Source organism: Cnephaeus nilssonii, assembly GCF_951640355.1.
Source record: "Cnephaeus nilssonii genome assembly, chromosome: Y".
Lineage (NCBI taxonomy): Eukaryota > Metazoa > Chordata > Mammalia > Chiroptera > Vespertilionidae > Cnephaeus > Cnephaeus nilssonii.
In genome coordinates this window covers 738,468-810,556 of record NC_137096.1, presented here as the reverse complement: position 1 = coordinate 810,556, position 72,089 = coordinate 738,468, and the positions used below count along the sequence as shown (strand labels likewise).

Sequence of the window (72,089 nt, the reverse complement as noted above, 5' to 3'; positions counted from 1 at the left end):
TTTTTTTTTTTTTTTTTTTTTTTAGCCCAGATACTAGAAATGGCAAAATGCCGTCAAAAATACATCCTTGGCCCAGCCAGTGTGGCTCAGGGGTTGAGCGTCGACCTAGGAACCAGGAGGTCACAGGTTCGATTCCCAGTCAAGGGCACAGGCCCGGGTTGGGGGCTCGGTCTCCAGTTGGGGGCGTGCAGGAGGCAGCCGGTCCGTGATTCTCTCTCCTCATGGATGTTTCTCTCTCTCTCCCTCTCCCTCTCCCTTCCTCTCTGAAATCAATAAAAATATACACGGAGCGGCCAGATGATGATGATCTCTGAACGCATAACCACCTGGCCACTCCGTGTCTATCCTATAGAATAAAAGGCTAATATGCAAATGGTCCCCTCGACCGGGAGTTCGACCAGCAGGCAGGCCGGCCAACCGCCCACGTCCCCTCCCCCTGGCCAGGCTGGCCGGACCCCACCCATGCACGAATTCATGCACCGGGCCTCTAATACACACACACACACACACACACACACACACACATTGAGTGGCCAGATTATTATGCATTCAGAGATCATCATCATCTGGCCGCTCAGTGTATATATTTTAAAAATCCACGTATTGCTGCTTCTATCTGTCCCTTTCTTCTCTCTCAAAAAAAATCAATGAAAACATATTATTTTTTAAAGAGAAAAGACCCGATTTCATGAAAAAATCGTGCCGTTGTGCTGTTTGGCTGTGTTTACGCGTGGACCTGTCTTATCTCTGCCCAAATGAAGGACCCTGTGTGCTCGGCGCCCTTTGGGAGAGCCGAGAGCTTTGACAAAAGCCGCGGGCACGCGGCCGAGTCCCTGTTACTGATCTCCCGCCAAAGGCTGACAGCCGGCGTCTGAAACCCATTCGTCTGCTTTGTTATCGGCCCCGATGACAGGCTTGGCCGATCGCACAGGTCTCTGCAGTCCCGGGCGAGAGAGGAGGCCGTCCCGGCCGGCGTGGCTCAGAGGTTGAGCGTCGACCTGTGAACCAGGAGGTCAGGGTTCGATTCCTGGTCAAGGGCACATGCCCGGGTTGTGGGCTCGATCCCCAGTAGGGGGCGTGCAGGAGGCAGCCGGTCCATGATTCTCTCTCATTATGGATGTTTCCCTCTCTCTCTGTTTCTCTCTCTGTGTGTCTCTCTCCCTTCCTCTCTCTGAAATCATTAAAAAATATATTTTTTTTTAAATAAAGAGCCCTAACCGGTGTGGCTCAGTGGATAGAGCGTCGGCCTGTGGACTGAAGGGTCCCGGGTTCAATTCCCAGTCAAGGGCATGTACCTTGGTTGCGGGCACATCCCCAGTGGGGGGCGTGCAGGAGGCGGCTGATCGATGTTTCTCTCTCATCGATGCTTCTAACTCTCGATCCCTCTCCCTTCCTCTCTGTAAAAAATCAATAAAATATATTTAAAAAGCAAGAAGGAAAGAAATAAAACATTGAGAGAGAATGACGGACCGGCTGCCTCCTGCACGCCCCCTACTGGGTATGGAGCCCACAACCCAGGCCTGTGCCCTTGACCGGGAATCGAACCCGGGACCCTTCAGTTCACAGGCCGACGCTCCATCCACTGAGCCAAACTGGACTTATTCTTCATTTCAAACACTGAACAATAACAGTCATGGCCCATACAATGTTGTGTTTGATATGAACATAATTCTTTTTTTTAAAATTATTTTTTATTGAATTTTAGAGCAAGAGGAAGAGAGAGAGAGACATCAGTGATGAGAGAGAATCATGGACCGGCTGCCTCCTGCACGCCCCCTACTGGGGATGGAGCCCACAACCCGGGCATGTGCCCTTGACCGGGAATCGAACCCTGACCTCCTGGTTCACAGGTCGATGCTCAACCACTGAGCCACGCCAGCCGGGATGAACATAATTCATTTGAAGGGGCATTTTGTACCCGTGGTTTCATACCCTGGGCCAGCCACCCACCGTGGGGAGAAGATATACACGGAGTGGCCAGATGGTGATGATCTCTGAACGCATCATCATCCGGCCGCTCCGTGTCGATCCTATAGAATAAAAGGCGAATATGCAAATGGTCCCCTCGACCGGGAGTTCGACCAGCAGGCAGGCCGGCCAACCGCCCATGTCCCCTCCCCCTGGCCAGGCTGGCCGGACCCCACCCATGCAAAAATTCATGCACCGGGCCTCTAATATATATATACACACACACACACACATACACACACTGAGTGGCCAGAATATTATGCGTTCAGAGATCATCATCATCATGCCACTCAGCGTATATCCTAGGACTCAAGGATAATGCAAGCATCGCAGAAAAGCTCTCTGGGTTGGGCGGACCAAGGTGGGGTTTCACATTCTCCAGGGCTGACGTCTGATTAGCCCACGAAGTGAGAATGATGGTCGGGATCCAAAGATTCCGTCACCCCAAGTCATGCAGTGCCTTAAAGGGCCAGGGGTCCTATTTGCATGCGTCATTTTCTTGTGTTTTTTTTTTTTTTTTTAATTTAAGAAAAGACAGTTGACTGACCTGCTGACCAGCAGTCGGACATCCCCCGAGGGGTCCCAGATGGGAGACGGTGCAGGCTGGGCTGAGGGACACCCCCCTCCCCTCCCGTGTGCATGAAATTCGTGCACCGGGCCTCTAGTATATTTTATATATTTCTATTGGTTTCAGAGAGGAAGGGAGAGGGAGAGAGAGAGAGAGAAACATAAATGAGGAGAGAGAATCATGGACCGGCTGCCTCCTGCAGGCCCCCTTACTGGGGATCGAGCCCACAACCCCGGGCATGTGCCCTTGACTGGGAATCGAACCCGGGACTCTTCATTCTGCAGGCCGACGCTCTGTCCACTGAGCCAAGCCAGCCAGGGCTACTTTCTTTTTTTTTTTTTTAAATATATATATTTGTATTGATTGCAGAGAGGAGGAGAGATGGAGAGAGAGAGAGAGAGAGAGAGAGAGAGAGAGAGAAACATCCATGAGGAGAGAGAATCATGGACCGGCTGCCTCCTGCACGCCCCCTTACTGGGGATGGAGCCCACAACCCCGGGCATGTGCCCTTGACCGGGAATCGAACCCGGGACCTTTCAGTCTGCAGGCTGACGCTCTACCCACTGAGCCACACCAGCCGGGGCGAACTTGTTTTCCTTTAGCAATTCTTTGGGCTCCTTATTCCTCACGCCACTCGATCGCTCAGACACGGACGGGGTCAAAGTGACTCCTTTAATCAGTTGTATTTCCTCCCGAGGGTTTTTTTCTTTTTCTTCTTCTTCTTTTCTTTTTTTTTCTTTTTTGCTTTGGACACGTCTCACCAGCCTGTGGCCAAGACTTGCATCATTTTCTCGTTCCTCCTGGAACCTCCCCAACGTGTTTCGGGTCGAGGTTGGGCTCGCCCGGGCCGGGCCGGGCCTGCCTCTCGGCTGGGAGCCCGCACGCTGACCCTTCGGGGAATGGAGCTCCGAGGACACACGGGAGGCATTGGGGAGACAGGATTGCCTACGAAGTGGTTGTGCTGGGGCGGGGTGGGCTCAGAATCCACGGCTGTCCTCAGAGGAAGCGGGCTTGTGAGGAGCCAGGCCCGTGGCCGGCAAACCGCGGCGTGCGAGCCACAGGCGGCTCTCTGGCCCCTGGAGGGTGGCTCTTCCACAAAACACCACGGCCCGGGCGCGTCTGTGTTGAAGACGTGGCGTTTGAAGACGTTTACGTTTAAAAAAATGTGGCTCTCCGAAGGAATTTCAATGGTTGTGCTGTTGATATGTGGCTCTGTGGACTCATGAGTTTGCCGACCCCTGGGGTAGAGCGTTGGCCTGATACACCAAGGTTGTGGGTTCGATCCCTAGTGAGGGCACGTACAAGAATCAACCAATTAATGCATCAATAAGTGGAACAACAAATCAATGTTTCTCTCTCTCTCTCCCCCTCTCCCCCCCTCCAATTCTTTAAAATCAATACATAAGTTTAAAATATCTATATTAATTGCCGAAACCGGTGTGGCTCTGTGGATAGAGCGTCGGCCTGCGGACTGAAGGGTCCCGGGTGCGATTTCGGTCAAGGGCATGTACCTTGGTTGCGGGCACATCCCCAGTAGGGGGCGTGCAGGAGGCAGCTGGTCGATGTTTCTCTCTCATCGATGTTTCTAACTCTCTATCCCTCTCCCTTCCTCTCTGTAAAAAATCAATAAAATATATTAAAAAATAAAATAAAATAAATTAAAACAAAAACTGAAAATGGAACTTCTATTTGACTCAGTGATCCCACATCTAGGACTATATCCCAAGAAACCAGAAACACCCATCAGAAAGGATATATGCGCCCCTATGTTCATAGCAGCACCATTCACCACAGCTAAGATTTGGACACAGCCCAAGTGCCCATCAGCGGACGAGTGGATTAGAAAACGGTGGTACATCCACACGATGGAATACTACGCAGCCATGAAAAAGGAAGGAACTCTTACCGTTTGCACCAGCACGGAGGGACCTGGAGAGCATTATGCTGAGCGGAATAAGCCAGTCAGAGAAAGATAAATATCCCATGATCTCACTCATGTATGGAAAATAAAGATCATTATAATCTGATGAACAAAAAGATAGATACAGAGACAGAGAAGCATCGAACAGACTGTCAAATTATAGCGGGAAGGCTGGGGAGGGTTATGGGGGGTGAGGTAAGAGATCAACCGAAGGACTTGTATGCATGCATGTAAGCATCACCAATGGACGCAAGACACTGGGGGGTGAGGGCATGGATGGGAGTGGGGTTGGGGCGGGGGGAAATGGGGGAGATATGGACACAAGTAATATCTTAATCAATACAAAAAATTGGGGAAAAAATAAATTCATATATTGCAACAACAATAAAAATATTCGCTGCTGGTATCCGTGGAGAGAAATGGCGGGCCTGCGTGTGTAAGGCGCGTGAGGGAAATGAACGCCACACAATGATAGTCATCCATCGTTGGCGAGCGTTGTAGTTCGTTATGAATACCTAGAGGCCCATCCATGCACCAGTGGGGTTCTGAGGCCTGGCCTGCGGGATCGGGCCGAAACCTGCTCTCCGACATCCCCCGAGGGGTCCCGGATGGCGAGAGGGCGCAGGCCAGGCCGAGGGACCCCACTGGTGCAGGATCGGGGCGGGGAGGGATGGGGGAGGTTGGCCAGCCGGGGAGGGACCGCGGGAGGGCTCCAGGGCGTGTCCGGCCCGTCTCGCTCAGTCCCGATTGGCCGGACCCCAGCAGCAAGCTCACCTACCGGTCAGAGCATCTGCCCCCTGGTGGTCAGTGCACGTCATAGCGACTGGTCGACCGGTCGACTGTCTGCCCCCTGGTGGTCAGTGCACGTCATAGTGACTGGTCGACCGGTCGACTGTCTGCCCCCTGGTGGTCAGTGCACGTCATCGCGACTGGTCAACTGGTCGACTGTCTGACCCCTGGTGGTCAGTGCACGTCATAGCGACTGGTCGAGTGGCGTTAGCATATCATTAGCATATTACCCTTTCATTGGTTGAACAGTAGACCAGACTACCTGATACGTAGCATATAAGGCTTTTATGTTTCATGCAATAAATACCAATTATTCAAGATGTAAAACCATATTTAAAAAAATAAAACTCAGGTATTCTATTCTGTTCCTTTTTTTATTTTTATTTTTGTCTTCTTTTAAAAGAAGGTATTCTTTTTTTAAAAAAAATATATTTTATTGATTTTTCACAGAGAGGAAGAGAGAGGGATAGAGAGTTAGAAACATCGATGAGAGAGAAACATCCATCAGCTGCCTCCTGCACGCCCCCACCTGGGGATGTGCCTGCAACCAAGGTACATGCCCTTGACTGGAATCGAACCCGGAACCCTTCAGTCCACAGGCTGATGCTCTATCCACTGAGCCAAACCGGTTTCGGCTAGAAGGTATTCTTTTAAAAAATACATCACTGGAAAAAAAAACACACATCTTCACGTGAGCATTTAAAAAAAATTTAAAAATAAAATCATAGCTAAAAATAAAATAAAAAATTCTGCCCAGATTTAACAGCACCTAAAAAAAATTCCTTTCCTGGGACTGTTCTCCAGGGGAACGTTAATGGCATATCCCTCTAGGATCATGCCTTGTTGTTATTAATACATCTTTGCTTAAAATATTGGGGCACCCACAGGTTGCACTCAAAGCAATTTGCAGTGTCTCACTCCACCTAGACCACTGGGAGCCGAGAAAATGACGAAGTCCGTACGCATTAAAGAAAAAAAAAAATTGAACGTCAGGAAGACTTTTCAAATGTCAAGAGCAAGCTCACCTCCAAATCCTCCTCAGAAAATTCCTGCCAAGAAAAACCTCAGTCGGCATTTTTGTTTTATTTAAAACTCGAGGCCCGGTGCACGAAATCTGTGCACGGGGGGTGGAGGGGGGGTGTCCCTCAGCCCGGCCTGCACCCTCTCCAATCTGGGACCCCCTGGGGGATGTCCGACTGCCCGTGTAGGCCCGATGCCAGCAGTCGGACATACCTCTCACAATCCGGGACCGCTGGCTCCTAACCGCTCGCCTGCCTGCCTGCCTGATCGCCCCCTAACTGCTCCCCTGCCAGCCTGATTGATGCCTAACTGCTCCCCCACTGGCCGGATCGCCCCCAACTGCCCTCCCCTGCAGGCCAAAGTGTGGTGGCCATCTTGTGGCAGCCATCTTGTGAATATGTGGGGCGGCCATCTTGTGATGACGTCACGGTGGCCATCTTGTGATGATGTCGCAAGATGCCACCTAGGCTTTTATTATATAGGATATATTTTTATTGATTTCAGAGAGGAAGGGAGAGGGAGAGAGAGAGAGAGAGAAACATCCGTAATGAGAGAGAATCATGGATCGGCTGCCTCCTGCACGCCCCCTACTGGGGATCGAGCCTGCAAACAGGGCCTGGGCCCTTGACCGGGAATCGAACCCAGGACCTTTCAGTCCACAGGCTGATGCTCTGTCCACTGAGCCAAACCAGCCAGGACGGTTGTGTTGTTTTTAATGGCATCATAAATGTGATGAAATTAACTCAATAGTGATTTTTTTTGTAATTTTTAAAATAAGCTTTTAAAAAAAAAATATATATATATATATATATATATATATATATATATATATATATATATATATATATATATATATATATATATATATTGGTTTCAGAGAGAAAGAGAGAGAGAGAGACAGGAGAAACATCCTTGAGGACAGAGAATCATGGACCGGCTGCCTCTTGCATGCCCCATACTGGGGATCGAGCCCATAACCCGGGCCTGTGCCCTCAATGGGAATCGAACCGTGACCTCCAGGTTCATAGGTCAACACTCAACCACTGAGCCCCACCAGCCGGGCTAGAGCTAAATTTTTGTTGTTGTTAATTCTCACCCAAAGATATTTTTTCCATTGCTTTTTAGAGAGAGGGAGAGGGAGGGAGGGAGAAAGGGAGGGATTTGGGGGCGAGGGGAGAGAGAGAGAGAGAGAGAGAGAGAGACATGAATGGGAAGAGAGAATCATGGATCGGCTGCCTCCTGCACGCCCCCTCCTGGTCAACGCCCAACCACTGAGCCACACCAGCCGGGCTCCAAGATGCTTTTTCTTAGCTTCCAGGCCTGTCTTCCTCCATGTGCCCTCCACCCCTGTGGGTGCCCAACATCTGGGCTGAGTTTGGGGTTGGAGAAATGTGGCCGCCATATTGCCGGGAAGGGGGTCCAGGGCGAATGGCATCCACGCCAAAGAGGCGTGAGTCACTCCACAGATTTATTTACTTACTTTTCCTTTGGAGGGTCAATGCTCCATGCTTTCATTTCCTTTTTTTAAAGATATATTTTATTGACTTTTTTACAGAGAGGAAGGGAGTGAGAGTTAGAAACATCAATGAGAGAGAAACATCCATCAGCTGCCTCCTGCACGCCCCCACCTGGGGATGTGCCTGCAACCAAGGTACATGCCCTTGACCGGAATCGAACCCGGGACCCTTCAGTCCGCAGGCCAATGCTCTATCCACTGAGCCAACCCAAGTTAGGGCTCTTTTTTATTTATTGTATTTAATTTATTTATTTTAAATATATTTTATTCATTTTTTGCAGACAAGAAGGGAGAGGGATAGAGAGTTAGAAACATCGATGAGAGAGAAACATCCATCAGCTGCCTCCTGCACGCCCCCTACTGGGGATGTGCCTGCAACCAAGGTACATGCACTTGACCGGAATCGAACCCGGGACCCTTCAGTCCGCAGGCCGACGCTCTATCCACTGAGCCACACCAGTTAGGGCTGTTTTTCTAATTTTTAAAATAAGCTTTAAAATATATATATATATAATTGGTTTCAGAGAGGAAGGAAGAGAGAGAGTGAGAGATCAATGAGGAGAGAGAATCATGGACCGGCTGCCTCCTGCACGCCCCCTACTGGGGATCCAGCCCGCAACCTGGGCATGTGCCCTTGACCGGGAATCGAACCCGGGACCCTTCAGTCCACAGGCCAACGCTCTATCCACTGAGCCACACTGGCCGGATGGACTGTCTCTCTCTCCGTGCCCAAGGCTGACCTCAGAGCTGGGCTGGCTTCCCAAACTCTCGTTCTGACCGAAGGTAGAGGCCGCCGGGCACACCCAATGGGTCAGCAGGTCCAAGAACCGTGGACGTATAACTCGGGGGAGCGAGAATATGATTTTTCCCGCTACGACGTGCGGGCCCCAGTTCTTCCAGCTCAGAGGGGCCGAAATGCCCCCAAGATTGGACGCACAGCCGCCTGGAAGGAGCCAGCCCAAGTGTTCTGACGGATGTCTTGGCGAGTTTTCACCGGTTTACGCAATCCAGGCGATGGAACTAGGTCAGAGGATTTATAAGGAGAGAAGAGAAAGGAAGAGAAGAAAGAAAGAAAGAAAGAAAGAAAGAAAGAAAGAAAGAAAGAAAGAAAGAAAGAAAGAGAGAGAGAGAGAGAGAGAGAGAGAGAGAGAGAGAGAGAGAGAGAGAGAAGGAAGGAAGGAAGGAAGGAAGGAAGGAAGGAAGGAAGGAAGGAAGGAAAAGGTTGATTTTTAAAAATATATTTTATTGACTTTTTACAGAGAGGAAGGGAGAGGGAGAGAGAGCTAGAAACATCGATGAGAGAGAAACATCCATCAGCCACCTCCTGCACACCCCCTACTGGGGATGTTCAACCCAGTTACATGCCCTTGACCGGAATCGAACCCGGGACCCTTCAGTCCGCAGGCTGATGCTCTATCCACTGAGCCACACCGGTCAGGGCGAAAAAGGTTGATTTTTTTAAAATGGCGTAAGCCCATCAGAGAAAGTCAAGTCTCGCACGAGATCTTACATAAAAGGGGAATCTAATGAAGAAAATAAAATGGATGAAAACACAAAATAGACCCAGCCCAGCCAGCGTGGCTGAGTTGTTGAGCAACGACCTTTAAACCAAAAGGTCATGGGTTCAATTCCCGGTCAAGGGCACATGCCCGGGTGGCAGGCTTTATCCCCAGTGGGGGGTGTGCAGGAGGCAGCCGATTCATGATTCTCTCTCATCATGGGTGTTTCCTCTCTCTCTCTCTCTCTCTCTCTCTCTCTCTCTCTCTCTCTCTCCCTCTCTCTCTCTCTCTCTTTCCCTCTCTCTCTCTCTCTCTCTCTCTCTCTGTTCCCCCTCCCTCTCTCTCAAATCAATAAAAAGATATTTAAAAAAAATAAAAAGGTGAGAATGGAGAGAAATGAGAGGATTCCTGGCCGACAGACCCTAAAGCAAAGAGGCTCCAACCCAGAAAGGAACGCTGGGTGGGTGTTAGGGTCCCGGAATGAGGAACACAGGAGGCCAACGTGGAAAGGGATTAAAACTGTACGAGGTCAAATGGAAACCAGATGAGCTGAGTCCCAAGATGGACTCTAGGTGGGCCCGGCTGGCGTGGTTCCGTGGTTGAGCACCGACCTCTGAGCCAGGAGGTCACGGTTGGTTCGATTCCCGGTCAAGGGCACACGCCCGGGTTGTGGGCTCCATCCCCAGTAGGGGGCGTGCAGGAGGCAGCCGATTCATGATTCTCTCTCCTCATGGATGTTTCTCTCTCTCTCTCTCCCTCCCCATACCTCTCTGAAATCAATAAATAAATCCTATATAAGAAAAGCGCAATATGCTAAGAGTCCGGTCATCCAGTCATCCGTTCAACCAATCAAAGTGTAATATGCTAATGATATGCTAAGGCCCCTCAATTGCTTGCTATGACGTGCACTGACCATCAGGGGGCAGACGCTCCGAATGGTAGCTATGACGTGCACTGACCACCAGGGGGCAGACGCTCTGATCTGTAGCTATGACATGCACTGACCACCAGGGGGCAGGCACTCCGACCGGTAGCTATGACGTGCACTGACCACCAGGGGGAAGACAGTCGACCGGTCGCTATGATGTGCCCTGACCACCAGGGGGCATGTGTCCTGACCGGGAATCGAACCGTGACCTCCTGGTTCATAGGTTGATGCTCAGCCACGGAGCCCAGCGGGCGGGCTGATGAGCGGCTATTAAAGGAGTTTTGAACTCGCGCAGAATCTAAGCCGCGGCCTCACGTGGGAGCAGGTGTTGGCCTTACCTTCCACGCCATGAGTCAGTTGCCCTGGACACAGGTAAGCACGCTCAGCCAAGGCGAGCAAGCCTGCAGGTGGGTTTGGCTACGTGTCTTCTTCTTCTTTTTTTCCAACCTGGATTGTCCGAAGGACATGCAAATCAGGGGCGAGCTGACGGCCTCATTTGCATATCCCAAAGGGTGAGCTCCTTCTACCTTGGAGGACACACCTTCCCCTCAGACGCGGGAGAATTCCACACAATGTCCCTCAGGACGGCCTTTTGGGTTGGTCCCAGAATCAGGTAGACGCCATCTCGGGCAGGTAGGTGAGTTCGGACAGGTGAGTCGGGCAGGTGAGTTCGGACAGGTGAGTCGGGCAGGTGAGTTTGGACAGGTGAGTCGGGCAGGTGAGTTCGGGCAGGTGAGTTCAGACAGGTGAGTCAGACAGGTGAGTTCGGGCCGATGAGTCGGGAAGGTGTCTTGGGCCGATGTCAGCCTATCCGTGCAAGATCTTGTGTTGGGACCAGCCCTTGGGGTTCTCATGATGATGCCAACACGTCCTTTGGGGATACCCATCAGGGGGTTTTTGATGGAATAGAGGTTGATTATTCCTCGGGATGTGGAAGTGAACACAGTGCACCTGGCAGCAGACAGCTGAGCTTACCAGGAGAGAGAGAGAGAGAGAGAGACAGAGAGAGAGAGAGAGAGAGAGAGAAATAGAGAGAAAGAGAGAGACAGAGATAGAGAAATAGAGAGAGAGACAGAGACAGAAAGAGAGAGAGAGAGAGAAATAGAGACACACAGAGAGAGACAGATAAAGAGAAAGACAGAGAGACAGAGAGAGAGCAAGAGAGAGATAGACAGACAGACAGAGGGAGACAGAGATAGAGAAATAGAGAGAAAGAGAGAGACAGAGAGACTGAGAAAGAGAGAGAGAAAGACAGAGAGAGACAGAGATAGAGAAATAGAGACACACAGAGAGAGACAGATAAAGAGAAAGACAGAGAGACAGAGAGAGACAGAGAGAGACATACAGACCTGGGGTTCGGCTTTTGCTGGGGTCTGCTCCCCCATTTTGGTGCATTGAAAATCTAACAACAGGAGCTTAAATTGTCGTAAAAAAAGGATCAACAAGTAGCAACGATGATCCTTCATCGGAATCGGCCGAGAGCTCAGGTGTGCAGCTGGCAATGTGTGTGTGTGAATTCCACAAAACTGTTTCCCCGGAAACCGAAGCTTCACCCACGGGCTGGGCCCGCACCTGGGAGATGGATGAGTAAGAGATCTGAGCAGATGGACGAGTAGATACCTGACGAGATATATGGGTAGAGATGTTCTTCGTTCTCTCCTTTTAAAAAAAAAATGTTTTCATTGATTTCAGAGAGAGGAAGGGAGAGAGAGAAACATCCATGATGAGAGAGAATCCTGGATCGGCTGCCTCCTGCACGCCCCCCTACTGGGGATGGAGCCCACAACCCAGGCATGTGCCCTTGACCGGGAATCGAACCAACCTTGACTTCCTGGTTCCTAGGTCAACGCTCAACCACTGAGCCAGGCCGGCCAGGCTATGAGTAGATTTAGATATATGAGTAGAGTCATTCTTGTCCCTCTTCTTTCCTAAAAAAAAAAAAAAAAAAAAAAAATACTTTTATTGATTTCAGAGAAGAAGGGAGAGACACAGAGAGAGAGAGAAACATGAATCATGAGAGAGAATCATTGATGGGCTGCCTCCTGCTGGGGAATCGAACCGTGACCTCCTGGTTCCTAGGTCGATGCTCAACCACGGAGCCACACGGCCAGGCTGTTTTTGACATTATTCTAGAAGTCACCCATTTCCCCATCTCTGTCCCCCTCCACCCAGCCCCCATCCCTCCCCAGATCTTCTCCACACTATTGTCTAGGTCCACGAGGTATTCATATCCTAAATAATAAAGGCCTAATATGCTAAGTGTCCAGTTGTCCAGTCGTCCGTTCAACCAATCAAAGTGTAATATGCTAATGATATGCTAAGGCTGCCCAACCTCTTGCTATGACGTGCACTGACCACCAGGGGGCAAACTGTCAACCAGTCGCTATGACATGCACTGACCACCAGGGGGCAGATGCTCTGACTGGTAGGTTAGATTGGTGCTGGGGTCCGACTAATCAGAACTGAGCGAGACAGGCCAGACATGCCCTGGAGTGCTCCCACGGCCCTCCCCAGCTGGCCAACCTCCTGCGTCCCTCCCTGGCCCTGATCGTGCACCGGTGGGGTCCCTCGGCCTGGCCTGCCCCCTCTCGCAATCCAGGACCCCTCAGGCATATTGGTTTTGGCCCCATCCCACAGGCCAGGCTGAGGGACCCCACTGGTGCACGAATTTGTGCACCAGGCCTCGAGTATGCATTGAGGTTCTATGGTTAATCTCTTCCCAGCCCCTAACCCACCCACTTCCTGTGGAGATTCGTCAATCCATTTCTTGTATCCAAGTCTGGTCCTATTTTTTTTTTTTGTCAGTTTATTTGGTTCATTAGATTCCACGTAGGAGTGAAATCATGAGATACATGTCTTTCTCTGAGTGGCTTATTTCACTCAGCATCATGCTCTCCAGGTCCCTCCATGCCATCTCAAAGGATAAGAGACCCTCCTTTTTCAGTGCTGCGTAGTATTCCACGGTGTTGATGGACCACAGCTGTTTCATCCACTCGTCTACGGATGGGCACTTGGGCTGTTTCCAGATCTGAGCTGTTGTAAATCGTGCTTCTATGAATATAGGGGTGCACACATTCTTTCTGATGGGTGTTTTGGGATTCTTAGGATGGATTTTTGAAGGAGGAGATTAGCATTAAGAACCTAGTTGTATTTTAAGGTTCAAACAGGGGTAATGACTTACCGACGGAATTTCGTCTTTTTGTTCCTTTCCTTTCATCACAATGACTTTGGCTATCATGTCCCTTGGTCATCACAGCCCACCCCCCAAGTGTGAACAGCTCTTAGCTTTCCCAAAATCACCAGACAGTGGTCTCCCTTGGGACTAACAGCCAATCAAAGAAGGAGATAAAGGCATCGTGTCTTTTTAGGGATCTAAGTCCATTCCACGAAGACGTGGTGAGATCAAACTCTTGGGTTCTGCTTCTTCTTGAGACTATATGCTCACGAGGCATGTCGGAGGGTAGGTTTAGGGACTGAGCCAAGGAACTCACACCCCAAAAAGGAGCTCGATGGCCCCAGAACTTGGCACAGCTCAAGCTCTTCCTTCATGGGCCAAGAGATTCAGGTAATTGAGAGTTGGGGTTTATGCCATGAGAGTGTCAGAAAACCAGTTTTTAATTGATGGAAAGTAGAGATCGGATCCCCAAATTCAGGGAGCATTTCCAAACGGGAGCTGACTCAACCCACCCAAAGATAACACGCGTTTCCTTTCAGGAGCTTAGATCTTCGGCCAAAGAAAACAAGAAGGCGCTCAGATCTCCAAGATGACGCTCAGGTAAGGGAAGGAACAAGCCACTGTGCAAACAAATGGATGCTGATGGGTAATTTTGTGGCTTTTGTGAATTCAGCTCAATAGCTTGAGGCATGCACTATTATGCATCCATTATGTGGTGAGCTGTCGAATGTCTACATTTATCTTCTGGGTTCAGTAAGTCCATAATGAGAAGAAAAAAAAAAGTAGGAGAGATGTAGACCGTAGAAATAAATATAAGTGCCCAATTTCCAACACACTTATTTTATTTTATATTTATTGATTGATTTGAGAGAGAGAGAGAGAGAGAGAGAGAGAGAGAGAGAGAGAGGAATTTGTGGTTCCACTTATTCGTGCACTCATTGGGTGATTCTTGTGTGTGCCCTGACCAGGGATCGAACTCACATATCAGGATGATGCTCTGACCACCTGAGCTACCTGGCCAGGATCTGTATTATTTTGAGATGTTGTAAAAACAGGGATTGAGAAAAGCAACTCAGTCATTTTGGCGAAGATGAGAGCATTTCTGTAATTATTATGGTTTGTCCATAGACAATGCCCTGGCCATAGACTTCTCGTCTTCAAGAAGTGAGCAGTTTTGGGAGAAAATATTGTGGAAAGCAGAGTTTCAATCTCGAGTCAGTAGTTGTATCAGAGGATTTATAAAGGCTCTGAGAGTAGACGGGGTCAGGGAATCTTCCTACCCTCCTTCCCAGAGTAAATATTTAACGACGATGTTACTCCATGAATAAAGACAACAGAGAGATTGAACGAATGGTTTCAATGTCCAATATCCATTACCTGATACCTGGTAGAGACCCAATAGGAAGAGAAATAGTATTTAATAGAGGCCCGGTGCACGAATTCGTGCACCAGTGGGGTCCCTCAGCCTGGCCTGCGGGATTGGGGTGAAACCGGCTCTCCGACATTCCCCGAGGGGTCCCGGGTTTTGAGATGGTGCAGGCCAGGCCGAGGGACCCCACCGGTGCACGATCAGGGCCGGGGAGGGACAGGGGAGGTTGGCCAGCCAGGGAGGGACCGTGGGAGGGCTCCAGGGCGTGTCTGGCCCATCTCGCTCAGTCCTGATCAGCGGGACCCCAGCAGCAAGCTAACCTACTAGTCAGAGGGTCTGCCCCCTGGTGGTCAGTTCTCGTCATAGCGAGCGGTTTGAGCGTCCTTAGCATATCAATAGCATATGACGCTTTGATGGGTTGAACAGCCGACTGGTCGACCGAACACTTAGCATATTAGGGTTTTATTATGTAGGATGTCTTTGAGAAATCAGGACTTGAGTTGGGACTGAGCACAGTTAGGAAGTGGACTAAATCTGTGTCCAGATTCCAGAATTCAGTTCTCTTCTACGCCCTACTTTTCCTTTATTTTGGGGTGCCTTTTTCTTTGTTTTTCACATTTTCTACCAATTTTTTTTTCTAAGCAAAAAATTGCTGGTATAGCCACACACAATTACATTTTCACATGAAAGGTGTCAGCAGCACAACCAGAAACATGACCTTATATGACTTAGCAATGTAACCGTAATCATAAGTCAACAAATTAGCCAGGAGCATAACTGCGTAAGTCTTCGCAATATCACCGTAACCACCTGTCAGAAATCATGACCACAAGTCATCCACATAACCACCCACATCACCGCCTACGTCTTAGCGCCTCTCACCCAAGGGACAAATACATGCTTTCTCTCTGGGTAAATGTATGTTTTTGGATTCCACCTCCTAGAACAGCAATGAGCTTGAGGGTGTTGAGAACCCAGGAGAGCTGGGCGTTGAGCAGGGCGGGTACCATTCAACAGCGATGACCGACATGGACTCGGAGAGAGAAACCCATGGGCCCTGTCCGTGTCTTGGGGACATGTGCCTGGCGTCCAACCCGCCCTGCCGCCTTCAGAGAAGAGGACGTTGGTGTGGAACATGGACCCGGACACCATCCAGGACAGGGTGTCTCCAGGGCCACCCGTGCTTGTTTTGCAGGAGGCGCTGGGCGTCCCTGAGTTGGATGTGGTTACTCTTCACCGTGGGCCAGCCGCAAAGGGCGACCGAGGACAAGCCTAACATCGTCCTGATCATGGCAGATGATTATGGGATTGGAGACCTGGGCTGCTATGGAAACGATACCATCAGGTGTGTCCTGGAGGCTCGGAGGGTGGATGCAGCTCATGACCGCTTCTCCCCGCAACAGCAACGTTATTTTGTTGGCTTCCTTTTGGAGAACGAGGTCATAGTAAATGTACTACGTGCACTGGAGTCTTGATTCTGCACTGGTGGTTGAGCAACCTCGGACAAGTTACCTCACCTTAATGTGTCTTAATTTTATTATCTACGAGAGGCCCGGTGCATGCAATCGGTGCACAGAGTGGGTCCCTAGACCTGGCTGACGATTGATTGACAATCAGGGCTGATCTGTGGGGTGATTGGGGGGCCCCCTGCTGGCACACGCCTTGGCTGGCCTGGGGCCTGCAGGCTGGGGGCAGCTCCTGTGTTGTGCATCTGCCCCCTGGTGGCCAGTGAGCGTCATAACGACCGGTCGTTCCACTGTCCGGTCGATTTGCATATTAGGCTTTTATTATATTTGACTAGAGGCTCAGAGCACAAAATGTGTGCATGGGGGAGGGTGTCCCTCAGCCCGGCCTGCACCCTCTCCAATCTGGGACCTCTGTGGGATCAGGCCTAAACCGGCAGTCGGAAATCCCTCTCACAAGTGGGGACTTCTGGCTCCTAACTGCTCCTGCCTGCCAGCCTGATTGCCCCCTAACTGGTCCCCTGCCGGCCTGATTGCCCCCAACTGCCCTCCCCTGCCAGCCTGGTCACCCCTAACTGCCCTCCCCTGCCAGCCTGGTTGCCCCTAACTGCCTTACCCTGCCAGCCCGATCACCCCCAACTGCCCTCTCCTGCAGGCCTGGTCACCTCCAACTGCCCTCCACTGCAGGCCTGGTCGCACCCAACTGCCCTCCCCTGCAGGCCTGGTCGCCCCAAACTGCTCTCCCCTGCTGGCCATCTTGTGGCAGCCATCTTGTGATGACGTGAGGGCGGGCATCTTGTGGTGGCCATCTTGTGATGGTGTGAGGGCGTCACACAAGGTCTCAAACACCACCTAGGTTTTTATTAGTATAGATTATATTTTATTATATTTGATATTAGGCATATATATATATATATATATATATATATATATTTGATTTGCAAAACCAAATTATACCAGTTCTGCAAAAGATAGATTTCCAAAAAAAAAAAGTAGAATGGGGTTTGTGTGCAAAGTTACCTTTTCTTCCCTACTGAGCTCAGGAAATTATAGGAAACAAATTTTTTACCTTTAGATCTGTGTGTGTGTGTGTGTGTGTGTGTGTGCGTGTGTGTGTTTCTCTCTCTGTGTCTTTCTCTGTGTCTCTCTGTCTGTCTCTGCCTCTGTCTCTCCCTCCCCACCATTCCCTCCTCTCTCTCTCTCTCTCTCTCTCTCTCTCTCTCTCTCTCTCTCTCTCTCTCTCTTCTCCCATCCCAATTCTGCAGTGACCCCTCCGTCTCTCTTTCCAGGACCCCCAACATCGACAGCTTAGCCAGAGACGGTGTGAAGCTGACCCAGCACATCTCCGCGGCTTCCCTGTGCACCCCAAGCCGGGCCGCTTTCCTCACGGGCAGGTACCCCATCCGATCAGGTGTGTGGACGGGCCCCTCAGCCCCTCTCTGCTGTCATGTTAAAATCGGGGCCATGGCCCAGCTGGCGTGGCTCAGGGGTTGAGCGTCGACCTATGAACCAGGAGGTCAGGGTTCGATTCCCGGTCAAGGGCACATGCCTGGGTTTTGGGCTCCATCCCCAGTAGGGGGCGTGCAGGAGGCAGCCAATCCATGATTCTCTCTCATCATCAATGTTTCTCTCACTCTCTCCCTCTCCCTTCCTCTCTGAAATCAATAAAAACATATTTTTTAAAAAATAGCCCTAGCCAGTTTGGCTCAGTGGATAGAACGTTGGCCTACAGACTGAAGGGTCCCAGGTTCGATTCTCGGTCAAGGGCACATGCCTGGGTTGTGGGCTCCATCCCCAGTAGGGGGCGTGCAGGAGGCAGCCGATCCATGATTCTCTCTCATCATGGATGTTTCTCTCTCTCTTCTCCCTCTCCCTTCCTCTCTGAAATCAATAAAAATATATTATTAAAAAATACATAAAAATTTAAAAAGATAGGAACTCACTCTCTGATAATTCCTGCCCTGATTTGCTCTCCTGATTTTATCTGAGCAGCTGGCTCTCTCAGACTTCCTGACCTACTTTACTCTCCTGATTTTATCTGAACATGTTCGTGTGTGTGTTTTTTCTCTTTGCCTGCTTTGTCCTGTGTTACTCCATTTTGTTTCCACTCCCTGAGTTGCGCCGTATTTTGGAAGGAAGATGTGTTTGGAGAATTGTCCGGGGCTAGCTAGATTGCTCAAGAATGTTCAATAGACCCAGGACCCTGGCATCACTGCCGATGGGATTGAGCCAAGTCTCCCCAGTTTCAACTACTCACCAGGGAGACCTGTTGGCTATCTCGGGGTGTTCTTCTGTTCCTGAATCCTTCAAAACCTCGTTTGCTTTCTTCCGTTCCTTGACCATCCTATATAATAAAAGCCCAGCGAGCACAACAGCATAAAGACCAGAACAACCGCTCGGGGACTGGCGAGCGGGCGGAAGATGGCCCTGATCGCAGGCTAAGCCTAGGGACCCTTATCTGTGCACGATTTCATGCGCTGGGCCTCTAGTGAATTATACGTCTTCAGTCTCAGGGTGACTGGGCCCGCCCACCTACTTGACATCAACTCTAGTCATAAGGGGTTCAAAAGCAATGAGTCTACTCTTCCGAGGTGCCCCGACTTCAGGTTTCAGACAGGAAATCTGTATATAGCAGGCGTCCTCAAACTACGGCCCGCGGGCCACATGCAGGTGTTTCTGCCATTTTGTTTTTTTTTTTACTTCAAAATAAGATATGTGCCGTGTGCATAGGAATTTGTTCATAGTTTTGTTAAACTATAGTCCAGCCCTCCAACGGTCTGAGGGACAGTGAACTGGCCCCCTGTTTAAAAAGTTTGAGGACCCCTGGTATATAGTATTGTGTGTTTACCACCCCAAGTCAAGTCTCCTTCCCTTCACCCTTCTCACCCAACCCCCAACCCCCTCCGCTCACACAGCTGTTCGTCTGTTCCCTATATCCCTGGGGAACAAAATCTCTGTTTTGTTCATGAGATTCCACCTATAAGTGAGATCCTAAGGTAGTTGTCTTTCTCAGACTGGCTTCTGTCACTCAGCATCGACTCTGAAGTTTGACTAACTTACCTGCAATACATATATCTTCCGTATATTCATGCACAGTGAGAAATATATTTGCTGGGACTAGACCGTAGAAAAAGTTGGCCATCACATTGTTTCCCTGGGGGGTGGAAGGGAAAGCTACTGAAGAAATTAAAATCCGAGGGCTTATCATGGAGTAGGTGATGTATAAAAAATGTATTTGGGTCATTATCATGCATCTAGGCAACAGTAACTAGAAAATTCTCCAAGGAAGACACACCTTTTCTTTGAGTTAAAGGCGTTGAACACATATTTTCATTGGCTCTTTCCGCATTGATTGGGGCTTTATCTTTATTTTATCAGAGGCTACCCTGAATTCTGGACTTCACAGATCACGTACCACACATTTAGGGTTGGATATCTGTTTGAGCATGTGACGAGAAATAGGCTCCTACCTTTAAGTCTAGGGCAGTACCCGTCTCTACTGTAGGGACTTTCCAAGATACCGGGGAAGGCGTTCTTGAGGAAACAATATCTTGCTTAAATCTTAAACAATCAATAACAGCGAGCTGAAGGAAGACATTGCAGGCAGAAGTTAAAGCATAAGGGGGAAAAATGGTGTTTGCAAGCACCTGTGAGCAATTTGGTCTTGACAAGAGATATGCCAGGAATGATCAGAGGAAAAGTTGGCGTCTTTGATTGTTATGTAGACTTGATTGAGGAGATAAAGGATTTGTTTTGTTTTGTCTCAAATATCCAGGTCTTTCTTTTTTATTTTTAAATATATTTTTTATGGATGTCAGAGAGGAAGGGAGAAGGAGAGAGAGATAGAAACATCCATGATGAGAGAGAATCACGGATCAGCTGCCTCCTGCGCGCCCCCCACTGGGGATAGAGTTCACAACCCGGGCATGTGCCCTTGGCCGGAATCGAACCCGGGACTCTCCAGTCCACTGAGCCAAACCAGATAGGGCTTTTTCTATTTTATTAGTTTGTTTATTTGGTTTTTAAACTCCACATCTAAGTGAAATCACGTGGTGTTTGTCTTTCTCCGTCTGACTTAAGTCACTTAGCACAATACCCTCTCTGTCCATCCATGTGTCACAAATGGTAAGATTTCCATATTCCATTGAGTATATGTACCACTTCTTCTTTATTCAAGGACCTGGAGAAATCTGATCATTAGCATCGTCTTTACCCCATAGCCCAGGTGGAGACGATACCCATGGAGAGTGTGGGAGAAGTAGGACCTTATTTGCCTTGTAGATGCAGCTCTGTGGCTGGTTTCACGTTGAGCAAACTCCCTTATTGTCTGGTGTCCTACCCAAGTTCGAGAAGGATTGACTGAAAGTACCTTAGCTGACCCTGTAGATATGTCATATGGAAACATGTGTGACCTCATTCCTCATCAGCATATATATTCCTTTCCTAGGAATGCCCTAAAAATGTACCCCACACGGGGCGATTTAATCCAGCAGGAATGGACTCATTCTCTCTCATTCTGGACCCCAGAGGTCTCAAATCACAGTGTCTGTGTGGGCAGGACACAAGGCTGAGACTTCTGAACCAGGGGAAACTGTGCTGAGCACAGTAGGATTTAAGTACTAGCTGCATGGTGATTTCTGAGAATGTAGGAGCAAACGTTAACACTAACTACAAATCTAACCCTATCCTGACCCTAATCCTAACTCTAACCCTAACACTTACTCTAACCCGAACCGAAGTCCTAATCCTAATGCTAACTCTAATCCTAACCCTAAACCCTAAACCTTAACACTAACCCTAGCCCTAGCCCTAGCCCTAAACCTAACCCTAACTCCAACTCTAACCCTAACCCTAATCCTAACCCTAAACCCTAAATGCTTAACTCTAACTCTAACCTTATCACTAACCCTAACCCAAACACTAAACTCTAAACCCTAACCATAACCATAACCCCTAAACCCTAACCCTAGCCCTAGCCCTAGCCCTAGCCCTAACCCTAACTCCAACTCTAACCCTAACACTAACCCTACCCTAACACTAACCATAACTCTAACCCTAACCATAACCCTAAACCTAACTCGAATTCTAACCTTAACCCTACCCTAATTCTAAACCTAGCCCAAGCCCTAGCTCTAACCGTAACCCTAACCCTAACCCTCTCTAGCCATAACCCTAACCCTAACCCTAACCCTAACCCTAGCCCTAATCCTAACCCTAACACTGACACTAACCATAACCCTAACCCTAACCCTAACCCTAACCCTAACCCTAGCCCTAATCCTAACCCTGACACTAACCATAACCCTAACCCTAACCCTAACCCTATCCCTAACCCTAACCCTAACCCTAACCCTGAACCTGACCCTAACACTCCCGCCTCTTCTGGCTTGTGGTGTTTGCCAGAAATCCTTGGTGCTCCTTGGCTAGTGGCCACATCGCTCCTACTTCTCCCTCCGTCCTCACAAGTCCTCCTCAGTGTGTCTGTGTAGCTCCTCACAGCCCTCTTATATGAGGACACCCATTAACTCTGAGCCCACCCTACCCCAGTACAAACTCTTCTTAAGGAATTCTACCTCCCAAGACCCTATATTCCAAATAAGATCACATTCTGAGTTTCTATGTGGACCATTTTTGAGGGACTCCCTTCAACCCAGTCAACCATGGCCACACTCTTTTTCTTATTTAGTTTATTTTTCACCCAGTCTTCACACGATGATGTCTCATCAGACAGAGCTGAAATTTCCCCAAGACTGGGATGGTCTTGTACATTGCCCTGGTTTAGCTGAGCACCTAACTTTCCTGCAGACCGATTGTCAGGCCTTGAAGGGGGTCAACCTCGCTCCCTGTGTCCTCACGTGGGAACCAAATGTGTGTGGACAGATTGCCAAGATCTGTCTGTCCGTGCTTGCTCTTGGGTTGTGAAAGCGTTGACGTTACGAAGGAACCACTGCCCTAACTCTGTCTCATGTGTGTGTGTCTTGGGGTGTGAGTCTAGTCTGAGACCTGGCGAGCCCTGGGAAAGTGCTCCAAGCAGATCTGGACTTGAGTAATAACCCTGTGTGACCTCTGAGAGCAGTATGACCTACCCACGTCCTGGCACCTGAGAGGTGGCATCACCCCCAAATTAGGGGCCGAGGCTGGAGGCTGGAGAATCCTGGAATCCATCCCAACCAGGAGCGTCTCTCAAAGGGGCTGCCTTTTGTTTGTGTCCCCTCTCGTGGGTCATGACACACACACACACACACACACACACACACACACACACACAGTGGGTCTGTGTGTCAGAGAACAAGGTGGTTCCCACCCCCAGAGGTTGAGAACTCACGAGCGATGGGATCGATGTCTTCTCAGGCACCGCGAAGGACCTTTCCTCCTCTTTTACTCCTTCCTTCACGTCCACGCGCCTCTCCCCACCACAGACGATTTCATCGGCACCAGCAAGCACGGCTTATACGGCGACAACGTGGAGGAGATGGACTTCTACGTGGGTAAGTGGCATGATGGAACGTAGACACATCAGCATGAGCATGGGAAGAAGTCCATGTTCACACTGACTTGACCATAATCACCCCTTCAACATGGGATGCTGATGGCGATTTGAGGAAAGAGTGGGCTCACATGGGATTCTTTTTTTTAAAATATATATATTTTTATTGATTTCAGATAAGAAGGGAGAGGGAGAGAGAGAGAGAAATATAAATTTTGAGAGATCTATTATGATAGGCTGCCTCCTGCACGCTCCCTACTGGGGATCATATATGCAACCCAGGCATGTGCCCTTGACTGGAATTGAGCCCAGGACCCTTCAGTCTACAGGCTGATGCTTTATCCACTGAGCCATAGTATTCTTAAAAAAAATATATATATATATACATATATATATATATATATATATATATATATACATATATATATATATGTATGTATACAGATAGATAGATATATAGATGATATAGATATAGATATAGATATAGATATAGATATAGATATAGATATAGATATAGATATAGATATAGATAGGTAGATATAGATATAGATGTAGATATAGATATAGATATAGATATAGATATAGATATAGATATGGATATAGATATATTATTGATTTCAGAGAGGAAGGGAGAGAGAGATAGAAACATTCATGATGAGAGGGAACCATGGATCGGCCGCCTCCTACACGCCCCCTACTCGGGATCAAGCCCACAACTATAACCTCCTGGTTCAAAGGTCAACATCAAACCACTAAGCAAAACCACTGGGATTACACACTATTCTTGGGGTGTAATATTTGGGGCTTTGTAGATGAGAACCTTTTGCAATGACTCCCAAAGGAATGTGCATGCATTGGGACTAACACAGTTGCCCAAAGCTTATAATTTTATGTATTTAATAGGTCCTTTTTTTATTGTTTCAGGCAAGCTCCTTGCTGCCATTGATGATTTGGGGCTGAGGAATCACACGCTTGTCTACTTCACGTCAGACCACGGTGGACATTTGGAGGCCAGGCTGGGCCACGTCCAACTGGGTGGATATAACGGGATATTCAAAGGTGAGCAGGGAAGATCGTACCTTGGGTGTCCTTGTGACTAGGGTCTCTCTTGCTCACTGTAATAAAAAAATCCGTGGCGTGAAACACGAGATGAATGATGCATGAAACACTCAACGAGTTGATTGTTTATTGGACGCTTGGTCAAAAATGGAATGTAGGTCCCACATCCAACGATATTGACCTTAAATTGCTCACATTTCTAGACAATATTCTAGACATGGGCCTCCCTGATAGTCCTATGCATGAAAGAGTGTTCACATAAGCAGATGTCTTAAGGGAGGCATTCAATGAGTGGAATATCTAATCATTGATTCCATCCACAAGATGGAATTAGAATAAGAAGAAATGTGGTCTACAGAGAGGGCACATAGAAGTCTCCTTGGACGTTAAGAAAGCTTTGGGTGCCCTGTTCCAGGGATATGGCCAAGCTTCTCTCAGGTTTGTTGTGTGTGGTTTTTTAAAATATATTTTTTTATTGATTTCAGAGAGGAAGGGAGAGGGAGAGATACAAATATCAATGATGAGAATCATTGATTGGCTGCCTCCTGCCTGCCCCCTACTGGGGATGGAGCCCATAACCTGGGCATAGGTTCTGACCTGGAATTGAACTGTGACCTCCTGGTTCACAGGTTGACAGTCAACCACGGAGCCACACTGACCAGGCTCGGGTTTTAGAATGAACGTCACAATACCGATTCCATGTCCTGGTGGAACATGTCATCCATGAGAACATATCCGTCAGCCACCACATTGACCTGGTCTAGTAACGTGTATCCTGATGTTCTAAGGAGATTCCCTGCAACCTGTTCAGTACATTTGAACTTATCACCTGAAGGAGACACTACAGCACTTTGAAGAGACAACATGTATTACTATTCATGCAAACCTGGGTTTTATCGGCTTGCATCCAGTAGAAAATGACTCCTGTACGAATGAGATGAAATCTTTGTGTCACTCTCACCAAAGGGTGTGAGTGTCTGCAGCTTAGCAGTTGTGCAATCAAACAGTGTGCTTTGGAGTGCAGTAAACTCAAATAAATTTTTTATAAGAACGTTAAAAAAATATCACCGTGTCTGAGCATGCTATGATTCAAACTGTGCTTGGAGTAATTTAATGTGTCGACATCAGAAACGTCCTAACCCAGTGGTCGGCAAACTCCTTCGTCCACAGAGCCAAATATCAACAGTACAATGATTGACATTTCTTTGGAGAGCCACATTTTTTAAATGTGACTAGGGTCTCCCTTGCTCATTGTAATAAAAAAACTTCTTGTAACGCCACGTCTTCAACACAGACTCGCCCAGGCCATGGTGTTTTGTGGAAGAGCCACACTCAAGGGGCCAAAGAGCCGCACGTGGCTCTGGCGCCGCGGTTTGCCGACCACTGTCCTAACCTATCTCTTTATAAGCATTTATTTGAACCCAACGGATGACGTATGTTGGGGAGCAAGAACTCAAGTGCCACTTGTGCGGACATTTGAAATGAAGGAGCGAACGTTAGTTAGCCAGGTTAAAGGAGACAGTCAGGTGGGGATTGGATTATGGGATCGTCAACAGGATTATGTGTTCTGTCTGGGTTGGACACCTATTGTCAAGGAGTATTACCTCTGGCTTTTCAGAGATGTGTTAAGCTTGCTGCACAAGAACAATGACAGAGCTGGCTTAACAACTATCACTAAAGAAGTTAGAGGCCTGGGTGTGAAGTTATAGGACAATCCACCCTGACCAGACAGCCTAGTTAGGAATTTATGATCAGACTAGAGGCCCGTTGCACGGAGATTCGTGCAATAGGCCTTCCTTCCCCTGGCTGCCGGCACCGGTTTTCCTCCGGCACCTGGGACCCAGGCCTTTGCTCCGGGCGCAGCAGAGAAGCCAAGCCTCTTCAGTCTTCATTAGGTGCCTGTGTATGCAAATTAACCCGCCATCTTTGTTGAGTTAATTTGCATACTCACTCCTGATTGGCTGGTGGGTGTCGCGGGGGTACGGTCAATTTGCATATTTCTCTTTAATTAGTGTAGCTAACCCTGTGAGGTTACTGTCCATAGAATCTCTATCCTTCCCATCCACCCAGGAAATCATAAGAATCCATTAAGACAGTAGGATGGCCATTTCTCCTTGTTGGGTCAAGAAAATTCTGGTGTAGCCGAAACCGGTTTGGCTCAGTGGATAGAGTGTTGGCCTGCGGACTCAAGGGTCCCAGGTTCGATTCCGGTCAAGGGCATGTACCTTGGTTGCGGGCACATCCCCAGTAGGGGGTGTGCAAGAGGCAGCTGATAGATGTTTCTCTCTCACCGATGTTTCTAACTCTCTATCCCTCTCCCTTCCTCTCTGTAAAAAATCAATAAAATATATTTTTTTTTAAAAAAAGAAGAAAATTCTGGTATAGCCGGTCATCCCGGTGTCTATTGGTCACTCCCTGCTTCCTTTGTCAATAAATTCCCGGGTTTGGATAATAAGTCAGCATCGATGCATATTATTCATGTTACTGGGAAACCCCGGTGTGGGCTTGGGCTTCCTATTGTTGTGTCCAGTCACGAAAGCAGGGTTGAATCCTATAAGGCGTTTATTGAGAAGGCCAGCCAACCACGATGACAGGGTGCTTACAAGCATAAAGTTGTGTCTTCCAGGAAGATTCAGCGGGCAGGATTATAAAGGGGACGGGGCTGGGGTGAGGCTGGGAATAGAATGAGCTACGTGCAGCACTGGGGTTACGCAGATGTCAGATATTGTCCTTTGTTATCAGGTGATGAGATGATGACATGGATGAGATGATGTGGCTGAGATGATGTGGATGAGATGATGTGGGTTAGACGAGATGATGTGGGTGAGATGATGCTGATGAGATGATGCTGATGAGATGATGTGGGTGAGATGATGCGGACGAGATGATGTGGCTGAGATGATGTGGACGAGATGATGTGGGTTAGACGAGATGATGAGATGATGTGGACGAGATGATGTGGGTTAGACGAGATGATGAGATGATGTGGACGAGATGATGTGGGTGATATGATGTGGGTGAGATGATGTGGACGAGATGATGTGGGTGAGATGATGTGGATGAGATGATGTGGGTGAGATGATGTGGGTTAGACGAGATGATGTGGGTGAGATGATGCTGATGAGATGATGTGGACGAGATGATGTGGGTGAGATGATGTGGGTGAGATGATGTGGACGAGATGATGTGGCTGAGATGATGTGGGTGAGATGATGTGGACGAGATGATGTGGGTGAGATGATGTGGGTGAGATGATGTGGACGAGATGATGTGGGTGAGATGATGTGGGTGAGATGATGTGGGTGAGATGATGTGGACGAGATGATGTGGGTGAGATGATGTGGGTGAGATGATGTGGACGAGATGATGTGGGTGATATGATGTGGACGAGATGATGTGGACGAGATGATGTGGATGAGATGATGCTGATGAGATGATGTGGACGAGATGATGTGGGTGAGATGATGTGGGTGAGATGATGTGGGTGAGATGATGTGGACGCGATGATGTGGACGCGATGATGTGGACGAGATGATGTGGCTGAGATGATGTGGGTGAGATGATGTGGACGAGATGATATGGGTGAGATGATGTGGGTGAGATGATGTGGACGAGATGATGTGGGTGAGATGATGTGGGTGAGATGATGTGGGTGAGATGATGTGGATGAGATGATGTGGGTGAGATGATGTGGGTGAGATGATGTGGACATGATGATGTGGGTGAGATGATGTGGGTGAGATGATGTGGACGCGATGATGTGGTGAGATGATGTGAGTGAGATGATGTGGGTGAGATGATGTGGACGAGATGATGGTGAGGAGATGATGTTTTGACTCCTGCTGGGTCGGCCTGACCCTGTGTATTGGTTCTCCTTGCTGGATTCACAGCTGAGTCACCTCCCACATCACTTCCCACAGGCCTGGGAAAGAAAACTTAAGAAAAACGTAATGCCCTCTTTCCATATGAGAAACTTAACCCCCTCTTCACCTAAGTACATGTGTTCTAAGATTTAAAACAATAGGGTTATCTTTCAGATTAATTCAAGTGCTCTATCTACCCGATTATAAAACCCCCCATCATTGATTCAATTACTTTTCAGCATGCTGGACTCAGTAGGAAACAAATCAGACATAGTTTTCCACTGAGCCACACCGGTCAGGGCAATGTTGGCTTTTTCGACATGTTTTCCATTTATTTTTACTGATAATTGGCACACAGTATATTAGATTAGTTTCAAGTGCACGACAGAGTAATTCGACATTTATGTACGGGTTCGATTCCTGGACAAGGGCACATGCCCAGGTTGTGGGCTCCATCCCCAGTAGGGGGCGTGTAGGAGGCAGCCGGTCCGTGATTCTCTCTCCTCATGGATGTTTCTATCTCTCTTCCTCTTCCTTCCTCTCTGAAATCAATAAAAATATATTTTAAAAAAATAAATGAGCCCTGGCCGGTGTGGCTCAGTGGATAGAGCATCAGCCTTAGGACTGAAGGGTCCCAGGTTCGATTCCTGGTCAAGGGCACATGCCCAGGTTGCAGGCTCCATCCCCAGTAGGGGGCGTGCAGGAGGCAGCCGGTCCGTGATTCTCCCTCATCATGGATATTTTTATCTCTCTCTCTCTCTCCCTTCCTCTCTGAAATCAATAAAAACATTTTTTAAAATTAAGTTCCTCTATTCAAACCTAATTATATTTTCAATCAATTTCTTATCAGGGACCAGTAATTTTTTTTTTTATTCCTCACCCAAGGATATTTTTCCATTGATTTTTAGAGAGAGTCGGGGAGAGAGGGAAAAGAGAGAGAGAAACATCGATGTGAGAGAAACACACCCATGGGTTGCCTCCTGCATGCGCCCCGACCAGGGCCCGGGCCGGGGAGGAGCCTGCAACCAAGGCAGGTGCCCTTGACTGGAATCGAACCCGGGACCCTTCAGTCCGCAGGCCGATGCTCTATCCACTGAGCCACACCAGTTAGTCCTGGGGACCAGCACGTTCTTTTTTTTCTTTTCTTTTTTTAAAAATGTATTTTATTGATTTTTTACAGAGAGGAAGGGGAGGGACAGAGAGTCAGAAACATCGATGAGAGAGAAACATCGATCAGCTGCCTCCTGCACGCCCCCTACTGGGGATGTGCCCGCAACCAAGGTACATGCCCTTGACCGGAATCGAACCCGGGACCCTTTAGTCCGCAGGCCGACGCTCTATCCACTGAGCCACACCGGCCAGGGCTTTTTAAAAATATTTTTTTTATTAATTTCAGAGAGAGGAAGGGAGAGGGAGCGAGAGAGAGATAGGAACATCCATGATGAGAGAGAATCACAGACCGGCTGCCTCCTGCACGTCCCCCCCTGGGTCCCACAGCCAGCTAACCTGGGATCCCATTTGGACTTAAAATTTAAAAAAAATAATTAAAAAAAAAAAATTTCCACGTAACTCTGCAAAAATAACAAGGGCGTCTAGATTTCGTCCACGGCTTCGCCGGACCTGGGATACGCATTAACCCGAGGCGGTGGGTAATGAACTTAACATCTGTCCGGCCTGAATAAAACTGGCAGTAGGCCGTTCCGTGTGTGTGTGTGTGTGTGTGTGTGTGTGTGTGTGTGTGTGTGATCCAGCCATAGCTTCATCATCCGTTTCTAAAATATATATATATTTTATTGATTTTTTGCAGAGAGGAAGGGAGAGGGATAGAGAGTTAGAAACATCGATGAGAGAGAAACATCCATCAGCTGCCTCCTGCACACCCCCCCACTGGGTATGTGCCCGCAACCAAGGTACATGCCCTTGACCGGAATCGAACCCAGGACCCTTCAGTCCGCAGGCCGACGCTCTAACCCACTGAGCACACCAGCCTAGGGCTGAAATTAAACTTTAACTAAAAGCAGTCTATGGCCCTAGCTGGTTTGGTTCAGTGGATAGAGCGTCTGCCTGCAGACTGAAGGGTCCTGGGTTCGATTCCGGTCAAGGGCACATGCCTGGGTTGCCGGCTCAAACCCCAGTGGGGGGCGTGCAGGAGGCAGCCGATCCATGATTCTCTCTTATCATTGATGTTTCTCTCTCTCTCTCTTCCTCTCCCTTCCTCTCTGAAATCAATAAAAATATATTGAAAATAAAATAAAAAATAAAAAATATATAATAAAAATAAATAAAAGCAGTCTATGGTGGGGAGTCACCTCCTAGGCCCACAAGGTCATTGACAAGGTCAACCTTCACCCTCACGGAGCCTGTCTGTCCTTTTGCCTCTAGGATGACACACCCTTGAAATGTTGGGGTGACTGGTAACTCCCCTTTTTCCGGACACCCTTGGGGCACAGCCTCAGGTGCTGGGCGCCAGGACAGAGACCCCAGATTCCTTCTTGATCATGTTCACTGTCCCTGCGCCCGCCTAAGGATGTGTCCGTCATTTTACTTTTCATCCAATCCCAGGGGTTCCCCCTGCTCTGCTTGCTCCCGCCTCCCTAATCCATCCCCAATGGATTTCACGTCACCCACCTGCGTCCCCGCTTTTGATGGCAACGTATAAATACAGAGGTAACCCGCCATTCTCCATAGCATTCTCTCAGTCCGTTGAGGTTCTGCTTCCTGGCATATGTCGACTGTTTGGGTCCAATAAACTCACAAAAATTCTTTCAATGGTTTTTTTTTTTTTTTACGTGAACAGGACCTTGTGCACGATGGTCCACCCAACTGTTCAGCATTTTTCCAGCATTTAAGAAAATTCCGTTGAGGATTATAGTAAAGAGTTCAATCTGGGTTCCTCCTACTATTTCCAAATCACCCGTCGAGTTTATAGTATTTGAAGTGGAAGAATTTTTACCGCAGGAGTGGAATTTCCATATTGATTTTTTTTTTTTTACGACAAAGAGAGTCTTTTAAAAATATATATATATATTTTTTTATTGATGTCAGAGAGGAAGGGAGAGGGAGAGAGTGAGAGAGAAACATCCATGATGAGAGAGAATCATGGATCGGCTGCCTCCTGCATGCCCCCTACTGGGGATGGAGCCCGCAACCGGGGCGTGTGCCCTTGACTGGGAATCGAACCCTGACCTCCTGGTTCGTAGGTCGACGCTCAACCACTGAGCCACTGGAAGAATTTTGAAGGTGGGAAGAAAAGTACTAATATTTCAGCCCTCATGTTGTCTACTATTACTAGAGGCCCGATGCACGAAATTTGTGCACAGCCATGGGGGGGCTGGGGAGGGAAGGTCCCTCAGCCCGGCCTGCACCCTCTTGCAATCCAGGACACCTCATAGGATGTCTGACTGCTGGTTTAGGCCTGATCCCGGCCCTAAACCTGCAGTAGGACATCCCTCTCGCAATCCGGGACCGCTGGCTCCTAACTGCTCTCCTGCCTGCCTGCCTGCCTAATCACCCCTAACCACTCTGCCTGCCTGCCTGATCGCCCCTAACCACTCTGCCTGCCTGCCTGATCACCCCTAACCACTCTGCCTGCCTGCCGGATCATCCCTAACCACTCTGCCTGCCTGATTGCCCCTAACCACTCTGCCTGCCTGCCTGATCACCCCTAACCACTCTGCCTGCCTGCCTGATCGCCCCTAACCACTCTGCCTGCCTGATCATCCCTAACCACTCTGCCTGCCTGCCTGATCACCCCTAACCACTCTGCCTGCCTGCCTGATCACCCCTAACCACTCTGCCTGCCTGACTGATCACCCCTAACCACTCTGCCTGCCGGCCTGATCGCCCCTAACCACTCTGCCTGCCTGATCGCCCCTAACCACTCTGCCTGCCTGATCACCCCTAACCACTTGCCTGCCTGCCTGACTGATCGCCCCTAACCACTCTGCCTGCCTGCCTGATCATCCCTAACCACTCTGCCTGCCTGATCATCCCTAACCACTCTGCCTGCCTGCCTGATCACCCCTAACCACTCTGCCTGCCTGATCATCCCTAACCACTCTGCCTGCCTGCCTGATCACCCCTAACCACTCTGCCTGCCTGACTGATCACCCTTAACCCCTCTGCCTGCCTGCCTGATCGTCCCTAACCACTCCCCTGCCTGCCTGATCACCCCAACTGCCTCTGTCTGGCCCCCACCGCCGCAGCTTCGTCCAGAAGGATGTCCAGAAACTCTTTCTGCTATCCAGTCTAATTAGCATATTACACTTTTATTACTATAGATCCGTGGTCGGCAAACTGCGGCTCGCGAGCCACATGCAGCTCTCTGGCCCCTGGAGTGTGGCTCTTCCACAAAACACCACGGCCCGGGCGAGTCTGTGTTGAAGACGTGGCATTAGAAGAAGTTCAAGTTTAAAAAATGTGGCTCTCCAAAGAAATGTCAGTCGTTGTCCTGTGGATATTTGGCTCTGTGGACTCATGAGTTTGCCGACCACTGGGATAGAGCGTTATAGATGGCGCCCGTGATTCTGTCGCGGCCAATTTCAGCGGGTTCCGCCTGAATCTTGGGATTCTTTCGTGTTCGATCAAAGAAAAACAGCACACGTTCCCTTCAATGAAACGAAACCTGGAAAATGACTCCCCGCCTCATTCTCTTCCCTTTTCTGATCCTCCCCCCCCCCCCCCTTTTTCCACTGATGTTGGCGTGGACGGGGCATTCTGCTCTCTCTCTCTCTCTCTCTCTCTCTCTCTCTCTCTCTCTCTCGGAAAGTGCATTTCTCTGGCGGCTTCGGCAGCAGAGAAGGTGTCTTGCGCGCTGGCAGGAGGCTCGCGAGACGAGAACCATTTTTAACTTTCTCCTCTCGTTGATCCAAGACAGCAGTCAGACGGGTCCCAGCGGACTCCTTGCTATTTCTCGTAAATATTCATTAATCAATTCCAAGTCATTTTTTAAAAAATATATTTTTTTAATTAATTTTTTACAGAGAGGAAGGGAGAGGGATAGAGAGTTAGAAACATCAACGAGAGAGAAACATCGATCAGCTGCCTCCTGCACGCCCCCCACCTGGGGAGGTGCCCGCAACCAAGGTACATGCCCTTGACCAGAATCGAACCCGGGACCCTTCAGTCCGCAGGCCGATGCTCTATCCACTGAGCCACACCGGCCAGGGCAAGGCATTTTTATTTTGCTTTAATACCAAGTGGTACATCAAGAATCAATGCTTTAGTCCTGGCCCATTTGGCTCAGTGGATAGAGCGTCGGCCTGCGGACTGAAGGGTCCCGGGTTCGATTCCCGGTCAAGGGCATGTACCTTGGTTGCAGGCACATCCCCAGTGGGGGGCGTGCAGGAGGCAGCTGATCGATGTTTCTCTCTCATCCATGTTTCTGACTCTGTCTCCCTCTCCCTTCCTCTCTGTAAAAAAATCAATAAAATATATTTTACAAAATAATTTAAATTAAAAAAAATTGATCTTGTTAGGGATTATGGGTTGGCTGTGCAGATAGCTACATTATTGCGACCCCTAGTGGTCACATTAACCTAATGCATAAAAACGTCTAATGTCCAATAAGGCTGAGAATATTACATATTACGGATGGGACAACGGAAAGAATTTTTTTTATATAAAGACCTTTTTAGAATAGTTTTTTAAAATATATTTTTACTGATCTCAGAGAGGAAGGGAGAGGGAGAGGGAGATAGAAACATCCATGATGAGAGGGAATCATGGACCGGCTGCCTCCTGCACGCCCTCTACTGGGGATCGAGCCCACAACCTGGGCATGTGCCCTTGACCGGGAATCGAACCAGTGACCTCCTGGTTCCTAGGTCGACGCTCAACCACTGAGCCACGCCAGCCAGGTAAATGGAGGCATTTGCCTCTTCCCATCATTGATTTGGAATTACACAGGCCCTGGCTTGAACAGTTTGCTTTGAGGAGGGACAGAGCCAACGAGGAAATGTCTGTGGATGCTGGTGTCCCAGCCCTAAGATCCAGGATTAAAAACGTGGAAATTGGCCCAGGCTGGTGTGGCTCAGCGGATAGAGCGTCAGGCTGTGGACTGAAGGGACTGAAGGGTTCAATTCTGATCAAGGTCATATGCCCGGGTTAGGGGCTCGATCCCCAGTAGGGGGCGTGCAGGAGGCAGCTGATGCATGAATCTCTCTTATCATTGATGTTTCTCTCTCTCTCTCCCTTCCCTTCCTCTCTGAAATCAATGAAAATATTTTTTTTGAAGAAGAAGAAGAATGAGGAGGAGGAGGAGGAGGAGGAGGAGGAGGAGGAGGAGGAGAAGAAGAAGAAGAAGAAGAAGAAGAAGAAGAAGAAGAAGAAGAAGAAGAAGGAGAAAAACTTAGAAATTATAGCCCAGCCAACTTGGCTCATGGGTTGAGCATCAACCTATGAACCAAGAGGTAACCGTTCAATGCCTGGGGTTGCAGGCTCGATCCCCAGTAGGGGGCGTGCAAGAGGCAGTCGATCCATGATTCTCATCATGGATGTTTCTCTTTCCCCCTTCATTCTTCTCTGAAATCAATTAAAATGTATTTTTTTTAAAAAAAAATTACTTAGAAATTTATAGCTCAGCCATCTTGGCTCAGTGGTTGAGTGTAACCCATGAACCAGGAGGTCAGGGTTCGATTCCCGGTCAGGGGCACACGCCCGGGTTGCGGGCTCGATCCCCAGTAGGGGGTGTGCAGGAGGCAGCCGATGTATGATTCTCTCTCATCATGGATGTTTCTCTCTCTCTCTCTCTCACCCTCTTCTTCCCTCTCTCTCTCCCTCTCCTTTTCTCTCTCTGACATCAATAAAAATGTATTCTTAAAAATAAAAGAAGAACTTAGAAACTAGAGCCAGCCATCTTGGCCCATTGGTTGAGCGTCCACCTATGAACAAGAAGGTCACGGTTCGATTCCTGGTGTTGTAGGCTCGATCCCCAGTAGGGGGCGTGCAGGAGGCTGCCGATCCATGATTCTCTCTCATCATGGATATTTCTCTCTCTATCTCTCTCTCTCTCTCTCTTCCTCTCCCTACCTCTCTGAAATCAATAAAAATATAGTCTTAAAAAAAAAAAAAGCTTGGGAATGAGATAAACATTGAGCACCCACAACCCCCCCACCACCACCAATGATGGACGGCATTACAACCCATGGACGTTTCATCATCGGGAACGGTGGATACATTTATTGGCTCTCACATCCATTCCTTGCATAGTTGACAGGACCAAGGTCGGGGGTCATCGATGGCCTGCCGTCAATCACTCCGCGGCCTCTCCGGACGAGTCCTCGCCCTCCTTGTCACAAAAGCAGAAGGGAAACACCCTGCAACAGTTCATCAGCCACACCACCTGCCGATTCACTTCCTTCCGCAGATGGGCCTCCACCGGGGTGATGGTCTTCCTGTGTTCCTTCAGGGCCTCGGCCACCGTGCGGATGACCAGGTCGTAGAGCGGCTCCGTGTCCTCGGTCAGCGGGCTGGACTCCGAGGGGTCCCGGGAGAGGTCGAACAGCAGGGGAGGGTCGTGGTAGGTGACGTTGTCCCCGACGCATTGGCAAAAGGTGGTCTCGTAGCAGGCCTGAGCGCCCGGCGGCTGGAAGACGGGCGTCACGTAGTGAACCTTCCACACGGCGGCGCCTGGAGTGGGGAAGGGGACAACGTCAGAGCCACCCGGCCCGTGGGCCCGCCGACGCGGCCGACTCCTGCCTTGGTGGGCATTCTCTGCTCTTCCTCGTTGCCCAGACGTTACCTTAAATACCGGCCAATCTTCAGAGCATCAGGACATCAGAAAACCTTAGGATAATATCCCTGGTCTCAACATGGATGTTTCTTCCTTTATTGTGTTTTTTTTTTAATTGAATATAGAGAGGTGACATCTATCCTATCTAATAAAAGAGTAATATGCAAATTGACCGTCACTCCAAGACACAAGATGGCTGCCCCCATGTGGTCAAAGATGGCTGCCCCATGTGGACACAAGATGGCCGGCAGGGGAGGGCAGTTGTGGGCGATCAGGCTGGCAGGGGAGGGCAGTTAGGGGAGACCAGGCCTGCAGGGGAGGGCAGTTGGTGGGGACCAGGCCTGCAGTGGCGGGCAGCTGGGGGGGAGGGGTACCAGGCCTGCAGGGGAGGGCAGTTGGTGGGGACCAGGCCTGCAGGGGAGGGCAGTTGGGGGGGGACCAGGCCTCCAGGGAGGGCAGTTGTGGGGGACCAGATCTGCAGGGGAGGGCAATTGGGAGGGACCAGGCCTGCAGGGGAGGGCAGTTTGGGGTGACCAGGCCTGCAGGGGAGGGCAGTTGGGGGAGACCAGGCCTGCAGGGGAGGGCAGTTGTGGGGGGACAAGACCTACAGGGGAGGGCAGTTGGGGGAGACCAGGCCTGCAGGGGAGGGCAGTTGGGGGGGACCAGGCCAGCAGGGGAGGGCAGTTAGGGCCAATCGGGCTGGCAGAGGAGCAGTTAGGCATCAATCAGGCTGGCAGGGGAGTGGTTAGGGGGTGATCAGGCTGGCAGGCAGAAGCGGTTAGGGGCAATCAGGAAGGCAGGCAGGTGAGCAGTTGGGAGCCAGCAGTCCTGGATTGTGAGAGAGATGTCCCAGATTGGAGAGGGTGCAAGCTGGGCTGAGGGACACACACACACACACACACACACACACACACACACCCGCCACTGTGCATGAATTTCGTGCACTGGGCCTCTAGTATATATAGATAAAAACCTAATATGCTAAGTGTCCCTATGACCATTCAACCGTTCGACCAGTCGCTATGACGTGCACTGACCATCAGGGGTCAGACACTCCTATCAGTAGGTTAGCTTGCTGCTGGGGTTCGGCCGATCGGGGACTGGGTGAGATGGGCTAGACATGGTCCCCTCCCTGGCCGCGAAAATATTTCTTCTAATTAATTTCCTTTCAATGTGCACGAACCCGTGCACCGGGCCTCTAGTTGGTTAATCAAATGATTAGGTTTCACGTGTACAATTCTATAAAATGTCGTGTGTATATTGGATTGTGTGTTCACCACCCCAACTCAAGTCTCCTTCCATCAGCATTTATGCCTCCTCGTCCTTCGTCTACCTCCCTCCACGCCTCTTCCGCCTGCCAATCCCATTCCTTTGCTTAGTCCCGTGGTCAGCAAACTGTGGCTCATGAGCCACAGGCGGCTCTTTGGCCCCTTGAGTGTGGCTCTTCCACAAAACACCACGGCCTGGGCGAGTCTGTGTTGAAGACGTGGCGTTCAAAGACGTTTACGTTTAAAAAATGTGGCTCTCCAAAGAAATGTCAATCGTTGTCCTGTTGATGTTTGGCTCTGTGGACTCATGAGTTTGCCGACCACTGGCTTAGTCCCTTCACCCGTCTCTCCCAGCCCCCAACCCTCTCTTCTCTGACAGCTGTCAGTCTGTTCTCTGTATCTGAGAGTCTGTCTCCACTTAGCCAAGATTGGGAAGCAGCCCAGGTGCCCATCAGTAGATGAGTTGATTTTAAAAATCTGTGGTGCATTGACACCATGGAATACTACGCAGCTGTGAAAAAGAAGGATCTCTTACCCTTTGAGACAGCAATGGAGGGACATGGAGAGTGTGATGCTGAGTGAAATAAGCCAGTCAGAGAAAGACAAGTATCATAGGATCTGAATTATATGTGGAATCTAATGAACAACATAAACTAACAAAGAAAGAGTTTCTTGACCTAGCTGGTGGGGCTCAGTGGATAGAGCATCAGCCGGCGGACGGAAGGGTCCTGGGTTTGACTCCGGTCAAGGTCACATGCCCCGGTTGGAGGCTTGATCCCCAGTAGGGTGCGTTCAAGAGGCAGTCGATCCATGATTCTCTCTCATCATTGATGTTTCTATCTCTCTCTCCCTCTCCCTTCTTACATGAAATCGATAAAAAATTATATTTTAAAAAGTTACCAAAAAAAGAGCATTTTTCAAAATTGCTATTTCTTAAAGTTATCTCGCTGTCTTTCTTTTTTTAAAAAATGTATTTTATTGGTTTTTTACAGAGAGGAAGGGAGAGGGATAGAGAGTTAGAAACATCGATGAGAGAGAAACATCCATCAGCTGCCTCCTGCACGCCCCCTACTGGGGATGTGCCCGCAACCAAGGTACATGCCCTTGACCGGGAATCGAACCCGGGACCTTTCAGTCCACAGGCCCTCTCTCTATCCACTGAGCCAAACCGGTTTTGCCTCTCTCTATCTTTCTGAAGGAGAGCAATTCTTAGAAACTTCCCAGAGAAGGTATTTTCAGGGCTGACGCCAGACTCAAAGGACGGGGCCAGGGGATAAGAATGAGGACGTCACACAGACTAAAGGGCATCTGTAGGGTGCCCGGGGGGGGGGGGGGTACTCACTGTCCTTCGGGTGCCATCGGGCGGCGTGGAGGAACCTACTGCAGTAGTGAAACAGAAACTCGTGCTCTGAACGCTGGACCTCGCCTTGAAGCAATGGCATGAGGTTTCGGCCGTCAATCACCCTGCAGACACACAGGAAGACGGTCAGGCAAAGGGCATTGGGTCTTGAGGCTGTTGGAAGGATGGCTGGGTGCATCCCATGACCTTCTGTGACCTTCCATGACCTTCCGTGGGCCCAGAGAACGGTGTGCTGAGTAGGTAGGAACAACCATTGCCCCGAAATCAACCAACGACCCATGAATGTCTCAGAGAATATTTTTTATGACGCTGACTGGCTTAGTAACTTAAAAATTACATTATCACTAACACTATTTTCTTTATTTTATTTTATATTTTGACTAGAGGCCCGGTGCATGAAATTCGTGCACGGGGGCAGGGGGGTGTATGTCCCTCAGCCCAGCCTACACCCTCTCCCATCTGGGGCCCCTCGGGGGATGTCCGACTGCCGGTTTAGGCCCAATCACCCACTGGGATCGGGCCTAAACGGGCAGTCAGACATCCCTCTCACAATCCAGGACTGCTGGCTCCCAACCGCTCGCCTGCCTGCCTTCCTGATTGCCCCTAACCGCTTCTGCCTGCCAGCCTGATCACCCCCTAACCACTCCAATGCCAGCCTGATTGATGTCTAACTGCCCTCCCCTGCCAGCCTGATCGCCCCTAACTGCCCTCCCCTGCAGGCTTGATCGCCTCCAACTGCCCTCCCCTGCTGGCCATCTTGTGGTGGCCATCTTGTGTCCACATGGGGGCAGGATCTTTGACCACATGGGGGCATCCATATTGTGTGTTGGAGTGATGGTCAATCTGCATATTACTCTTTTATTAGATAGGATTGATTTCAGAAAGGAAGGGAGACAGGGAGAGAGAGAGAAACATCAATGATGAGATAGAATCATGGATCGGCTGCCTCCTGCACGCCCCCTACTGGGGATTAAGCCTACAACCAAGGCATGTGTCCTTGATTGGAATTGAACCTGGGACCCCTCACTCCGAAGGCCGATGCTCTATCCACTGAGCCAAACCAGCCAGGGCTTAATGGATCTTTAAGTCAAATTGATAAATACTGTTGTAAGTAGGGAGCTCTATTCAGTTATTTTAGACGAATTCTCCATAAATTCTATGACTGGCTGAAACCGATGTTGAAAAAATTGAAGAGGTCTCCTTTTGATTCTAATGAGCTAGGGAACTTACTTTCCTTCAAAAGTAGATTATCTTTATTACATAAAGAAAAAAACATTAGCCCGGCTGGCGTGGCTCAGTGGTTGAGCATTGACCTGTAAACCAGGAGGTCATGGTTCGATTCCCAGTCAAGGGCACATGCCTGGGTTGTGGGTTCGATCCCCAGTAGGGGGCGTGCAGGAGGCAGCCGATCCATGATTCTCTCTTATCATTGACATTTCTATCTGTCTCTTCCTCTGCCTTCCTCTCTGAAATCAATAAAAATATATTTTAGAAAAGAAAGGTACATGAGCATAACTCTGTGGGCTTATTATTGGCTAGAACTGATGTTAAAACAATATATAGAGGTCTCTTTTTTATTCTAATGAGCTTGGGATTCTATTTTTTTTCCAAAGTAGATCATCTTTATTTCATAAAGAAAGAAACATTAACATCACTCTTTGGGCTTCGAAGGGTGAAGTGAAAATCAGTTGAATCTATTGAATTCCCTTTTAGAGCTGTTACCAATGAGGAACCAGAAAATCACATTCAAACCTACCTGGGTCAACAGCGGCGAGAGAGAGGAACAAGGCAATATAACGCCATTTATACTAATAAAAGGGTAATATGCTAATTAGACCAGCCATCTTCCGGACATCCTTCCGGACAAAGCCAGGGTGGCAGGGGCTAAGGCAGAGGCAGTTAAGGGTGATCAGGCTGGGAGGGGAGGGCCATTAGGGGGCGATCAGGTGGGCAGGGGGGCAGTTAGGGGGTGATCAGGCCTGCAGTGGGGGCAGTTAGGTGGCAATCAGGCTGGCAGGGAGGGCAGTTAGGGGGCGATCAGGCTGGCAGGGGAGAGCAGTTAGGGGGCAATCAGGTGGGCAGGGGGGCAGTTAGGGGGTAATCAGGCCTGCAGGGGGGGCAGTTAGGGGGTGATCAGGCTGGCAGGGGGTAGTGGGGGGTGATCAGGCCTTCAGGGGAGGGCAGTTAGGGGCGATCAGGCCTGCAGCGGAGGACAGTTAGGGGCGATCAGGCCAACATGGGGGGCAGTTAAGGGGTGATCAGGTCAGCAGGGGCGGGGCAGTTAGGGGGCAATCAGGCTTGTGGGGGACGGTTAAGAAGCGATCAGGCCGGCAAGGGGGCAGTGAGGGAGTGATCAGGCCAGCAGGGGAGGACAGTTAGGGATGAGCAGGCCAGCAGGGGAGGGCAGTTAGGAGACAATCATGTGGGCAGGGGGGGCAGTTAGGGGGTGATCAGGCTTGCAGGGGGGCAGTTAGGGGGTGATCAGGCCGGCAATGGGGGGAGTTAGGGGGAGATCAGGCTGGCAGGGGAGAGCAGGTGGGGGATGATCAGGCCAGCAGGGGAGGGCAGTTAGGGGTGATCAGGTGGGCATCAGGCCAACAGGCAGAGGTGGTTAGGGGCGATCAGGAAGGCAGGCAGTCGAGCGGTTAGAAGCCTGCAGTCCTGGATTACGAGAGGTATTGGGCCTAAATCAGCAGGCAGACATCCCCTGAGGGGTCCCGAATTGGAGAGGGTGCAGGCCGGGCTGAGGGACACACCCCCACCCTCCTCCCGTGCTCAAATTTTGTGAACTGGGCCTCTAGTTTAAAATATTTGTGATAGAGTTCAAAATATCCATCGAAGCTGTGACCTTCAACCCAGCCTCCTGCACCTGGGACACCAGACCGTAGGGAATCATTCTTCCTCTTACGTGGATGAATGAGTTTGATGGGCCACATTCCCATCTCCAAGCCTTCCTGTCTCCATCTTCCTCCCAAATAAAAACTACAAAGTGACTGAGATGGGCCACAGAACAGTAACACGGATGCCTGGTGTATGAGTAACGGTCAGTAGACATAGCCCTAGACCCGTGGCCGGCAAACCGCGGCTCGGGAGCCCCATGCGGCTCTCTGGCCCCTGGAGTGTGGCTCTTCCACAAAACACCACGGCCTGGGCGAGTCTATGTTGAAGAAGTGGCGTTAGAAGAAGTTTAAGTTTAAAAAATGTGGCTCTCCAAAGAAATTTCAGTCTTTGTCCTGTTGATGTTTGGCTCTGTGGACTGATGAGTTTGCCGACCACTGCCCTAGACAGCGGGGGAAATTACCTGGGTACCACGGAGAAAGTGTACCCATTAGAATAGAATCTATCTCCTTGGACCTGAATCTTCTCAAGACAAAGGTACAAAGAAGCTCCGTTAAGAGATTATATGACGTCACCTGTCCTGAGGGACAATGCCTCCCGTCAAAGCTGCTACCGTTGGTAAGATATCCATCAAGCTCGTAGGTTCATCGATGACTACTCCGGCTGGTAATTTTCCGGGCCATCGGAAGAGGCCGGGCACGCGGATCCCGCCTTCCCAACCGGCCGTGCCTTTCCCTCCTACGGGGCAAAGCAGTGAAGTTGCAGTTAAAATAATTATTGTACTAAGAGTATTTAAAGATGGAATTCACCCTCAGTAAAGTCCGTCTCTGCTCAGCGGCCACCATGTGCAGACACCTGATGGGGTCAGCAATACACGCCCACGGAACTCTATGTTCTTGGGCTGCTCATAGGTTCTTGCTCAACGGCACTTTATCGAGGAAGACTTTGTTTAAAAGAGCAGACCCCTCCCAGAATTCTTTTTTTTTTAAATATATATTTTGTTGATTTTTTTACAGAGAGGAAGGGAGAGGGATAGAGAGTGAGAAACATTAATGAGAGAGAAACATTGATCAGCTGCCTCCTGCACGACCCCTACTGGGGATGTGCCCGCAACCAAGGTACATGCCCTTGACTGGGAATCGAACCCGGGACCCTCCAGTCCACAGGCTGACGCTCTATCCACTGAGTCAAACTGGTTAGGACCCAGAATTCTTTCTGCTCTATTTTTCTGTAGTATTTACTACCTTCTAACATATGGGATACTTTGCATATTCTTTTTACAAATATATATTTGTGCCCGAACGAGTTTGGCTCAGTGGATAGAGTGTCGGCCGGCAGACTGAAAAGTCCCGGGTTCGATTCCAGTCAAGGGCATGTACATTGGTTGCGGGCACATCCCCAGTAGGTGGTGTGCAGGAGGCAGCTGATCGATGTTTCTAACTCTCTCTCCCTCTCCCTTCCTCTCTGTAAAAAAATCAATGAAACATATTATTTAAAAAATAAAAATATATATTTGTATTGATTTCAGAGAGGAAGGGAGAAGGAGAGAGAGACAGAAACATCCATGATGAGAGAGATTCATAGATTGGCTGCCTCCTGCATGCCCCCTACTGGGGATCGAGCCCAAAATCGAGCATATGCTCTGATTGGGAATTGAACCATGACCTCCTGGTTCACGGGTTGATGCTCAACCACTGAGCCACACCAGCTGGGCCATATTATTCTTTTTTGTATTTTTCCTGGCATGCCTCTTTCCAGAAAATTGTCTCCGTTTTGTTCCATGTTGAGTCCAGCCAGTTGAAAATTGAACTGAATGGAAAAGTAAGAGTAAATGATAATTTACTGTCCAAACTTGGGAATTCATGGACAAAGGAAGCAACAGGTGACCGATGGACACCAGGAGGACCAGCATACACTAGAATTTTCTTGACCCAACGAGGAGGCATGGCCATCCTACCATGTGAATTTCATGGGTGGATGGGAAGAAGAGAGATTTTGTGGGTGGATGGGACGAAAAGAGATTATGATTTCATGGGTGGATGGGAAGAAAAGAGATTCCATGGACAGTAACCTCACAGGGTTATCTACACTAATAAAAGAGACATATGCAAATTGACTGTACCTCCGCGACACCCACAAGCCAATCAGGAGTGTGTATGCAAATTAACCCAACAAAGATGGTGGGCTCATTTGCATACACAGGCACCAGCAAAGACTGAAGACTGAAGATGACTGAAGACGACTGAAGAGGCCTGGCTTCTCCGCTGCGGCCGGAGCGAAGGCCTGGGTCCCGGGTGCCGGAGAAAAACCAGTGCCAGCAGCCAGGGGAAGGAAGGCCTATTGCACGAATCTCCGTGCAACGGGCCTCTAGTCTGATCATTTTCATAACTAGGCTGGCTGGTGAGGGTGGATTGTCCTATAACTTCACACCCAGGCCTCTAACTTCTTTAGTGACAGGTTTGAAGCCAGCTCTGTCCATTGTCCTTGAGCAGCGAGCGTAACACATCTCTGAAAAGCCAGAGGTAATACCCCTTGACAACGGGTATTCTACCTGGAGAGAATACATAATCCTGTTGATGATCCTATAATCCAATCCCCTCCCCCTTGCTCTGTCAAACCTGCCTTTCATTCCTTCCTTAACTTCAAATGCCTAAAAGAAGCTGGATTTGAGACCTCGCTCCCCAACACATGTCGCCCGTTTGGCTCAAATGAACTCTTATGAATAGTCTGTACAGGTTAGAACGTCTCTGATGTCAACACAAGTTTTGCATAAGCAAAACTATAAAATGTTTCTTAGGATGTATTCCCTTCCTACGCTCACCGTTTGATTGCACAACTGCTAAGCTGCAGACACTCACACTTTTTGGCGAGCGTGACACAAAGATTTTATCTCATTCGTACAGGAGTCATTTCCTACTGGATACAAGACTATAAAACCCAGATTTGCATGAACACTAATACACGTGTCTCTACAAAGTGCTGTAGAGTCTCCTTCAGATCATAGGTTCAAATGTACTGAACAGGTTGCAGGGAAACTCCTTAGAACATCAGTATACACGTTACTAGACCAGGTCAATGTGGTGTCTGACGGATATGTTCTCATGGATGACATGTTCCACCAGGACATGGAATCGGTATTGTGACTTTCATTCTAAAACCCGAGCCTGGTCAGTGTGGCTCATTGGTTGACTGTCAACCTATGAAACAGGAGGTCACAGTTCAATTCCAGGTCAGAACCTATGCCCAGGTTGTGGGCTCCATCCCCAGTAGGGGACGTGCAAGAGGCAGCCAATCAATGATTCTCATCACTGATGTTTCTGTCTCTCTCCCTCTCCCTTCCTCTCTGAAATCAATAAAAAATATATATTTTTAAAAACCACACACAACAAACCTGAGAAAAGCTTGGTCATATCTCTGGAACAGGGCACCCAAAGCTTTCTTAACGTCCAAGGAGACTTCTAGGTGCCCTCTCTGTAGACCACATTTCTTCTTATTCTAATTCCATCTTGTGGATGGAATCAATGATTAGATATCCCACTCATTGAATGCCTCCCTTAAGTCATCCGCTTATGTGAACTCTCTTTCACGCATAGGACTATCAGGGAGGCCCATGTCTAGAGTATTGTCTAGAAATGTTAGCAATTTAAGGTCAGTATCCTTGGATTTGAGACCTACATTCCATTTTTGACCAAGCGTCCAATAAACAATCAACTCGTTGAGTGTTTCATGCGTCATTCATCTTGTCTTTCGTGCCACGGATTTTTTTATTACAATGAGCAAGAGAGACCCCTAGTCACAAGGACACCCCAGGTACGATCTTGCCTGCTCACCTTTGAATATCCCGTTATATCCACCCAGTTGGACGTGGCCCAGCCTGGCCTCCAAATGTCCTCCGTGGTCTGCCGTGAAGTAGACAAGCGTGTGATTCCTCAGCCCCAAATCATCAATGGCAGCAAGGAGCTTGCCTGAAAGAAACAATAAAAAAAGGACCTATTAAATACATGAAATTATAAGCTTTGGGCAACTGTGTTAGTCCCAGTGCATGCACATTCCTTTGGGAGTCATTGCAAAAGTTTCTCATCTACAAAGCTCCAAATATTACATTCCAAGAATCATGTAAGCAACCAGTTGGTTGAGCACTGACCTATGAATCATGAGGTTACAATTTGATTCCAGGTCAGGGCACATGCCTAGGTAGCAGGCTTCATCCCCAATAGTGGGTGAGCAGGAGGCAGCCGATCCATGATTCTCTCTCATCGTTGATGTTGCTATCTCCCTCTTCCTTCTTCTCTAAAAATCAATAAAATACATTTTATTGATTTTTTACAGAGAGGAAGGGAGAGAGATAGAGAGTTAGAAACATCAATGAGAGAGAAACATCCATCAGCTGCCTCCTGCACACACCCCACCGGGGATGTGCCTGCAACCAAGGTACATGCCCTTGACCGGAATCAAACCTGGGACCCTTCAGTCCGCAGGCCCACGCTCTATCCACTGAGCCAAACCGGCTTCGGCAATAAAGTATATATTTTTTAAAAAGAATCCTATGTGAGCCCACTCTTTCCTCAAATCGCCATCAGCATCCCATGTTGAAGAGGTGATTATGGTCAAGTCAGTGTGAACGTGGACTTCTTCCCATGCTCATGCTGATGTGTCTACGTTCCATCCTGCCACTTACCCACGTAGAAGTCCATCTCCTCCACGTTGTCGCCGTATAAGCCGTGCTTGCTGGTGCCGATGAAATCGTCTGTGGTGGGGAGAGGCGCGTGGACGTGAAGGAAGGAGTAAAAGAGGAGGAAAGGTCCTTCGCGGTGCCTGAGAAGACATCGATCCCATCGCTCGTGAGTTCTCAGCCTCTGGGAGTGGGAACCACCTTGTTCTCTGACACACAGACCCAGTGTGTGTGTGTGTGTGTGTGTGTGTGTGTGTGTGTGTGTGTGTGTGTGTCATGACCCATGAGAGGGGACACACACAAAAGGCAGCCCCTTTGAGAGACGCTCCTGGTTGGGATGGATTCCAGGATTCTCCAGCCTCCAGCCTCGGCCCCTAATTTTGGGGTGATGCCACCTCTCAGGTGACAGGACGTGGGTAGGTCATACTGCTCTCAGAGGTCACACAGGGTTATTACTCAAGTCCAGATCTGCTTGGAGCACTTTCCCAGGGCTCGCCAGATCTCAGACTAGACTCACTCCCCAAGACACACACACACACACACACACACACACACACACACACACGAGACGGAGTTATGGCAGTGGTTCCTTCGAAATGTCAGCGCTTTCACAACCCAAGAGCAAGCATGGACAGATAGATCTTGGCAATCTGTCCACACACTGTTGATTCCCACATGAGGACACAGGGAGCGAGGTTGACCCCCTTCAAGGCCTGACAGTTGGTCTGCAGGAAAGATAGGTGCTCAGCTAAACTAGGGCAGCATGCAGCACCATCCCAATCTTGGGAAATGTTGGCTCTTTCTGGAGAGATATCAACGCGTGAAGACTGGGTGAAAAATAAACTAGAAAGAAAGGAAAAAGGAGTGTGGCCATGGTTGTCTGGGTTGAAGGGAGTCCCTCCAAAATGGTCCACATAGAAACTCAGAATGTGATCTTATTTGGAATATAGGGTCTTGGGAGGTAGAATTCCTTAAGAAGAGTTTGTACTAGGGTAGGGTGGGCTCAGAGTTAATGGATGTCCTCATAGGAAGAGGGCTGTGAGGAGCTACACAGACACACTGAGGGGAGAGGAGGACTTGTGAAGACGGAGGGAGAAGTAGGAGCGATGTGGCCACTAGCCAAGGAGCACCAAGGATTTTTGGCAAACACCACAAGCCAGAAGAGGCAGGAGTGTTAGGGTCAGGGTCAGGGTTAGGGTTAGGGTTAGGGTTAGGGTTAGAGTTAGGGTTAGGGTTAGGGCTAGGGTTAGGGTTAGGGTTAGGGTTAGGGCTAGGGTCAGGGTTAGAGTTAGAGTTAGGGTTAGGGTTAGGGTTAGGGCTAGGGTTAGGGCTAGGGTTAGGGTTAGGGCTAGGGTTAGGGCTAGGGTTAGAGTTAGGGTTAGGGTTAGGGTTAGGGCTAGGGTTAGGGTTAGGGCTAGGATCAGGGTTAGGGTTAGAGTTAGGGTTAGGGTTAGGGCTAGGGTTAGGGTCAGGGTCAGGGTCAGGGTTAGGGTCAGGATTTTGGCTAGGGTTATAATTAAGGTTAGGGCTTGCATTAAGGTTAATGTTAGTGTTAGTGTTAGGGTTAGGGTTAGGGTTAGGGTTAGGGTTAGGGTTAGGATTAGTGTTTGGGTTAGGCTTATAGTAATGGTTAGGGTTAGAGTTAGGTTTAGGGTCAGGATTGGGGTTAGAGTTGGGGTTAGTTTTAAGTTTATGGTTAGGGTTATAGTTAGGGCTAGAGTTGGGGTTATGGTTAGGGTTAGGGTTAGGGTTAGGATAAGGGTTTGGGTTAGGGTTATAGTAATGGTTACGGGTAGAGTTAGGATCAGGGTCAGGATTGGGGCTAGAGTTGGGGTTAGTGTTAAGGTTACGGTTAAGGTTAGAGTTAGGGTTAGAGTTGGGGTTAGGGTTAGGGTTAGGGTTATGGTTAGGGTTAGGGTTAGGGTTAGAGATGGAGTTAGGGTTAGGTTTAAGGTTAGGATTACAGCTGTAGTTAGGGTTAGAGTTAGGATTAGGGTCAGGATTGGGGTTAGAGTTGGGTTTAGGGTTAGGGTTTGGGTTAGTGTTAGGGTTAGGGTTAGGATTAGCGTTGGCCCCTACGCACTCAGAAATCACCAGGGAGCCGAAACCGGTTTGGCTCAGTGGATAGAGCATCGGCCTGCGGACTCAAGGGTCCCAGGTTCGATTCCGGTCAAGGGCATGTACCTTGGTTGCGGGCACATCCCCAGTAGGGGGTGTGCAAGAGGCAGCTGATCGATGTTTCTCTCTCATCGATGTTTCTAACTCTCTATCCCTCTCTCTTCCTCTCTGTAAAAAATTCAATAGAATATATTTAAAAAAAGAAAAAAAAAGAAATCACCATGGAGCTAAATTGAAATCCTGCTGTGCTCAGCACACTATGCTCTGTCTCAGAAGTCTCAGCCTAGAGTCCCGCTCACAGACACTGTCATTTGAGACTTCTGGCCTCCAGCATGAGGGAGAAATAGTCCATTCCTGCTGGATTAAATCGCCCCTTGTGGAGTACATTTTTCGGGCATTCCTAGGAAAGGAATATACATTCTGATGAGGAATGAGGTCACACATGTTTCCATGTGACATATCTACAGGGTCAGCTAAGGTGCTTTCAGTCAATCCTTCTCAAACTTGGGTAGGACACCAGGCAATAAGGGAGTTTGCTCAACGTGAAACCAGCCACAGAGCTGCATCTACAAGGCAAATAAGGTCCTACTTCTCCCACACTCTCCATGGGTATCATCTCCACCTGGGCTATGGGGTAAAGACGATGCTAATGATCAGATTTCTCCAGGTCCTTGAATAAACAAAAGTGGTAAATATACTCAATGGAAGACGGAAATCTTACCATTAGTGACAGCATGGATGGACTGAGAGGGTATTGCGCTAAGTGACTTAAGTCAGACGGAGAAAGACAAACACCACGTGATTTCACTTAGATGTGGAATTAAAAAAGTAAAATAAAATAGAAAAAGCCCTATCTGGTTTGGCTCAGTGGACTGAAGAGTCCCAGTTTTGATTCCTGGTCAGGGCACATGTCCGGGTTGTGAGCTCCATCCCCAGTGTGGGGCATGCAGGAGGCAGCCGATCCGTGATTCTCTCTCATCATGGATGTCTCTCTCTCTCTCTCCCTCTCCCTTCCTCTCTGAAATCCATAAAAAATATATTAAAAAATAAAAAAGAAAGACATAGATATTTGAGACAAAACAAATCCTTTATCTCCTTAATCAAGGCTACGTAACAATCAAAGACGCCAACTTTTCCTCTGATCATTCCTGGCATATCGCTTGTCAAGAACAAATTGCTCACAGGTGCTTGAAAACACCTTTTTTTCCTTATGCTTTAACTACTTCCTGCAATGCCTTCCTTCAGCTTGCTGTTACTGATTTTTGAAGATTTAAGCAAGATATAGTTTCCTCAAGAACGCCTTCCCCGGTATCTTGGAAAGTCCCTACAGTAGAGACGGGTACCGCCCTAGACTTAAAGGTAGTAGCCTATTTCTCATCACATGCTCAAACAGATATCCAACCCTAAATGTGTGGTACGTGATCTGTGAAGTCCAGATTTCAGGGTAGCATCTGATAAAGTAAAGATAAAGCCCCAATCAATGCGGAAAGAGCCAATGAAAATACGTTTTCAACGCCTTTAACTCAAAGAAAAGGTGTGTCTTCCTTGGAAAATTTTCTAGTTACTGTTGCCTAGATGCATGATAATGACCCAAATACATTTTTTATACATCACCTACTCCATGATAAGCCCTCGGATTTAAATTTCTTCAGTAGCTGATCCCCCCACCCCTCAAGGAAGCAATGTGATGGCCAACTTTTTCTACGGTCTAGTCCCAGCAAATATATTTCTCATTGGGCATGAATATACGGAAGATCTATGCATTGCAGGTAAATTAGTCAAACTTCAGAGTCGGTGCTGAGTGACAAAAGCCAGTCTGAGAAAAACAAGTACCGTAGGATCTCACTTATAGGTGGAATCTCATGAACAAAACAGAGTGGAGACAAACTCTGGGATATAGGGAACAGGCGGACAGCTGTGTGAGCGGAGGGGTTTGGTGGTTGGGTGAGAAGGGTGAAGGGATTAAGAAATGGAAAAAAAGGGGGAAGAATCAGGGATAGAGACAACAGTAGGGTGATTCCCAGAGAAAAGGAGGGATGGAGGGAGGTAGAACGTAAAGTGGAATAAATGGTGAGGGAAGGAGACTTGACTTGGGGTGGTAAACACACAATACTATATACCAGGGGTCCTCAAACTTTTTAAACAGGGGGCCAGTTCACTGTCCCTCAGACCGTTGGAGGGCTGGACTATAGTTTTAAAAAACTATGAACAAATTCCTATGCACACTGCACATATCTTATTTTGAAGTAAAAAAAAAAAACAAAATGGCAGAAACACCTGCATGTGGCCCGCGGGCCATAGTTTGAGGACGCCTGCTATATACAGATAATGTCTTGTAGAATTGTATCCCAAAAACTTGTGTGATTTTATTAAGCAACTAGAGGCCCGGTGCATGAAATTCGTGCACAGAAGGGGGAGGGGTCCCTTAGCCCAGCCTGCACCCTCTCCAATCCAGGACCCCTTGGGGGATGTCTGACTGCTGGTTTAGGCCCGACCCCCCTCTCTCAATCCGGAACTGCAGGCTCCTAACCGCTCACCTGCTGGCTTGGTTGCCCCCAACGGCCCTCCCCTGCTGGCCTGATCTCATCCCCAACAGCCCTACCTGCTGGCCTGATCTCACCCCAAACTGCCCTACCCTGCTGGCCTGGTTGCCCCCAACTGCCCTCCCCTGCCGACCTGATTTCGTCCCCAACTTCCATTCCCTGCTGGCCTGATCTCTCCCCCAGTGGCCCTCCCCTGCTGGCCTGGTTGCCTCTAACTTCCCTCCCCTGCCGGCCTGATCTCACCCCCAACAGCCCTCCCCTGCTGGCCTGATCTTGCCCCCAACAGCCCTCCCCTGCCAGCCTGATAGCCCTTAATGGCCCCTGCCTCGGTCTTCCACCACCATGGCTTTGTCTGGAAGGAAGTCGGATGTCCGGAAGATGGCCGGTCGACCCAGTCTAATGAGCATATTTACCCTTTTATTAGTATAGATAGATTATATAGGATAGGATTGCTTAAATGGGGGAGGGGGAAGCCTTTTTCATCAGGAGGAGATGCTCTTGGCAGACAAAAATACATAATCCCTATATCTGGACTGATAGCCAGGCATATGCACTATACTGCCAAACCGGTCATTAAAAAATTGAACTGCTTTCTTACACCTTACACCAAACAGCTGTTGCCCTTAAAACCCCTCCCCAGGCCCCCACCTTAGGTTCTGCCTTACCAGTTCACCCAGATTTGTTTCTGATTGGTCAGTTTCTATGCCAGTCAGTGTCAAAAGCTCCTCCTCCTAGGCAGCCATTGGCTCCTCGCACTTCACCCAGATTAGGTTCTGACTGGTTGGTGTCTATGCCAGTCAACATCCAGAGCTCCACCTCCTAGACAGCCATTGGCTCCTCGCACTTCACCCAGATTTGGTTCTGATTGGTCGGTTTCTATGCCAGTCAGTGTCTCCAGACCTATCAACAGGTCTGATCACAGAGACGGGGCTGATCAGCAGACCCAGAGGAGGCCAGAGAGGAAGAGAGGCGTGACTGCTGGCCAGGCCAAGAGCGAAAGAGAGAGGCAAGTGCTGATCAACAGCTGCCACGGAGGCTACGGATCAGACCCTGCTTCTCTCTCCCCAGGCCTCTCTCCGGGCCTGATCTGCAGCCCCCTCGGCAGTCAGTGCCAGGTCAACACGGAAACCCAGCACTGACTTCCAGTTGGTTGAGCCTCCGGTCATTGTGGATGTTACGGACCCTGGGTTTTTAGATATTAGGATACTCATTCTCTTATCCTTTCATTAATTTAAAAAATAAATCATGTTTACCTTTCTAAAAATGAAATCGCCTCCTTCACCATGATGGACCCAGCTCTTTCCGCCTTCATGGGCTGCTCGGTAATTTCTTGCTCTCGCATGAGGAGGCAATCCCAGTACAGGGTCGACTGGTAACTGTTTAACCAGAAGTGGGCCAGGAGAAGGATGAAAAGAACCAGGAAGAGGATGAGGGCCCAGGGAACGCAGAGCATGCGACTCAGTTTCCCCAGCGTGAGAGTGAGCGCAGCCACGGCGACCAGCTGCACACAGATCCAGATTCTGCTGCTGATGGCTAATTCCGCGTCGCGGGAAGGATCGGGCCAGCACGTGTCAAACAGACTGTATGGCATGCCGTAGAAGTAATCAAACCCATAATGATACGGGTGGTGGCAGTGGTCATTCCGGGAGTTGCAGTTTAAGCCCTGGTGCCATTTCCCTGAAATTAGACACACACACAGATAACGCATAACGCGCTCACAAACGACAAAGACCATGTGATCTTTTTTTTTTTTCATTTGAAACAATAAGCCAGTGCCCAAAAATGGAGTAGCACATATTTTTCTTTTCCTTAAACATCGAAGTTCAGCATAGACTCACTTCTGGCTCTTCTGTAGTTGGCAGGTATTTGTCTGAAAAATCTGGTTTCTCATTCACAGAGAGGACGAGAAATAGCCACAAATATAAGTGCACGATAAAACCAAGGTAGAGGATAGATGATGGACAGGTAGGTAGGTAGGTACGTAGATAAATATTAGATAGTGAGAAAGATATGATAGAAAGTAGATGGGTGAGTGGGTGGATGAATGAATGGATATATAGATAGAGAGGTGATAGATGATAGATTAGATAGATACATAGATGATAGAAATAGAGATGGATGACAGATAGATGAGTGGTAGATAGATGGATGTATTTGTGGATGGATAGATTGATGGATAGATGGGCATATCAATAAACAAATAGATAAAGAAATAGATAGATGTTAATTATAGCCACAAAGATAGATAAATAATAGTGACAACATAGAGATAGCAGGTAAATAGAAATATCGATGATGAGTGGATGGGTAGATAGATAGATGATAGATATAGATAGATAGATGATGATGATAGATAGATAGATAGATAGATAGATAGATAGATAGATAGATAGATGATAGATAGATATGATGGATAAATAAATGGATGGATGAATTGTGTGTGTGGGGGGGTAAATAGAGAGACAGGCAGACTGACAGAAAGTGGTGGATGGATGACTGAGTGGAAGGATTGATGTTAGATAGATAGATGATAGATAGATAGATAAATAGATAAATAGATAGATCTAAGTTATAGCCACAAAGATTGATAAATGATAGAAGATAGATGATATGTGATGGATAGATACATAGATGATGGATGGACAGATAAGTGATATAGATAGATAGATGATAGATAGATAGATAGATAGATAGATAGATAGATAGATAGATAGATGATAGATAGATAGATAGATAGATAGATGATAGATAGATAGATAGATAGATGATAGATAGATATAGATAGATATGATGAAAGGATGAATGGATTAATGTATTGGGTAAGTGGGTGAGTAGATAGATGATGATGATGATGATGATAGATAGATAGATAGATAGATAGATAGATAGATAGATAGATAGATAGAGATAGATAGATAAATAGATAGATGACAGATAGATAATAGATAGATCTAAGTTATACCACAAAGATTGATAAATGATAGAAGATAGATGATATGTGATGGGTAGATACATAGATGATGGATGGACAGATAAATGATAGATAGATAGATAGATAGATAGATAGATAGATAGATAGATATAGATAAATAGATAGATAGATAGATGATAGATAGATAGATAGATAGATGATAGATAGATAGATAGATAGATAGATAGATAGATAGATAGATAGATGATAGATAGATGATAGATAGATAGATATAAATGATGGAGTATGTACTGAGCATAGAGGGATAGATGAATGGATAGCTGGCTGATTGGAAATCCAAAGATCTCCCATTAGAGTTCATTGACCTAAGAGATTGATTCAGAGAAACTTGACACACCTTGAATGGTAACCAAAAGATCCATGTGGGTCCTACTGGCATTTGGAGGAAGAGAATATGATAATGTGTCATGGTGCAATAGGACCACATCAAGAATGCATGAACTGACAACGGTGAGGGCCTGAGTGGGCAGGTAGCTGACAGGCAATCCTCCTGGCATAGGTTCTCTCTGCTCTAAAAGGACTCTAAAATGGTCTCCTTTTATCCATGTCCAATTGGGCACAAAAATGGGAGGGACTTAAAAGCGCCTGTCACTCTTGGGGCCAATGAAACCCAGTCCCCTCAACTAGGGACGGTAGGGTTGACTCCAAAAAGGGCCATCAATTCATTGATTTCCTGTCACCTTTGGCCATGAGGATAAGGGAACCCACATGGTCCATTTCAAGGCTATAATGAGGCGGATGAGAGAACAGGTGAGGCGCAGGGATGGTGAGCGATGTGATTTTGTTGAGCGACCCTGGTTTTGGCTCATCCCATGTGACACTCCGTGTTGCAAAGAGTCAAGTTCCTAGTCTCTGACATGAAGGGGATGGACTATTCTTGGACGTCCCTTCCGCCCGTGAATATCAATGTCTTAGTCCGTGTGGGAGGCTGTGTCCCCGTAATGAAACGAGCCCAAGACCATGGCCACTGCCACCAAGGAGCACCTTGGTTTTCTCCTGTGGATTAACCTTCATGAGCAGCAGGAGTGGAGAGAGTGAGGCCCTGAGACAGAGGGACGAACTGGGTAGGGCCACGTGGAAATTTTCCGAGCCACGTACCACCCAGTCCTGGTCTTGCTTTAGGGTCCAGATAGGTCAACAGAACCGGACCTTGACCTTCCATAAAACGCTAATGATGCGAACACTACTTGTGTGTGTTCTTGGGAGGACTCGATACATGTCTTAAAGGATGCCTGGTGGGTGGGATGCTGGATTTCGGAGCCTTCAAAGAATACTGGAGAGGAGAAACAGAGAGAGAGAGAGAGAGAGAGAGAGAGAGAGAGAGAGAGAGAGAGAGAGAGAGAGAACCATCCTAAATCTTTATCGTAGAGTGTCTTGACCTGTGCAAAGATGAAGTACACACAGGGGTTGATCCGGGAACATGTGGTATGAACATCGGGAAAGACCTGGGGGTTAGGTGGGAAGGGTTCTTGTGTCATGCCTGAGTTATGTCTGCAAAGGATGGGTTTGTATCATTTAGGAAACTCTCTCTCTCTCTCTCTCTCTCTCTCTCTCTCTCTCTCGTGTGTGTAGGGAGAGAGAGAGAGAGAGAGAGAGAGAGAGAGAGAGAGAGAGAGAGCTTTGTTCATTGCAGGTCTCAGGTGAGCCCAGTGCAAGGGTGACAGAGAGTTCTGGAGGAGGCAGAGAGCCATGGCTGCTTACCGATCATCGCCGTGCTGTATCCCTGCTCCTTGACCAAGGCCGCGAATGTGGTTTCGTTCTGGGGGAGTCCAACAGGGGCCCCGAGGGAGAGGACGACACGGTCGTTCCCATTGGAAACCATTCCTACAGGTGACGGAAAAACACCACACAGGTGCACACCATGAGTAGGTAGGTGCTCGTCACGGGAAGAGGGAGAGAGTCCTGCCTGGAGGGTTGAGCGCTTGGAAGGTGGACAGGGGATGAACCCGGAAGAGGTATCAAGGTGTGGGGGAGGAAATTAGGTTCTCCAAAGACAAAGCTCACCCTGGTCCATAATGCAAAGCCCCTTTAAACCCTTGTGCACCCCCCACACACACACCCATGACACCATCAGATACGCCCCAACCCACTGTCCCCCACTTCCACAGACAATGGCGGATGGAACATCTAACCTGCACCTGCCTCAACTGGGGCATCTATGCCTCAGAAAAGGAGTCGAAAAAAATGAAATCATGCTGGGCTGGTGTGGCTCAGTGGTTGAGTGTGGACCCATGAACCAGGAGGTCCTGGTTTGATTCCAGGTAAGGGCAGATGCCCGGGTTATCAGCTTGATCCCCAGTAGAAGGCATGCAAGAGGCAGCTGATCCATGATTCTCTCTCATCGTTGATGTTTCTATCTCTGTCCCCTCTCCTCTCTCTCTAAAAATCAACTAACTAACTGCTCCCCTGCCAGCCCGATTGCCCCTAACTGCCCTCACCTGCAGGCCTGGTCAGCGCTAACTGCCCTCCCCTGCAGGCCTGGTCCCCTCAACTGCCCTCCCCTACGGGCCTGATCACCCACAACTGCCCTCCCTCACCGGACAGCTTGTGGTGGCCATCTTGTGCGAGGGCGTTGCAGTCAATTTGCATATTGCCTCTTTATTAAGGAGGGAGGATGTCACCCTTTGAAGGTGAAGACATCTCTTGCAAGGCCACCCACAGTGATGTGGGTCACTCAGGAGCAAAGGGATTAAGGTGTTGACATCGGGAGCTGCCCACACCAAGACAGGTGTGCGACTGCACCTTGCCACGTGTCACAGCGGTCCAGCCACGTGGCCCGTGCCCTCTGATTCCACCACGACAGCAGAGAGGGGCCGAGGGGCCCCGTCCACACACCTGATCGGATGGGGTACCTGCCCGTGAGGAAAGCGGCCCGGCTTGGGGTGCACATGGAGGCCGCGGAGATGTGCTGGGTGAGCTTCACACCGTCTCTGGCTAAGCTGTCGATGTTGGGGGTCCTGGAAAGAGAGATGGAGGGGACGCTGAAGAATTGGGATGGGAGACGACAGAGAGAGAGAGGGGGGGAGGGAATGGTGGGGAGGGAGAGACAGAGAGAGAGAGAGACATAGAGAGAGGGTGGGGAGGTAATGGTGGGGAGGGAGAGACAGAGAGAGAGAGAGAGAGAGAGGGCGGGAGGGAATGGTGGGAAGGAAGAGGCAGAGACAGAGACAGAGAGAGAGAGAGAGAGAGAGAGAGAGAGAGAGGGCAGGGAGGGAATGGTGGGGAAGGAGAGACAGATACAGAGACAGAGAGAGAAAGGGTGGGGGAGGCAATGACAGAGGGAGAGACAGACATGAAGACAGAGAGAGAGAGACCAAGAGAGACAGAGAGAAAGATAGAGGGACACACGAAGAGAGAGAGACGGAGAGAGGAAAGAAAAGGAGGGAAGGAGAGAGATTGAGAGGCATAGACAGGGAGGCAAACACAGACAGGGAGACAGAAAGAGGCAGGCGCGCACACACACACACACACACACACACACACACATGCATGCACACGCACGCACACGCAGATCTGAAGGTAAAAAAAATCTCTGTTTCCCATCATTCCCGGAGCTCAGAAGGGAAGAAAAGGTCACTTTGCACGCAAAGCCCATTCTCCTTTTGTCTGGAAGCCGTTGGTTTGTGCAGGACTGGTGTCATTTTGTTCTGCCAATTACACATATATACAATTTGATATCTATTATATCATTTATATTGTATATAACACTAGAGGCCCGGTGCACGAATTTGTGCATGGGTGGGGTCCCTCGGCCTGGCTGGCGATCAGGGTGGCCGGCCGGGGGGAGGTTGTCTGTGGGAGCGCACTGACCACCAGGGGGCAGCTCCTGCATTGAGCGTCTGCCCCCTGGTGGTCAGTGTGCTCATAGCGACCGGTCAAATGGTTGTTCGGTCATTCGGTCATTCGGTAGTTCGGTTGCTTAGGCTTTTATATATATAGATAATATGTTATATTGTCTTATATTGTCTATATATATGTAAGTGTCTTTATCTTAGAGACCATATATATATATATATATATTTTATATATACATATATTTGTGTGTATAGATATATATATATTTGGCTTAGAGACCTTAGCAATCTCTCTCTCTCTCTCTCTCTCTCTCTCTCTCTCTCTCTCTCTCTCTCTCTCTCCATATATATATATAATCTGATTGCCCCCTAACTGACTGCTCCCCCCTGCTGGCCTCATTGCCCCCTAACTGCTCCCCCCTGACAGCCTGATCACTCCTAATTGCTCCCCTGCCAGCCTGATCACCCCAACTGCCCTCTTCTGATGGCCTGATCGCCCCTACCTGCCCTCCCCTGCTGGCCTCATTGCCCCCTAATTGCCCGCCCCTGCCAGCCTGATCACCCCTACCTGCCCTCCCCTGCTGGCCTGATTGCCCCTAATTGCCCTCCCCCGCCAGCCTGATCGCCCCTAACTGCCCTCCCCTGCAGGCCTGATCGCCCCTAACTGCCCTCCCCTGCAGGCCTGATCGCCCCTAACTGCTCCCCTCTTCTGACCTCATTGCCCCTAACCACCTCTGCCTCGGCCCCTGCCACCATGGCTTTGTCCGGAAGGACGTCTGGACGATGTCCGGAAGGTGTCCAGTCTAATTAGCATATTACCCTTTTATTAGTGTAGATGTCACCCCATCATTTAAAAAAAAATACATATAAAAATCACCACTCATTTCAATCCTCTACATGACAGAAGGCCCCCTACGTGAGAGGTAGCTAGTGAGTGCTTTGCATGGGGGAACTCACAGGTCCATTACTATTCAGTCAACAGATAACAAGATTAAGACACCAGGGGTTAGGCAACTTATTGGAGGTTGCACAACCGTGAGTGCAGAATCAAGACTCAAGTGCACGTACATTTAATATGACCTCGTTCTCCAAAAGGAAGCCAACATGCCCTCACCAGTTTGGCTCAGTGGATAGAGCGTCGGCCTGTGGACTGAAGGGTCCTGGGTTCGATTCCGGTCAAGGGCATGTGCCTTGGATGCGGGCACATCCCCAGTAGGGGACGTTCAGGAGGCAGCTGATCGATGTTTCTCTCTCATCGATGTTTCTCACTCTCCCTCCCTCTCCTTTCCTCTCTGTAAAAAAATCAATAAAATATATATATTTTTTAAAAAAAGGAAGCCAACAAAATAACGTTGCTGTTGCGGGGAGAAGCGGTCATGAGCTGCATCCACCCTCCGAGCCTCCAGGACACACCTGATGGTATCGTTTCCATAGCAGCCCAGGTCTCCGATCCCATAATCGTCTGCCATGATCAGGACGATGTTAGGCTTGTCCTCGGTCGCCCTTTGCGGCTGGCCCACGGTGAAGAGTAACCACATCCAACACAGGGACGCCCAGCGCCTCCTGCAAAACAAGCACGGGTGGCCCTGGAGACACCCTGTCCTGGATGGTGTCAGGGTCCATGTTCCACACCGACGTCCTCTTCTCTGAAGGCAGCAGGGGGGGTTGGACGCCAGGCACATGTCCCCCAAACACAAACAGGGCCCACGGGTTTCTCTCTCCGAGTCCATGTCGGTCATCGCTATTGAATGGTACCCGCCCTCCTCAATGCCCAGCTCTCCTGGGTTCTCAACACCCTCAAGCTCATTGCTGTTCCAGGAGGTGGAATCCGAAAACATTCATTTACCCAGAGAGAAAGCATGTATTTGCTCCTTGGGTGAGAGGCGCTAAGACGTAGGCGGTGATGTGGGTGGTTATGTGGCTGACTTGTGGTCATGATTTCTGACAGGTGGTTACGGTGATATTGCGAAGACTTACGCAATTATGCTCCTGGCTAATTTGTTGACTTATCATTGTAATTACATTGCTAAGACATATCAGGTCATTTCCTGGTTGTGTTGCTGAGTCCTTTCACATGAAAGTGTAATTGTGTGTGAGCTATACCAGCTTGGTTGAAATAAATAAAAAATAAAATAAAAAACCAACAACATTTGGCAGAAAACCAGAAACACAAATAAAAAGGCACCCCAAAATAAAGGAAAAGGAGGGCGTGGAAGAAAACTGAATCCTGGAATCTGGACACGGATTTAGTCCGCTTCCTAAGTTTGCTCAGTCCCAACTCAAGTCCTGATTTCTCAAAGAAATATGTAATACTAGAGGCCCGCTGCACGAATTCATGCACCAGTGGGGTTCTGAGGCCTGGCCTGCGGGATCGGGCCGAAACCGGCTCTCCGACATCCGCCGAGGGGTCCCGGATTGCGAGAGGGCGCAGGCCAGGCCGAGGGACCCCACCGGTGCACGATCGGGGCCGGGGAGGGACGTGGGAGGTTGGCCAGCCGGGGAGGGACCACGGGAGGGCTCCACGGCGTGTCCGGCCCGTCTCGCTCAGTCCCGATCGGCCGGACCCCAGCAGGAAGCTAAACTACAGGTTGGAGCGTCTTCCCCCTGGTGGTCAGTACACGTTATCTCGAGCGGTTGAGCGGCCTTAGCATATCATTAGCATATTACGCTCTGAATGGTTTAATGGAGACCGGATACTTAGCATAGTAGGCTTTTATTATATAGGATTTCTCTTCCTAGTGGGTCTCTACCAGGTATCAGGTAATGGATATTGGACAATGGAACCATTCGTTCAATTTCTCTGTTGTCTTTATTCATGGAGTAAAATCGTTGTTAAATATTGACTCTGGGAAGGAGGGTAGAAAGATTCCCTGACCCCATCTGCTCCCAGACTCTTTATAAATCCTCTGGTACCACTATTGACTCGAGACTGAAACTCTGCCTTCCACAAACTTTTCTCCCGAAACTGCTAACTTCTTGAAGACGAGAAGTCTACGGCCAGGGCGTTGTCTATGGACAAACCATAATAATTACAGAAATGCTTTCATCTTCACCAAAATGATTGAGTTGCTTTTCTCAATCCCTGTTTTTACAACATCTCAAAATAATACAGACCCTTGCCAGGTAGCTCAGGTGGTCAGAGCACCATCCTGATATGTGAGTTCGATCCCTGGTCAGGGCACACACAAGAATCACCCAATGAGTGCACGAATAAGTGGAACCACAAATTCCTCTCTCTCTCTCTCTCTCTCTCTCTCTCTCTCTTTCTCTCTCTCTCTCTCTCTCTCTCTCTCTCTCTCTCTCTCTTTCTCTCTCTCTCTCTCTCTCTCTCTCTCTCTCTCTCTCTCTCTCTATATATATATATATATATATATATATAATAAAATAAGTGTGTTGGAAATTGGCCATTTACATTTGTTTCTACTGTCTACATCTCTCCTACTTTTTTTTCATTATGGACTTACTGAACCCAGAAGATAAATGTAGACATTTGACAGCTCACCACATAATGGATGCATAATAGTGCACGCCTCAAGCTATTGAGCTGAGTTCACAAAAGCCACAAAATTACCCATCAGCATCCATTTGTTTGCACGGTGGCTTGTTCCTTCCCTTACCTGAGCGTCATCTTGGAGATCTGAGCGCCTTCTTGTTTTCTTTGGCCGAAGATCTAAGCTCCTGAAAGGAAACGCGTGTTATCTTTGGGTGGGTTGAGTCAGCTCCCGTTTGGAAATGCTCCCTGAATTTGGGGCTCCGATCTCTACTGTCCATCAATTAAAAACTGGTTTTCTGACACTCTCCTGGCATAAACCCCAAGCTCTCAATTACCGGTATCTCTTGGCCCATGAAGGAAGAGCTTGAGCTGTGCCAAGTTCTGGGGCCATCGAGCTCCTTTTTGGGGTGTGAGTTCCTTGGCTCAGTCCCTAAACCTACCCTCCGACACGCCTCGTGAGCATATAGTCTCAAGAAGAAGCAGAACCCAAGAGTTTGACCTCACCACGTCTACGTGGAATGGACTTAGATCCCCTAAAAAGACACGATGACTTTATCTCCTCCTTTGATTGGCTGTTAGTCCCAAGGGAGACCACTGTCTGGTGATTTTGGGAAAGCTAAGAGCTGTTCACACTTGGGGGGTGGGCTGTGATGACCAAGGGACATGATAGCCAAAGTCATTGCGATGAAAGAAAAGGAACAAAAAGACGAAATTCCGTCGCTAAGTCATTACCCGTGTTTGAACCTTAAAATACAACTGGGTATTTAATGCTAAACGCCTCCTTCAAAAATCCATCCTAAGAATCCCAAAACACCCATCAGAAAGAATGTGTGCACCCCTATATTCATAGAAGCACGATTTACAACAGCTCAGATCTGGAAACAGCCCGAGTGCCCATCCGTAGACGAGTGGATGAAACAGCTGTGGTCCATCAACACCGTGGAATACTATGCAGCACTGAAAAAGGAGGGTTTCTTATCCTTTGAGACGGCACGGAGGGACCTGGAGAGTATGATGCTGAGCGAAATAAGCCCGTCAGAGAAACACACGTATCTCATGATCTCACTCCTACGTGGAATCTAATGAACAAAATAAACTGACCAAAAAAAAATAAAAAATAGGACCAGAGACTTGGATACAAGAGACAGATTGACGAATCTCCACAGGAAGGGGGTGGGTGAGGGGATGGAACGAGATTAACCAAAGAATTGATATGCATATATGAGTAGCCCATGGACACAGACAATACTGTGGGGGAGACCTGGGCGAGGGTGGAGGGGGACGGAGATGGGGAAATGGGAGACATTTATAATACTGTAGGGTCAACAACAGCCCAGCCGCGGTGGCTCCGTGGTTGAACATCGACCTATGAACCAGGAGGTCACGGTTCGATTCCCGTGTTGCAGGCTCTATCCTCAGTAGGGGGCGTGCAGGAGGCAACCAATCCGTGATTCTCTCTCATCATGGATGTTTCTATCTCTCTCTCTCTCCCTTCCTCTCTGAAATCAATAAAAATATATTTTTTTAAAGGAGGGGGCCAAAAACGTCTCTACCCACACACCTACTCATACGTCTACTCATACATGTATTTATATATCTACTCATATATGTACTCATACATCTACTCATGTATCTACACATACATCTACTCATACATCTATTCGTATATCTACTCATACATCTACTCATATATGTACTCATACATCTATTCATATATGTACTCATATATTTACTCATACATCTACTCATATATGTACTCATACATCTGTTCATACATCTCCTCATACATCTCCTCATATATCTACTCATACATCTATTCATACATCTGTTCATATATCTACTCATACATCTACTCATATATGTACTCATACATCTACTCATATATGTACTCATACATCTACTCATATACCTACTCATACATCTATTCATACATCTGTTCATATATCTACTCATACAGCTATTCATATATCTACTCATATATGTACTCATACATCTGTTCATACATCTCCTCATACATCTACTCATATATCTACTCATACATCTATTCATACATCTGTTCGTATATCTACTCATACAGCTATTCATATATCTTCTCATACATCTACTCATATATGTACTCATACATGTATTCATATATCTACTCATACATCTATTCATATATCTACTCATACATCTATTCACACATCTACTCATACATATATTCACACATCTATTCAGAAATCGGTTCATATATCTACTCATACATCTATTTATACATCTACTCATATATGTACTCACACATCTGCTCATATATCTATTCATACATTTATTCATGCATCTATTCATACATCTATTCATATATCTACTCATACATCTATTCATATATCTGCTCATACATGTATTCATATATCTACTCATACATCTATTCACACATCTACTCATACATCTATTCATATATCTGCTCATACATGTATTCATATATCTACTCATACATCTATTCACACATCTACTCATACATCTATTCATATATCTACTCATACATCTATTCACACATCTACTCATACATATATTCATATATCTGCTCATACATGTATTCATATATCTACTCATACATTTTCATACATCGATTCACACATCTATTCATATATCTATTCACACATTGGTTCATATATCTACTCATACATCTATTTATACATCTACTCATACATCTATTCATATATCTACTCATACATCTATTCACACATCTACTCATACATATATTCATATATCTGCTCATACATGTATTCATATATCTACTCATACATTTTCATACATCAATTCACACATCTACTCATACATTAATTCACACATCAATTCATATATATATTCACACATCGGTTCATATATCTACTCATACACCTATTTATACATCTACTCATATATGTACTCACACATCTGCTCATATATCTACTCATGCACCTTGCATGTGTGAGCCCTGGCATTATTTCAGAGGCAGCAATTATCTGGAACTCACACACTGCCAGTCACACACCAGCGATCTTGGTCGGTTTCCATGAATGGTCATTGCTGCTACTTGTTTTTCCCTTTATGGCACTTTAAAAAATTCCTGTTCTCATATTTTATTTTATTCTTTTAAAATATATTTTATTGATTTTTTTTACAGAGAGGAGGAGAGAGGGATAGAGAGTTAGAAACATCGATGAGAGAGAAACATCCATCAGCTGCCTCCTGCACGCCCTCCACTGGGGATGTGCCCGCAACCAAGGTCCATGCCCTTGACCGGAATCGAACCTGGGACCCTTCAGTCCGCAGGCCGACGCTCTGTCCACTGAGCCACACCGGATAGGGCGCGTTCTCATATTTTAAAAGCACCAAAACGGAGTGAGCAGACCCCAATAAAAGCAGAACCCCAGCCCCATGCCCAATCTCTCTTCTCTCTCTTTCTCTTCTCTCTCTCTCTCTCTCTCTCTCTCTCTCTCTCTCTCTCTCTCTCCTCTCTTCTCTCTCTCTTCTCTCTCTCTCTTCCTCTTCTCTCTCTCTCTCTCTCTCTCTCTCCCTCCCTCCCTCCCCCCCCCTCTCTCTCTCCTGGTAAGCTCAGGTGCATTGCACTAATTTCCAGGTCCTGTGAAGAATAAAGAATCACCAACCTTCATTCTATCAAAATTTCCTGATGGGTATCAGGGAAGGGTGTCTTACCACCACAATCAGAACCCCAAGGGCTGATTCCAACACAAGACGGGGCATGGATAGGCTGAGATCAGCAGCACAAAACACCGTCCCCGGCTCACCTGCCCAACTCACCTGTCCGTGGTGGTGTCTACCTGATTCTGGAGCATGGGACTCTCCTGGCCACCACCTCTCACCTGCCCCCAAACCACAGGCTGAGTGGCATTCTGCCGCGTCCCCTGGCAAGCCTGGTCCACTCAGGGAGAAGGAGATCACCTTTGGGATATGCAAATGAGGCCGTCCGCGCCCCCTGATTTGCATATCCTGAAAATCCAGGTTACAAAAAAAATGGGAAGACCTTCAGCGGACGCACCTGCAGACTCGCCCGCCCTGGCTCAGTGTCCTCACCTGTGTGCCCACCGGCAAATGATTCACCGAGGGCAAGGGAGGGGGGAGGGTGGCACTCTTACCCGAGTCAGTGGCTGAGATCCTAGACCCTGAGACTCTGAGGACTCCGTGGGGTCGCCGGGACAGCCTCGGGGTGACCTGGCCCACGAACTAAAGAAGATGAAATAGCCCGGCTGGTGTGGCTCAGTGGTTGAGCATTGACCTAGGAACCAGGAGGTCATGGTTCGATTCCCGGTCAAGGGCACATGCCCGGGTTGTGGGCTCCATCCCCAGTAGGGGGCGTGCAGGAGGCAGCCGGTCCATGGTTCTCTCTCCTCATGGATGTTTCTCTCTCTCCCTTCCTCTCTCTGAAATCAATAATAAAAAAAGAATATTATTTAAAAACAAAGAAATTATATAAATTAAAACCAAAAAAAAAAGTGAGAAGAGAAAATACACCGAGTGGCCAGATGATGATGATGATCTCTGAACGCATAATCATCTGGCCACTCCGTGTCGATCCTATAGAATAAAAGGCTAATATGCAAATGGTCCCCTCGACTGGGAGTTCGACCAGCAGGCAGGCCGGCCAACCGCCCATGTCCCCTCCCCCTGGCCAGGCTGGCGGGACCCCACCCATGCACGGATTCATGCACCGGGCCTCTAATATATATATATTCATTCAAACACACACTGAGTGGCCAGATTATTATGCGTTCAGAGATCATCATCATCTGGCCACTCAGTGTATATCCTCTCTTCCAGAATTATATCTGAATTCTGTCGAACAAGATGGAGGATCGGAAGAATTTAAGGGCTTAAGGGGGGATATACTATTTGTCAACACCATGCCCCAAATGGGTAGCTACTGAAGAGGGAATAATGCCTGACTGGGTGGCTCAATGGTTGAGTGTTGACCCATGAACCAGGAGTTCATGGTTCGATTCCCAATCAAGGGCACCTGCCTGGGTTGCAGGCTCAATCCCCAGTGTGGGGCGTGCAGGAGGCAGCCGGTCCATGATTCTCTCTCCTCATATCTCTCTCTCTCTCTCTCTCTCTCTCTCTCTCTCTCTCTCTCTCTTTCTCTCTCTCTCTCTCCTTCTCTCTCCTTTCCTCTCTGAAATCAATCTTGGATGGTGACATCAAAGATACAGGTGCTTCCCCAGGTGGACTTACCTGGAAGAGAACTTTGCCTTGGAATTTCATAGACACATCCGAAGGACATGTCAAGGTTCAAAGACATTCTCCAGAGTGAGACTTACAAAGGGTATATGACTTTTTAAAAAATAGGGTTTTTTTTTGTCGATTTCAGAGAGGAAGGGAGAGGAGAGAGAGAGAGAGAGAGAAACATCCATGATGAGAGAGACTCATGGATCGGCTGCCTCCTGCACGCCCCCTACTGGGGATGGAGCCCACAACCCGGGCATGTGCCCTTGACCGGGAATCGAACCCGGGATCCTTCAGTCCGCAGGCCGACGCTCTATCCACTGAACCACATAGGTTAGGGCACAAAGGGTTGATGACTTCTTATTCTGAGTGATACATTACAAAGCAGGGGACATACTGAGGGACAACGGGTACATGAAAAATTGTCCAACGTCACCCATCATCAGAGAGAGGCAAATTAGAGCCACAGTGAAATATCACCTCACACCCATCAAAATGGTTATTATTATTTTAAAAATATATTTTTACTGATGTCAGAGAGGAAGGGAGAGAGAGAGAGGGAGAAACATCCATGATGAGAGAGAACCATGGATCGGCTGCCTCCTGCACGCCCCCTGCTGGGGATCGAGCCCTCAACCCGGGCATGTGCCCTGACCAGGAAGAGAAACTGGGACCTGTTGGTCCATGGGACAATGCTCAATCCACTGACCTACACCAGCCAGGCAGAATGGTTATCTATACTAATAAAAGGGTAATATGCTAATTAGACCAGACGTCTTCTGGACGTCCTTCTGGACAAAGCCATGGAGGTGGGGGCCAAGGCAGAGGCAGTTAGGGGCGATCAGGCCGGCAGGGGAGAGCGGTTAGGGATGATCAGGCAGGCAGGGGAGAGCGGTCAGGGGCAATCAGGCCAGCAGGGGAGAGCGATTAGGGGCAATCAGGCCGGCAGGGGAGAGCAGTTAGGGATGATCAGGCAGGCAGGGGAGAGCGGTCAGGGGCAATCAGGCCCGCAGGGGAGAGCAGTTAGGGGCAATCAGGCCAGCAGGGGAGAGTGATTAGGGGCAATCAGGCAGGCAGGCAGGTGAGTGGTTAGAAGCCAGTGGTCCCAGATTGCAAGAGGGATGTCTGACTGCAGGTTGAGGCCTGATCCTGCAGTTGGACATCCCCCAAGAGGTCATGGATTGGAGAGGATGCAGACTGGGCTGAGGAACGCCCTCCCACCTGTGCATGAATTTCATGCACCAGGCCTCTAGTTATTAATAAATCAACAAACAGCAAGTGCTGGCGAGGATGTGGAGAGAATTGAACCCTAGTGCAATGATGGTGGGAATGCAGACGGGTGCAGCCACTGTGGAGAACAGTATGGAGTTTCCTCAAAATAAAGTAAAGCCCTTGCTAGTTTGGCTCAATGGATAGAGCGTTGGCCTGTAGACTGAAAAGTCCCAGGTTCGATTCTGGCCAAGGGCACATGCCTGGGTTGAGGATCTGATCCCCAGTAGGGGGACGTGCAGGAGGCAACTGATGGATGTTTCTCTCTCATAGATGTTTCTAACTCTCTATCCCTCTCCTTTCCTCTCTGTAAAAAAAAATCAATAAAATATTTTTTTAAAGTGTCTTAAATAGCCCAGCCAGTATGGCTCAATGGTTGAGGACCTATGAACCAGGAGGTCAGGGTTCGATTCCTGGTCAGGGCACATACCCCGGTTGCGGGCTCGATCCCCAATAGGGGGCGTGCAGGAGGCAGCCGATCCATGATTCTCTCTCATCATGGATGTTTCTATCTCTCTCTCTCTCTCTCTCCCACCCCCCGTTCCTTCCTCTCTGAAATCAATAAAAATATGTATTTTTTAAAGAAAAAAGAACTTGCCTTTTAGCTCACAGCCCGGGAAGGCTACGCGGGGACTCACACACCCGGTGGTGAATATGCCCTGGCTTGCATTTGACACAAATACATTTGGGGTAAAGAGAGAGCAGGGATTATAAACGCAATCTGAGAGCGCGGATGAGAGGAGGTGTGGGCAGGGGACTCCAGGTGTTCTTTGTTGCAAAACCACCGCGTTCGCCTCCAAGAAGAGGTGTTGGGCAACGAAGCAAAGGATAATCCTCCCGAGAAGACATGCATGCGGCCAGACCAGAGTTGAGTGTGTCACTTGGGTGGGTGTAGATGACCTGGAACTAGTTGTCGGTATGGAAGCCAGGACCACAGGAAGTTGGGTGGAGAACCCACTTGGGTGGGTGCAGACATCCTCGAGTGACTGTCTGAGAGCCAAGTGGTCGGTGGAAGGTCTGATTCCTTTCAAACACTTGAGACACCCGGTGAGCAGGCTGAGTCAGGACATGCTCAAGGGTAAGGATGGCTCTGAGGCATAATCCGTTTAAGGACGTCTACACCCACCCAAATGAGACACTCAATCAAACTTCCTGTAGTCTTGGCTCTCAGACAGTCATTCAGGACGTCTGTACCCACCCAAGTGGGATGTCAACCCAACTTCCTGTAGGCTTGGCTTCAATACCAACAATTAGTTCCAGGTTGTCTACACCCACCCAAGTGAGACCCTCAAGACAACCTCCTGGAATCCTGGCTTTCTTACCAACAGTCATTCAAGGACGTCTACACCCACCCAAGTGAGACCCTCAAGCCAACTCCCTGGAGTCCTGGCTTTCATACCAACAGTCATTCAAGGACGTCTCTACCCATCCAAGTGGGATCTTAACCCAACTTCCTGTAGTCTTGGCTCTCAGACAGTCATTTAAGGACATCTGTACCCACCAAAGTGGGATCTCAACCCAACTTCCTGTAGGCTTGGCTTCAATACCAACAACTAGTTCCAGGTTGTCTACACCCACCCAAGTGAGACCCTCAAGCCAACCTCCTGTAGTCCTGGCTTTCATACCAGCAGTCATTCAAGGACGTCTCTACCCATCCAAGTGGGATCTTAACCCAACTTCCAGTAGGCTTGGCTTCAATACCAACAATTAGTTCAAGGTTGTCTACACTCACCCAAGTGAGACCCTCAAGCCAACTTCCTGGAGTCCTGGCTTTCTTACCAACAGTCATTCAAGGATGACTGTACCGACCCAAGTGGGATCTCAACCCAACTTCCTGTAGTCCTGGCTTTCATACCAACAATTAATTCAAGGTTGTCTACACCCTCCCAAGTGAAACACTCAACCCAGCTTCCTATAGTCTTGGCTCTCAGACAGTCATTCAAGGACATCTGTACCCACCCAAGTGGGATCTCAACCCAACTTCCTGTAGGCTTGGCTTCAATACCAACAACTAGTTCAAGGTGGTCTACAGCCACCCAAGTGAGACCCTCAAGCTAACTTCCTGGAATCCTGGCTTCCTTACCAACAGTCATTCAAGGTTGTCTACACCCACCAAGTGAGACCCTCAAGCCAACTTCCTGGAGTCCTGGCTTCCTTACCAACAGTCATTCAAGGACGTCTGTACCCACCCAAGTGAGATGTCAACCCAACTTCCTGTAGTCCTGGCTTCCATACCAACAGTCATTCAAGGACATCTACACCCACCCAAGTGAGACCCTCAACTCAACTCCCTGGAGTCCTGGCTTTCATACCAGCAGTCATTCAAGGACGTCTCTATTCATCCAAGTGGGATCTTAACCCAACTTCCAGTAGGCTTGGCTTCAATGCCAACAATTAGTTCCAGGTCATCTACACCCACCCAAGTGACACACTCAACTCAACTTCCTGTAGTCCTGGCTTCCACACCAACAGTCATTCAAAGACGTCTCTACCCATCCAAGTGGGATCTTAACCCAACTTCCTGTAGGCTTGGGTTCAATAGCAACAATTAGTTCCAGGTCGTCTACACCCACCCAAGTGAGACCCTCAACTCAACTCCCTGGAGTCCTGGCTTTCATACCAACAGTCATTCAAGGACGTCTCTACCCATCCAAGTGGGATCTTAACCCAACTTCCTGTAGGCTTGGCTTCAATACCAACAATTAGTTCAATTAGTCTACACCCACCCAAGTGCAATCTCAACCCAACTTCCTGGAGTCATGACTTTCATACCAACACTCATTCAAGGACGTCTACACCCTCCCAAGTGAGACCCTCAACCCAACTTCCTAGAGTCCTGGCTTTAATGGCTACAGTCAGTTCAAGGACGACTGTACCCACCCAGGTAAGACACTCCACTTCCTGTAGTCCTGGCGTTAATACCCAATAGTTCAACCGACCCAACTTCCTGCTCTCCTGGCTTTCATATGAAAGGCAGTTCAAGGAAGTCTGTGCCCACCCAAGGGAGACACTCAACCCAACTCCCTTGAGTCCCAGCTTCCATACCAACAGTCATTCAAGGTCGTCTACACCAACCAAGTGGGATCTCAACCCAATTCCATATAGTCCTGACTTTCTGTGTGTGTTTTTTAACTTTTTAAAAAAATATTTATTGTGGAAAGTATTACATATACCCCCCGTTTCCCCCATTGACCCCTTGTAGCCCGCCCCTGCCCCTGCTCCCCACCCCAGACCCTCACCCCTCTCTTGTCTGTGTCCATGGGTGATGCATCTACACATACAAGTTTTTTGGTTGATCGCTTCCCACCCACCCACCTTCCCCTTCCTTCCCTCTGAGGTTTGACAGTCTGTTCGATGCTTCTATGTCTCTGGATCTGTTTTATTCATCAGTTTATGTTTTTCATTAGATTCCATGTATGAGTGAGATCATGGGATACGTGTCTTTCTCCGAGTGGCTTATTTCACTTAGCACAATACTCTCCAGGTCCCTCCCTGCTGTCTCACAGGGTAAGAGATCCTCCTTTTTCACTGCTGCGTAGTATTCCACGGTGTCGATGTACCTCGTCTACTCATGGGCACTTGGGCTGATTCCAAATCTTAACTATTATAAGTATTTCTCTCTTTACCGCGACCAGCGCGGCTAGAGAGCGGACACAAGTCCTGAGTAGGGGCGACAGGGGATTGAGAAAAAGAAAGAGACAGACACAGAGACAGAGGGGAAAAGCTGGGACTAGGTGGGACCCTGCCCTCTCTGATGGAAAGACAGTGACCAGAGCCAGTGCAGCATGTTTATTTTATACAGGAAGTTTTTTTTAAACATATCTTATTGATTTTTTTACAGAGAGGAAGGGAGAGGGAGAGAGAGTTAGAAACATTGATGAGAGAGAAACATCCATCAGCTGCCTCCTGCACGCCCCCCACTGGGTATGTGCCTGCAACCAAGGTACATGCCCTTGACCGGAATCGAACCTGGGACCCTTCAGTCTGCAGGCCGATGCTCTATCCACTGAGCCACACCAGTTAGGGCTGATTCCAGGAAGTTTTACTAGAGTTTAAGACAAAGGAACTTATGTGAAATCCTAGTTAAAGATCAAGCTGTAATTCTTCATTCTTGTGGCATCTTTGTGATCGTCACTCCTGGCTGAGCCCGGGTAATTGCGTCCGTTCCTGGCGCCTGGCTGAACTTAGGTAATGAAACCCACCCCCTGGCACCTGAGCTAAGGGTCAGGCTGACAACACACCCGCCTCCGGCACGGTGCGTTTCCAGCCACTGGACTCAGCCGACAATCAGCTCATGTGCCTTCCCAGGCGCTCTCTACAAGCTATTATTGTACATCATGCCGTGTAGCCCTGGATTTAATAGCAATAGTCGGTTCACGGGTGTCTACACCCACCCACGTTAGACATTCAACACTACTCTCTCTGTCTAATCCTGCAGCCCTCCTCCCAGCTTATAAACCTGGACATGGTGAGAAATGACATACCTGTCTTAGGAGAGAATGAAAGGCTGCTTAATGAAGTCACTGTATTCCACGTTGCTCATGGGCAGGCTATTCTGAAAGCACGGAATATGATCAGTTATAACACCCAGGCCAAGATCCCAGTTGAATCCGGTTTGCCAGCTTTAGCAAATAAATGCCCAGTTAACTTGGGATATTAATGAAACAAGCAATTTCATTTCTTTTCTTCCTTCCTTCCTTCCTTCCTTCCTTCCTTCCTTCCTTCCTTCCTTCCTTCCTTCCTTCCTTCCTTTCTCTCTCTCTCTCTCTCTCTCTCTCTCTCTCTCTCTCTTTCTCTTTCTTTTTCTTTTTCCCCAAGCAGGTCCCAAATATTGCACGGGGGAAATGGTCCCAGGGGAAAAAAAAAATCTGTCATTCCTCGGGCATTCCAATCCGACCGGGTGTTTACACTGACGCCTTACGCAGAGGTGAGCAACGGTGTTCATAAGTGACCTTCGTTGGAGGGAGCTGACGGGACAGAGGGAGATGTTGGCAGTGGTTAATGACTTACCTGCCCCGAAAAGGAAGTCATCATGTCCCCAATGGCTTCAACCTGTGCAAACACAGCTGACTAAACAGCCGTCGTTAAAAAAGACATAGATAGGGAGTGTAAAGCACAGTGTCCAAGACCTGCTTGATTATATTGTAACTAGGGGCCCAGGCCACGCATCCGTGCACCTCGAAAGG

At 48.6% G+C, this 72,089-nt stretch overlaps 1 protein-coding gene across 1 annotated transcript; it reads right to left on the bottom strand.

The window, feature by feature from the left end:
- Positions 1-34,877: 34,877 nt before the first annotated feature.
- On the bottom strand, positions 34,878-60,570 carry ARSF (arylsulfatase F; the record flags this gene model as incomplete). The annotated part of the gene is made up of 10 exons (XM_079766151.1): positions 34,878-35,254; positions 37,968-38,089; positions 41,399-41,561; positions 44,654-44,788; positions 45,502-45,638; positions 51,410-51,833; positions 54,850-54,972; positions 55,984-56,105; positions 58,356-58,505; positions 60,560-60,570. The coding sequence occupies 10 exons, from the start codon at positions 60,568-60,570 to the stop codon at positions 34,878-34,880; spliced, it is 1,764 nt and encodes a 587-aa protein (XP_079622277.1).
- Positions 60,571-72,089: the final 11,519 nt, after the last annotated feature.